At 23.5% G+C, this 56,941-nt stretch overlaps 4 protein-coding genes across 14 annotated transcripts; 2 read left to right on the top strand and 2 right to left on the bottom strand.

The window, feature by feature from the left end:
- Nucleotides 1–2,462: 2,462 nt before the first annotated feature.
- LOC114122500 (transcription-associated protein 1-like) lies at nt 2,463–31,879 on the top strand. 6 transcript variants are annotated; one of them, XM_050205263.1, is made up of 63 exons: nt 2,463–3,024; nt 3,099–3,216; nt 4,076–4,217; nt 4,309–4,410; nt 4,628–4,834; nt 5,055–5,201; nt 5,581–5,747; nt 5,859–6,088; nt 6,161–6,365; nt 6,684–6,878; nt 6,950–7,002; nt 8,330–8,463; nt 8,533–8,676; nt 9,346–9,632; nt 9,754–9,890; nt 12,055–12,224; nt 12,955–13,100; nt 13,178–13,334; nt 13,542–13,684; nt 14,691–14,779; nt 15,022–15,281; nt 15,360–15,584; nt 15,657–15,821; nt 15,998–16,193; nt 16,279–16,580; nt 16,652–16,835; nt 16,963–17,189; nt 17,277–17,397; nt 18,166–18,299; nt 18,388–18,549; nt 18,619–18,864; nt 19,400–19,658; nt 19,889–20,094; nt 20,165–20,320; nt 20,398–20,535; nt 20,607–20,948; nt 21,028–21,108; nt 21,217–21,309; nt 21,365–21,512; nt 21,597–21,892; nt 22,007–22,152; nt 22,969–23,224; nt 23,302–23,591; nt 23,679–23,778; nt 23,860–24,095; nt 24,175–24,352; nt 24,523–24,690; nt 24,754–24,978; nt 25,040–25,210; nt 25,497–25,943; nt 26,025–26,177; nt 26,280–26,357; nt 26,443–26,470; nt 26,550–26,674; nt 28,724–28,901; nt 29,028–29,284; nt 29,392–29,598; nt 29,672–29,863; nt 29,937–30,068; nt 30,129–30,270; nt 30,340–30,533; nt 31,463–31,579; nt 31,651–31,879. In XM_050205263.1, exons 3-63 carry the CDS (start codon nt 4,089–4,091, stop codon nt 31,726–31,728), a joined length of 10,881 nt encoding a protein of 3,626 aa, XP_050061220.1. In that variant the 5' UTR covers nt 2,463–3,024; nt 3,099–3,216; nt 4,076–4,088; the 3' UTR covers nt 31,729–31,879. The 6 variants fall into 6 exon arrangements, with proteins under 6 accessions (XP_050061220.1, XP_050061218.1, XP_050061219.1 ...); XM_050205261.1 differs by having other exon boundaries at nt 3,099–3,229; XM_050205262.1 differs by having other exon boundaries at nt 3,083–3,216.
- Nucleotides 31,880–32,755: 876 nt separating this feature from the next.
- LOC114122501 (regulator of MON1-CCZ1 complex) lies at nt 32,756–42,609 on the bottom strand. 4 transcript variants are annotated; one of them, XM_050205267.1, is made up of 15 exons: nt 42,226–42,609; nt 40,943–41,120; nt 40,078–40,232; nt 39,715–39,879; nt 38,892–39,035; nt 38,648–38,825; nt 38,414–38,558; nt 38,217–38,322; nt 37,993–38,128; nt 37,249–37,312; nt 35,370–35,475; nt 34,631–34,868; nt 34,302–34,486; nt 33,990–34,129; nt 32,756–33,167 (listed from the first exon to the last, which is right to left on the bottom strand). In XM_050205267.1, exons 3-15 carry the CDS (start codon nt 40,180–40,182, stop codon nt 33,005–33,007), a joined length of 1,875 nt encoding a protein of 624 aa, XP_050061224.1. In that variant the 5' UTR covers nt 40,183–40,232; nt 40,943–41,120; nt 42,226–42,609; the 3' UTR covers nt 32,756–33,004. The 4 variants fall into 4 exon arrangements, with proteins under 4 accessions (XP_050061224.1, XP_027840980.2, XP_050061223.1 ...); XM_027985179.2 differs by lacking the exon at nt 42,226–42,609 and adding an exon at nt 41,216–41,656; XM_050205266.1 differs by lacking the exon at nt 42,226–42,609 and having other exon boundaries at nt 40,943–41,209.
- Nucleotides 42,610–43,392: 783 nt separating this feature from the next.
- LOC114122503 (liprin-beta-1-like) lies at nt 43,393–50,649 on the bottom strand. 3 transcript variants are annotated; one of them, XM_027985182.2, is made up of 12 exons: nt 50,485–50,649; nt 50,206–50,354; nt 47,465–47,535; nt 47,240–47,401; nt 46,984–47,160; nt 46,335–46,527; nt 45,973–46,060; nt 45,743–45,905; nt 44,521–44,799; nt 44,287–44,449; nt 43,884–44,092; nt 43,393–43,790 (listed from the first exon to the last, which is right to left on the bottom strand). In XM_027985182.2, exons 2-12 carry the CDS (start codon nt 50,315–50,317, stop codon nt 43,701–43,703), a joined length of 1,707 nt encoding a protein of 568 aa, XP_027840983.2. In that variant the 5' UTR covers nt 50,318–50,354; nt 50,485–50,649; the 3' UTR covers nt 43,393–43,700. The 3 variants fall into 3 exon arrangements, with proteins under 3 accessions (XP_027840983.2, XP_050061226.1, XP_050061225.1); XM_050205269.1 differs by adding an exon at nt 48,935–49,088 and having other exon boundaries at nt 50,206–50,586; XM_050205268.1 differs by having other exon boundaries at nt 50,206–50,586.
- A 2,269-nt stretch (nt 50,650–52,918) lies between these two features.
- Nucleotides 52,919–55,141, top strand: LOC114122511 (uncharacterized). Its single transcript, XM_027985192.2, has 4 exons — nt 52,919–52,961; nt 53,032–53,188; nt 53,289–53,702; nt 54,419–55,141. The coding sequence occupies exons 3-4, from the start codon at nt 53,289–53,291 to the stop codon at nt 55,139–55,141; spliced, it is 1,137 nt and encodes a 378-aa protein (XP_027840993.2). The 5' UTR covers nt 52,919–52,961; nt 53,032–53,188.
- The last annotated feature ends 1,800 nt before the right edge of the window (nt 55,142–56,941 follow it).

Below are 56,941 nucleotides of genomic sequence, written 5' to 3'. Positions count from 1 at the left end.
AATAATAAAAATAATGATTTTGTTCAAATAGTCTATTTAAGGCATATTCATTCATAGGCATGTGCAGCCTCTGGTTTAATTAATTAAATTAATTCGGCCCATTCTTCAAATTTACTGGCCCATAGTTTTACTTTTTTTACTATTGGGTATCAAAATTTAAATTATATTGGTTATTTGTTTTATTTTTTGGATAAAAAGTTTTACAGTAAGGTACCAAGCCACTAAAGGTGTTTAGGTGTACTTTTCTACAATCCTATAGTTAATATTTACTATTTAAAATCATGGCTATTTTTAAAGCAGTAGTAGACAAGTCTATTAGTTTATTTATACTGGTAAATTCTACAATCATAAAATATTTATTAATACTTAACCAAAAAAAAGAAACCATTTCTATAATTTTTTTTATTTACAATGGTTGTCATTTGTGGAAATATAATTTTACCTAGGCCCATTATTCAATATTTACTGACTGCGGTAGCGTCAATAAAAGCATAAAAAAGCATATGCTGCCTCTGCTGCCCCCATACGCACGCCTATGTATTCATTATATTAATTAGAGACTGTTGACTGTTCTAAAATAAAATATAGCTCTAGATCATGTAATAATTTTTAAAATAATAAACACTCGAGACTCAACGTGTAAATAGTTTAAAAATAAATAATTTATATTTAAAAATTATTTTACTTAAATTATTCATTAACTATTTAAACAGCTTAGACCCTTTATTTAAAGTTTTTTTATAATGAAGTATAGTTATTAATACACTTTATAATATCAATTATTAACATTTGTTTTACGTATACAATATATATATAAAATTTTATTATAATTTTTAAAAATATGAAATATGTATTAGTTTATATAATAATTATTTTTATATGAATTAATTATTAAATCATATGTAAAAATGTGTGTCTAAGATTTTTTGATTATTCATATTTCTGTTTCAAAATAAAGAAGAAGTTTAGTAAAATTAGCAGTTGATATTTACCAACTATGTAAAGTTAACTGTTGAAAATAAATTACCAATATCTGTAAACAAAAGCAAGCATAAAAATAAGTGGATTGCAACTTTGTAAGATATGTATTTTATTGCATAAGAATATCACTGTGTACATATATTTTCTAAACATTGAAAAATACTTAAATGAAATTTCTGGAGTTATTTCCATATTAAGATCTCACTTTAAACTACTAGAAAAGGCAGTTCAAATCTTATGTCAACAACAAATTATCCAGCTTCAACTTATAATTCTATAATCTATTTTGAAGTTACAATAAACATAAAAATTGATCTCATAATGTTTTGGTTTTTAATTGTTCAGTATGAGTAACATGTCAATTAATGATATTAAGTTTAAGGTATAGCAACAATTTCTTTTTAACTATTTTATCTCTAATAATATAATCATTTTAAGAGAAATTTGTTTGTCCATTATTTTGAATAAATCTTAATTAATCATCTACCTTGATACAACTTGAGAAAAATTCCATGGCTTAGTCAGTTTTAAAAACTAAGTCTAATTCAAGTTAAGGCTTTCTATTTCTTGAAGTCTGATTCACATTTGAACTAACTTTAATAAATAGTAAGCAACTCAAAGATTAGTATAAATGCCACTGATCAAAACTAAATAAATTAAAAAATAGTTTTACATTAGAATTATACCAAATTTGACCACCTTCTCAAAAAAAAAAAAAATATCTAATTTGTTAATCCCTATGTAGATAATTTTTATTTATTCTGTTTAAGCAATTGTAAAAATTTTGTACATTTTAACTTGGTTTTTAAGTAATAATAGTAAGTAATATAAATAGGTATCACTTCAATGTAAATTTCAATAAGATAATTATTAAAGTATAGGTAAGACTATGTGGACTATGCTTTTACTTTCATAGTCATAACTTTCATAACAAAATTTGTTAATCATGATCGTGTGAGGAAGATAGATCATAGACATATAAAAGGTATTTTGCTTAAAATATTAATTCTTGCTGAGAAATGAATGATGCACACTACATACCTCACGAAAAAAAAAATCATAGGTAGGTATCTATAACAATTATAAAGTTATACAATTACAATTTATAAACACCTAATATTATTTTATATGTTACTTTTAAAGGTAAATATGAAAACGTAATGTAAGAACGTGTATTATTTATGACTTTGATTTAGGTATGTTGACAAGTATGTTCAATTGATATTTCACAGTTACATCTTCTCAATTTATTAGCAAGGGTCTAAAATGTAAACGATAAAAATAATATTTTAGGGACAAATTTTTTTTTATAGATACCTGCGGGCCCAACAAGCCTAAATGAAAAATTATCGTGATGAAATAAAAAAAATTATAAAACGATGTAATATTATATTATTCGTAATAAAATACAGTAAAAAACAATTTATCGCTCTTATCATTCTTTATCAGTAAATGAATATCAGTTAGAAATATTCACCACTTACAATTTACGTGGATAGTGACCATTCAAAGTCGGCTAGTATTTGTTAGTTTATTTATATTTATTCGTGGGAACGACCAGAAATCGGGACAATAAAAAATAATGCGTTTCATTTGGCGGCGCTAAGTTGCAGCCACACGCACCTTGGTCGATCGTCATTCGCCGCTAGTCACTACTCATTCGTATTCATTCGTTCGGTAGTCGTTGTCGTGTCGTGTCGCCGGTGATAATATTATTGTAATACGCGCGTTTCCCGCAACCGTACAAACGTTATCATTGTAGTTTACGGATTAATTTGAAAAAATTAAATCGATATCGTACAAGCTATAATGATAAATTGTAATAATAATAATAATAATAACAACAACAATAATGTTGCCACCGAAAACGTTTGATTCGAAAATCGATAGAATTCATGTGATCGTTGCACAGTCGAGACGGTGAACTCTCCACAAAGCTGACGTCGTCACATGAACTATGAAGTCCAGTTGACGAAATTCCGCATTCAAATAACCATTCTTTACGGCGCTGTACACTAATATTACCTCAACGATCAATAAATTGTAAATATTTTTGTCAAATTGACGATGTTGGTTTTAATTTTTAATTTTTTTTTTATAGTATCGTATAATTTTAGTTGTGCCTGTTCTACGTTTGTGATCCATTTACCAACAGTTGTGTAATCCGTTAGTACCATCTCGATTATCAACCGTAATAATTCTGGGTGTGTGCAGCTTGTAAACTATTACGCATTGGTCAGTATCTATAGTAAGTATCATTAGTATAAATGTTTATAGGATTTTTTTTTGTATTTTGTTAGGTAAGTAGATTCACTATTTGATATAAAATAAAAAAAATGTTGTGTAGTGTTTTTTGTAATAAAAATATTTACTTTACTTTCATAACAACGCCAGCATTTAAATTTGAGAATAGAAATTATAACAGTTGTATTTTTTATTATCATCACTATTGATATTACATTAATTGTTGTGGTTTCTTTAATTTAAAATTTTTTTCTATCTTGATATAATATTTTTTAATATTGATTGTTTTGTTTTATGTGTAGGTACTTACTATATATTATAATGTAAAATTTACATAACCATATAATATTATTTTATGGGTATAGGTATATAATAGATAATAAGTAAATAAGTAATTAAGTATTTGTTGAAAAGGTTAGATGAAGAAAGTATATTATACTTTACTTAGTATATTACTATTATGTATAAAATAAGTATAATAGGTAGTGTACATTTTATTTTCATTAAGTTTATCAATTAAAAAAAAAGATAAGTAAGAAAATGAAGAATCAAATTGAATACTTTTGTTCTTTTTGTTTTACTAAATAATTAGTTAGTAGTAGCTTATGTTACTATATTACTTCAGTATTTAAATTGAAAATATTAAAGTTGGTTATATTTTATTAATGTATGATGTTTATAATTTAGTATATTGCATTTGAAACTATCTAATACCTTTAAAAATTATTTACTATTTTATTATTTTCATATAAATTATTAAAAATAAATGTACAAAAATAAGATCATTATGTTTTTTTTTTCTACTTAACTAAGGTTATGTGTAAAACCTTAACGTCTATTGAATTTTCAGATTTTGCAAAAACATGGAGCCTGTTCGTAAAATAGTACATCCCAAAACATCAGGTCCAGTGGATTTGACACTGATATTAAATTCTGCTGTGAATATGAAGGTTAAACTGCAGCTTATACAAAAGATTTCCGAAAGTCTTGATGTAATTTGAGTTATATTTAAAAATAATAATAATTATATTATAATTTTTATATAGTAATATTAATAGTTCAGTTTTTAAATTTAATTTTCAGGAATGTTTCCGATCACAAATTTACTTTGATAATATGGTTGTTATTTTACTTAAACTGTTATACACGACTGAGCCAGTTTTTAGCCCAGACAATGATTTATTTGTAAGTATTATTAAATATAGATAACTGTAAATATTAATAAAACATTTTTAAAAAGAAACTTATTTATAACTCATCTTATAACTACAGTCAATATTATTATCAAATATTAAAAGTAGTCAATGTTAGGCATAAAGTATCATATTCTATCATATTTTATGATTAATTATTATAAATATTTAACTGCTTACAACTAATAATTGTATTGTATATTTTATAGAAAATAAGAAAAATCATACTGCAAATAATTAATAAAGTTATTAATAATCATGAAAAAGCAAGAGTTCATCTTCAAAACATTATGAGGACGTGCACAAAAGTTATTGAAACTGATAATGAACAGTGTGCTCTTTGTAGTGTATTAATCATTAAAGAGTTAATAAATCTTTTTAAACCAAAATATGATAGTATTTGTTTAAAAGCAGAGGTATATCAATTATTTTATAAAATTGTTTTATTTTGTTTAATTTTTTTTAGATAATATGTTTTATTGTTATATAAAGTGAATTATCATTATTACATACTGATTTTTCATTATTGGCCTCAGTGAACTTTATTTCTGTACAGAGAATAATTAAAGCATTAATATATTTTTAAAATTTTTTTAAAACTGAAACTAAATAAGCAAAAATATATTTATTTTTTAGATTTATAAGCTGTTAATGCTTATTAAAGATATATATAACAATTCTAGTACTCCAGAAAAAATTTTTAATTATCAAAAAATTTCTGATTTAAAAGAATTAATTAATACTATTCGTTTAACTACAACTATCACAAGAAATTCTGTTAATGTAAGTATTTGTATATTTTTATATATTTACAAAAATAAATTTAATAAATTATTTGTTACATTATTCATAGGCAATTTTTTATAAACCTTATTACCTAACTGTGTTAAAATATAATTCATATTTTAAATTCACTTATTCGTATTACGTTTATATTAAATAATTATTTATTTAATTTAATTATATTACATACATTGAAAAATTAATTTTGATATTTTAAATTTATCATTTGATTTATTTTTAATTGTTATTGTAGTCTTAAGTATTTTTTTTAGAATTTCTTTTACCTAGTAATTATGAACTTAATTGTAAGTCAATTTTAATAAAATTATGATGTTCAATTCTTTGTTAATAATGTAGTTTCTATTTTGTTTGTTTTTAGTATATCTTTGTTCCAATGGGAAAAGTATCATTTAAAGTTTTAAAGGAACTTGCATTATTATTGAAAACATATTATGTGTTTTATAGTGAAGTTCCAGCTTTTAAGAATGACATTTTAGAATTGATTCCAGTACTCATGAGCTTTTTTAATTTGGAAATTAATTACAAGTAAAAAACATTAACATTTTTAAGTATTGATTTATATGACAAAATATTAATTTTAATTCATAATATTTTTACATAAATTATATTTGTTTTATGTTTTTAATTCTATTTCAGACCTGATCTTAGAGATTTAATATTGGATTTAAAACATGCTCAAGTGAGATTATTGTTTTTTTTTTCAATATTTTTAAAATGTACTAAAGATGGAGTTCGTTTATATTGTCCTACATTACCTAGTAGAATTATAAGTTTAATGAACTGTAACATAGCATCAAATATTAGTAGTATTCGTTCAGAATTGCTTTCAGCATTTGAATCTTTTATACTCATTGATTATAAATATGGTACGTTTAATTTATTATTTTAATAAAAATAAAAAATATATCCTTTTAATTATCTTATTTTTATTTTTATAGAATTTCTACCATTCATGGATAGATTTTTAGATGAGACATTAATCACTGGAAGATCCTGGACATCAAAATGTGCATTAAGACCTAAAGCTTATGTATATATTGATCATCTTATTACTCATTTACACAGTCAATTATCAATTAATTATTTAGTTCGTGTAATTCATTTACATTTTACTAATTTATTAGATTCTACTCTCCAACCTGAGTAAGTCACTATAGTATAAGATATTAAAATACAATATTTTTTTGACTTAAATTTTCAGTTGTTCTTTTATTAGTTTTTGTAATAATTGAAAAATCATTAGTAAAATAAAATATATTACTGAATGGTATATTTTGTTTTATTTTATATAAAACATGTTTTAGATTCATACTAACTGAACACATAGTAGATGTGACCATAAATTTACCATCAATAGAAACAAAATATTTTGATGTCATAATTTTTATTTTGATTGATAAATATATTTTTTTTATTATTAATGAATGCATGTATGATTAATATAAAATATTTATATTTTAGATATCAAATAAATTTGTGTAACATGGTTATGAATGTATTAAGTTGCATTGTTCAAAGACAAAATAATATGATTACTAACATGAATTTAATTGAAGATGATAAGAATTCTTTAATAGATTTATTTTATCGAGTACTTAAAATTTTTATAATAAAGTTGAAGCAGTTTCAAAAGTTTTATTTACCACAATTAAATGAGTAATATTTTTATTTTTATTTTAAGTTATTTATAGTAGTTTATCTTATTAAAATATTTGTTAATATTTTAGTTCTAGCTTTTCTAAAGAAAATGATAATGAAAGCATTTCATCTATTTTAGCAGGTATGATAAACATAACATTTTAGTAATACATAATCTTAGCAAAGCACATTATAAAATTATGTGTTTTTATTGTTCAATATATCCCTTCCCTTAGGTATAGAAAGCTATTTAGTAATCTTATTCATTATTTTGTATTTATGTTATTGATTGAATTTATTTAAAATAAATTTAAAATAAAAGTTTATTATATATTAAGCTTTATCATTAACAGCAATAATAAATTTTGTAATTTTTTTAATCATTAAGATGTTCAAAACCTTTTTTTGTAAGATCATTTTATTAGATTTCTACTTTGTTAATAATATGTTTTATAGATTTTGTACGTATTGTTCTATCTAAAATTACTTAATTGAAGACTAAATAAAATTTTTTTATGTAACAATAATATAATATTTCTTGCATATAACAAGAATATAAATTATGTTTAAGTATTTATATATTAGATTCTGAGTGAAGCGAGGAATGTATTGGTTTTACAATAATGTTTATTTCTTTTTCTTTTTTTTTTTATTCTGTAAACACTTTTTCTCCTCCTAAACTTGCTCAAAAGTATCAATTGTAACATCTTTTCTGAAAGGTCATATTTTTGAGCTGGTACTTTAGAGAAGTCATTTATCGATTTTCGAAATGGTACTCGAAATTAAAGCGGTTAAAGGAGAAAAAACGTACGATTTCACGATTTTAAAGTATTAAATAATTACGGATGACGTTTTCTACTAGAAATATTGCTTCAGATGAAAAATGACAAGAGACCTTTTTTATTGTATTTTAGATTTTAATCCTTGCGTTTTAAAGTTCGGAAAATTTGAGCCATTTTTGAGCTATTTATAGATATTTTAATTTTGGGAGTTTTTTTGTTGTAATTCTGTTAAAAACATTCGTAAAAAATTTAAATTTGGGTTGTTTACTTATAATAACCTTGTATAGACAATTTTCAAAACATTTGAGCGACTTTTGACCTTTTTTTTAGATTTATATAAATGTTTTTAATAAGTACCTACTAATTTTATATTTTAGATGTACTTATTTATTTATTTTACCACGTAACAAATTATAGATTGTTGATAATGTAATGCTATCCACCAAGTTTCACTCAGAATTGTTTTTGTTAGCAATGGTATACTGTTAACCTATACTGTTGCTCACAGATAAAAATTAAATAACCTTATGTATCCCACTTTCCTGACTTCTTACTTAAATCAGTTACTGTATTCAGGCTTTTTTTTAACATTATCTTATTGTTTAAATATTGAAAAACTGTTTTTTTTTTTTTTTTACAGTCTTTATGTGTTATCTAACAAATATTATATATATATTTTTTTTTTAGAAAAACAATTGAAAGAACAAGAAGATTTTAAGTATGGGTATCATCCATCACAAATAGCTCCTTATTCTTTAGCTGATTGCAAACGGTTTATTAAAATAATTATTCCAGCAATAAGGACAGTTTTCCAATTTATTGTAATTATATTTTGGTGCATGGTTTAAAAATAATTATTATGATTTATGAGTAATAATTAATAATTTTAGGTTAAAATTGAAGGAGAAAAATTTCCAATTCACCCTCAATACAAAAAAACATTTAATAATTTTGTAAATCATTCATTGTTGTCATTAAAAATATGTGATGGTTCATTGCCAAAAAAAGAAATGGTGAAAGAAATACTTCTTGCCGTAAGTGAATGTATTTTAAATAACATATATTATCCATGTTTTACAAATACACAACATAAGTAAATAATATATTCATTTGTCAGAACACATTTTGGGTTGTTGGTTATGTTAGCGTATTCAAACTTAAAAAGTAAGAATATTATGTTAAATATCTTATCAGATTACTTAAAATTTTGATATATTTACCTTGTTAAAATTCATTTAAATATTTAACATCAATAAGAATTTGGTATTTTTTCAAAACATCATAATAAATTTTACCTAATTTACATTTATAATTGAATTAATTTAACATAAAATAATAAATAAATATTAAATTTATCAATTAGTTATAATGGCCACAGAAAAAAAAAATATATTAAACTTATACTTATCTATTGTTTGTTTGGTATAACATTATTATGGTGAAAGCTAATATTCTATTTGAGCTATTTTCCTGGACATGTTGACTTTATTTTTTCTGTAGATTTATTAAAATTATAAAATACATTTAATCAAACTATTTTTTAAATTATAATTAGATTAAGTAATTATATTACTATTTATTATTAATGTTTTAATGATTGGTTAATTTTCTCTCTTATTTCAAATTCCCCAATATTTTATTTTAATAACATATATTTGTGCTTTATTATAAATAATTCATTTAATATTTAATAATTTTTTCAGCTTTCGTGTATCAGCCCAATTCATTTAAAGACTTTGATCACAGGGGACCATTTAGTCAAACAAATTTATGCTAATAATCTAGAAATATTAGTCTTCGAAATGGCACTGAAAGATGAAATTTTAGTTTCAGCTTTTAGTAGTTTAATATTTGAGTATATATTAAACAATCTAATTGATGACAATGAAAAATCACGTATATTTGATTTGATTGATAAGATCCAATTAAATGTCAAATTAAACTATCATGATGATAAACGTGATGAATACATTTACAAAATTATCCAAGCGTAAATTTTTTTTAAATTAATAATTTATTAGTTTTCATAAGTTATGAACAATAAATAAGTTTATATACACAATGTTTTAGTAGGATGTTTTTAATGTAATTATTCTAAATTTTTTTTATAGATTGATGAACAACTTACAAAATACAAAAAACCCTGTGTTTTTTATTGGAATATTAAAAACAATGCTAATTATTGTCGAAACAGCAAGTTATGATTTTGGAGAAAATATGTATTCATTAATTAGATCTCTGTTATGCGGTATTATAAATTTATTTTTATACTTTTACTAATTTCAAAAACCTTTAATTATGTTACTTGTAGGGTTTATTCGCGACTTTTCAGTATGAGATACAATTTAGGCGATTTTTAGACTCATTGCTCAACCCAGTTACCTTTGTGTTTTTATTTTATAATTTTAATTATATTATTGATTAATTAGAAATATTATTAATTTTTTTAAAAATATTGATTTTATAGAAATTAATTGGTATTGGAATTTAGATAAGAAATACTTGCGAAGTGTATGTGCTTACCATAAGTGTTAAAATTTACATTTTTACTAAATATGCATTTAGTTACACCCTTTTTTACTTTTAAAAAACCAGAAAATAGTTTTAATAATAATAATAAAAAAAAAAGCGGGTAAGTGGGTACTGCTCTGCTGTACATTAGGTGCCGTGTGGATCACTATTATATATTTTAGAAGTGTTAAATTTGAATCCAATGATAGTTATCATTGTATACGAAAAACGATTCTGAACGAAGATGATTTGTCAGTCTAGGATATACCTAATTTCCAGTGGTTGGTGAAAAAGGTGGTTTTCGTTAATGGCCTGAATACACCAAAATTTAAGTTCTTTTATAATTATTGTAAGCTAAACTTATGAAAAATCTTGTATTAAATTTTCAACTTTTAGCTACTTATGCAAAAAATTTTATGAATTATTCCTACAAAATAATTTGCAAGTATTCATGATTTTGACGAATTTTTGTCAATATTTAAATTTCAAATGCTAATAAAAAAAAATTGAGCTTATGTATTTTTATAATTTTTTAATCACTATGAGAATAACATATGAGGAACTTTGTATAAAATTTTCAAATATTTTGATTGGGCCAAAAAAATTTCAAAAAATTTGAACAGTTTGACACTTCAAAAAAAAATTTTCAGAAAAATTGAAAATTTCAGTTGTCTATAAAAAGCTCAAAAAAAACTCAAAATATTTTGAAATTAAATCATGTAAAGAAAATGCCAATCTAAATAACTGGTAAAATTGTCAAGTATCTACGACTTATACTTTTTGAATAATAACAAATATTTAAAATCGTTTGAGGATAAATCGTTATCGTTACGCGATTTCGTAAAAATTTAAAATTCAAACGCACATAAAATTTTTCCTACAATGATGCTTCGAGTTTTCTCTATACCTACTTGAAGAAAAACCTATGGAAAACTTAGTGTTGTATTTTTAATCCTTAGTTATAAACACAAAACATTTTATGATTTTTCAAATTCAAAATTACTTGCAAATTTTCGCGTTTTCGACAGATTTCGTAAAAATTTTAACTACAATAAGAACAACTCATAAGAAACCTTGTATTAAATTTTCAAGTTTTTTTTGTCATCCAAAATTTTTTTACCGACACTTCAAAAAATCGAAAATTTCAGTGGTCAATAAATAACTCAAAAAAAGTCAAAAATTTTTGGAAATTTAACTGTATATAGATAACACTAACATAAACATTTGGTGAAAATTTCAAGTATTTACTGTGATTAGTTTTTGAATTAAACCATTTAAAAAAATCGATTCGGTCGAAAACTGGTTTTGCGTAAAAATTCTCGTTTTTCCGTCATTTTTTTTTTGTTTTTCTCGATTTTTTTGAAAACTATTGGAAAGTGTTTACTTTTTACCTCTATAATGTACCAAGGATATTCACTTTTTCATCGGAAACCACCCCCGAAGTTTGAAATTGATGCATTATTTCGACTAGTTATGCTGTACACAGACACACACAAAAAAAAAAAGTATACATCATTGTAAAATCAATACATTCATCACTCCGTTCTGAATCTAAAAACAATTTGAGGTTTCGATTATCTTGTATTTTGTAAATATTTATTATGATATCATGTTAGACTTTCTTGTTTAATGGCTTATATTTATGAATTATGTAGTGTTAGCTTGCAGTTTTGAAACTAAAATTTATAAAAACTATATAAAAATAGATAAATGGAACAATTATAAATGGTCTATTTTGAATAATAGTGATAGTACCCTTTAGTGATTTTTCATATCTAAGTATATATTTTTTTAAAACTGTAAACTATACATAGCTTTTAAATTTCTGAACATTATTTTTAAACTATTCTTGTACCCATCTATTTTTTTTTTTTTGATTATTCATTTTGATTGTTGTATAGATTTACTTTCATACCATAAAAGATTAACAAATGATTCAGTTGAAACAAAAGTTGCGCTTGCAGAATTGTGTTTAGCTGAGTGTATGTTTAAAGTGGTTCTTCATGCTCATATAATGGATTTATTGCCAGTAATTGCTTATTCATTTAAAATACCTGAATTAACTCCACAAGTATGTATACACACCTTACTTTATTTTTTAAAATGATACTAAATAAATTGTATTTATTATAATATGTACTATATCTCTTGTTTCTTTTACATAATTTAAGTATATTAAAATTGTATTTATGATAGGATAGTGACATTATCATTGTTGAATGTATATTTTAAATTCTAGATAAAACATAGCTGTCTTTTTTTGATAATTTTTTTTTAAAGTAAGTTCTTTAGGCAATGTTCATTAAAAATGATTGTATATGATTTATATATACAATAATATACTCAACTTAATAATCTTTATTTATGCAAGGTAATACTCAAAATTTTTATATTTGTTTTTTTAATTATTGGATTTTTCGTTTTATAATTTTTAATACTTCTATACTCTTAGTGTTTTTACATGAAAAAATACTCGTGTAAAATGTTGTTTTACAAATATATTTGATGGAAGTGGAATTTCTTAATTACTTTGTATTATATAACATTTCTTTTACTAATAATAAATTTGCTTCTAGAGTTATGACATTTTCTATTGAAAATTATTTTGACAAAGACAAAATGATAACAATTAAAAAAAAAGAAATAAAATTATTTAAAATTAATTTCAAAATAAAACATTGTCAGAATTAATGAACAATATAAAAAATAAATTCTGCATATTAGTGATAATTATTTTTATTATATTTTAATCAATATGAATTCATATAATGAAGCTATTATATTTTTTTCATCATATATAGGGCCTCGGTATTTTAGAGAAATGTTTGGACATCTTACCAACTCAATTTTTAGATGACCCTGTTCTCCCAGTTCGAAATGAAATCATGAATGGATTGTGTGATTGTTTACGAAGTCCACATAAATCAATTTCACAGCCAGCTGTTAGGTAGATTTAATTGTCAAAAGAGTATTTTAATAAAACTATTATTATTATTTTTTACATATTTTTTTTATTTATTTAAGTTTACTTGGGAAATTTGGAGGTCTGAATCGAAGTTCTGTTATGAAAACTGACCACCTTAAAGTATGCAAACAATTTCATCAAGTTTCTAGAAAACCTAAAATATTTATAACATATGATGATTATGATAATACCACATTAGAATTGGATATTGAACCTGTAAGTAAAATAGAAGCTATTAAATATAGTAGCAGTTATAATACAAAATTGGTTTTCGTCATTTATGAAATAATGTATTTGAACTTAATTTTTATTTAATTTACTCATATTTTTTCAGATATTATTACATCATTAACATTTTTTATTTCATTGAATTGAATTGTAAATTATTAAAACATTATATTTTAATTTATTAATATTTTATAGGGTGTGCATACTGCTGTTCAAACATTAGTATTGGATGATGATAAATTCAATAGATTACATAGTTGGAATGTTATAAAAGGATATCTAGTGATATCAATGGAATATGATTCTCATAGAATTTTACAATTATTGTCAAATATCAAGTATTATAATTATTTATAATTATAATCTTACATTTTTTTTTAAGTTTTATTTCTTGATTTTACTATTCAACATATATTATATTTATGGAAAAGTATCTTTATTATTTCGGTCTGCAATGTATTACTCACTTCTAATAATAGCATGAATACAGTAGTTTAAATACATTTAATAATTTGTTTAAATACAAATAAAAAATATTTGAATTGCATACGTACTAATTATTACAAAAAGCATTGTACATAATATTTTAAAACATTATAAAAATAATGTAGTCCTTAAAATATGCTAAGTAAGTTTTTTCAAATTCTTTATCTGAATAGAATAATTTAAATATTAAACTATAAATTTAAAGTATGAATTTTTGAACATTCGCATCATTTTCATCTACTTAAATGTTTTAAACTTTGATGTATTAATAATACAAAAAATAATATATCAATTAAGTATATATTATTATTAATTAAATTAATAAAATATACTTAATTTTACATACGCACAATAGCTTATAATACATACAAAACAAACGATATAAAATAATAAACCCATATAAAATTGTGTTTTATGGAGACATAACCTTATTTTTATTAATATTTAATTAAAAATGAAATTAAAATTTTACTATAAAGTAATATGAATAATTTTATGTCATTTATACTTATAAATGATTATTAAGTTAGTGAATATTAAGTAAGTATTGGCTTGATTCTTGATTAAAAAATCAATGACATATGTTTAAATTATTTTAGTTTTTAATCAGGTCATTAACTTACATTAATTTTTTACTATTAAAACTATACAATTAAAGCATAAGAAAAAAATCTAATTTCTACAATTGTTGAACCTCTTATAATTAATGCTATAAAGTAGACATTATATTTGTTATTGGACATTACTAAGTAGTATATTATGATATATGTTGAATTTTATTATTAATAAAATATTTTTAAATACTTTTTAAAAATTATTTTAATGTTATCTTATACAGAAATTATTTATAAATTTTAGTTTGGAAATATTGATTGAAAAGTTTGCAGCTAATGAAATACAATATACCAACACTATTAATGATGAAACATGTATAAAAGCATTAACTGGTAACTACAAATTGTATTTTTCTTTTAAATATCAAATATGATAACTTATTGTTTTGTTTTGTATTAAATAATTATAATCAAATACCTGGTTAAAATTATAAATATTTTAATCATTAAAAATATTGAATTGACAAAAAATATATACTTAGTTAGTCTAATTAATTATTGTAACTAGTATTATTGCAATATCAACTTCAACTATGTTTTCACATTTTTTAAGTTTATCAATATTTACTATTTAGGTTTAATGATTTGCTGTGACGATGAATATTTGAAGGCAGAAGCTCTAAAAATTTTTAACGAATTCTGCAAAAGAATTATTCATATTTCCATATGTCACTTTAGCGATGTTTCGTATGGATACTTTTTAGAAGTTAACCCTTACGTTATAATTGATGCTATTTGTGAAGTATTATCAAATGAAAAGCAAAATATTTCTCAGTTTGGTGTGAAAGCTACAAAATTTATTTTAAAAGAATCACACAAAATCTTAGGAGATAGTGTAAGTATTGAGATTATTTAATATGATTAAAAAACTATATTTAATTGAACATTGATTAAATGCACATTTTTATTTTAGGTTGTTTATTTTCCTTTTATTACTTATATGTTCCGGAAATTTTGTGAACTTTGTTATGATTTAAGTTGGATTTGTAAACGTGGAGGTTGCTTAGGACTGCATACTTTGTTTTCTACTTTACTAAAAGAAGAATCTGAGGCTAATGAATATTCCAATTGGTTTATTAAACATTTTAATAATACATTTAGAGCCATGCTGTTTATATTTTTCGATCACAACAGACATGTATTACTCTTAATAATTTGACTTATAAATACTATAAACATAATATTTATAATTGAATTGTATGCATTTTAGTTGACATTTGGTACTTTAAAAATTGCTGAGAGTAATTTAGATTACATGATAAACTGGCTGTATTGGGTTAAATCAAAAAATCCATCACACTGTTTAATACAGGATACTATTTTAATGGAGATTACTGATTACATAACTGGCCCAAATGATTTGCTCAGAGAACAGGTTAAAATAATTAACTATAAAATTACTTTTATCTTTTAATTTCTGGTTATTTATTAATTATTATAAGCACTCATGTGTAAAACTAATATTGCTTTTAACGTTTTTGTTTTGAGTGCATTAAAAAATGTAACATGTATTAAATTTGATGTTCTATGCTAATTTTTATTTATTTACAGTCTATAAAAATTATTAAATTAATGGCAAATAAACAACAAAAAACAGTTATGGAGATTTTAGAGCCATACTATAATCAAATTCAACTAGCAATTCCAGGAAATCGATTATTCAATACTTATACTTTTAAATCACAAATTGGTATAATGAAAGGACACATATTTTGTGCTTTGCATTCTATTCCTGCTGAACAATTTGGTGAGTTATTTAAATAAGTCTTATGATATTATGTTGTAATTTGAAAATCCCTAAATCTCATTTGTTTTTTTTTTTTTTATTATAGATGTTTTAAATGAAATAAATGTATTTTATTTCAATATAATTAATATTGTATGTAAAAGAGATATTAAAGAATTAAGTTCAATGAAGATGTTTAAATGTTTATCACCTACTCAATTATTTGAATTTCGTCAAGTAGCCATGCAAGTTTTAGTCCACTGTTCAAGTTTTATGGCAAATTCAGACAATATATTAATATTTGAAATACTAACGAACGCACTTATGAGTTCTGATATTAAAATGCAAAAAATAGTGTACCAGTGTTTAGAATCTCGCAGCATAAATCTGGTCATTGAATTAGATTTGGTAAAATTAATTTAATAAAATATTTTGTGGAATAAATACCTATTTAATTAAATTACATTTTTTTTTTTTAGGTGGATGAATTGTTAATATATTATAATGATTTATTACAAAATCCAGAAAATTTTACATTACAAAATATTAATTTTATTTTTTATATGACAAAATTATTTCCATCTAGTCCGAATAAGATGTTTTGTACTTCTATATTAAATTCATTTAAATATTTATGGAACAATTTAAATTGTAGTATTCATAGTAAGTAAATGTTATAAATAGTTATTCTTTATATATTTTAAAATTTAAAAAAAACTTGAATGTGTTTAAAGCTTAAGATTGTTCAACAAATTATTATACATGTATTTTAATAATTTTTTTGTTTTAGAAGCATCCATGTATGAACTTGAACCTAATTTAGAGAAAATTTTACAAATAGTTGGTCAAATAACTGAAACACCATTTTTTCATATTAAAGAAATATGTGAAATTATTTTGAATCAAAATTCTTTAAATGTTGAGTTGTGTAATAGATTATATCCACACTTGACTGAATGTTTGTTGAAGTTTCCAGTAGATTGTGTAAAATTATTTTTTCTAGATCAAAATATAAAGGTTTGATTTTTGTTATCATTTCTATCATTATTTATATAATAACATATTTTTAAAATAATAAATTCTTATGTAATTAAAATCATTTAGAATTCAACATGGAATTTATTTTTTATTTCAATGATACACAATGACAAATATGACTCTCTGAGAAATGTGTTGGCATCAGACCCTTCACACCTTGAAACATTATTGACATCTTCAAAATCTGGTTAGTTTTTATTTTTATCTTTTGACATTATTATATTAATTGTATGTTATAATATTTAGAATTCGTTATTGTGACTATAGTTTTATACTATCTTTAATGTATTGAGATCAATTGGTGTGTGAACCAACATTTTTTTCTGTACAAAATTATGATTTGAATTATTATACTGGTAAAAATATTGAGATACAAGTAATTTTTGTAATTTTTTGGATAATAGAATAATTTTGGTAAAATTTCTGGTTATATCAAATTTTCATAATCATGATATGGTAAATTTTAGAATAATCAATTTATGATGTAAATTATAAAAAAATCTTTATATCTTATAATTATTTTACAATTTTTATTTATTTATTTTTTTTTGTAGTTAAATACGTCCATCAAAAATCAATTATAACTTAATGTCAGGAATAAAAACAAAATGTTCAAATTTAAATTTTATCTTTTACCTAGATATATTTATGAAAACCAGAAATTATGATATCTACTAGCAATAAATCCTAGCAGCATTAATCACTTTTTATGCTTTTACTGTAACATATTATTTATTCATTATTTTTTTGTAAGAAATCAAATTAAAAATACATTATGAATTGCCAGGATGTGTGGCTAATGCCATTATATTTATGATTTCAACTTTTAGTAAAATTAATTCACATGCATTGTTATACCATATATGCTAATATGTTTTTAGTTGTCATTAATATCTATTGTTATTTTTTGTTGTAAACTTAACATTAATTTTTTTTATAATCTATATTTATTTAGATACATCAAGATCTATTCAATATGCATGTGTTAAAATAATATATAATTTGTTAAAAATTACCAAAAAATGGATTTTCAGATCAAACCATATTATACACTTACTACTAAATATTTGGTGCAGTAATAAATTCAAAGTAATTTTTACATTTATTTTATTTCATATTATGTAATTAAATAATAATTAAATATATGTAAAATGATTAATTGTTGTGATTTTTTAAGGAGCGTTTTAAAAATACAGCTGCAGTTCAATCAACAGAATGGGATGAACCCAAACTGATATTAAAAATTATAATTGTATATTATCGAGATCATATTAATGAAGTTTTTATTCTTTTTCATTTACTTTTAGTGTTTTCAATGAGATTTCCTATAGATATAAATGTAAGTTTTATTTGATAGATTTTTTACTTACACATGACCATATTTTAATTTTTAATTTTGTTGAAACAGTTTTTCAGAAGATTTTTAGAAAAGGAAATAATAGAATCAAGTACTGTAGAATGGAAACGATTAGTCTTTTTTCAATTTATTGAATTATATCAAAAAAAAAATGCAAATGTTGATATTTTAGGAAAAATACTTCAATATATAATACTACCATGTTTTTCAATGTCTTATAAAAAAGGAGAAAAACAACAACTATTATGTACATTTACTAAAACTAATGAAAATATAATTGGTGTTGTTTTAAACAAGGTAAATATTTCCTTTTTCTATAATTTTAAATTAAAAAATGTCTTGGTGCTAAATATAATGATGCTCAATATTTATGTATACTGATACACACACTTTATTTTCATGGTTTCTTTATGTTTACCAATATAAATTAAGTATTTTTGATAAAAAAATGTTTTTAATACATTTGTTCATATTTTTTTCTTATTTGAAACTATGATAGTAAAATCAATGGATAAATAAGTATCTAAATAGATGAACTTCCTTATGAATGTATTATACTAATGGTATATGGTAATTAAAAGTATTAAAAACAGAATAGTTTATTGAAGATTAATCTTCATTAGTAAATTGTTAATTGTTGATTATATAATATTCTTATTTATCAAAAGTTATATCTTTAACAAATATACTATGTATTTTAAAAATATATTCTTCATATTAATCATTATAATTTCTAAGTAATTAAGATTTGTACCCAATGATTCTAGTAGTATAGTTTATTTATAGTATTATTTTATGATAATTTTAACTTTCTGTTCATGTATATGTTTAGATTTTTAACAATATTCGGGTTGTATTAAGTGGATCTGATTTTGATGGAATTAAAGTATTCTTATGCCAACTTATTTGTCTGTTAATTGATGATTTATTGTATTTCAATGATAATGTTTGTGAATTGATATATAATTCCATAATATCTTGCACATGGTTTAGATGTACAATGGATATTAATGTTAAGTATCATTGTTATTTAATTTTAACTCGCATAATGTTATCTGAAAATCCACCAAAAAAAGAAAAACTTAATCAAAGTAAGTTGATATGGTTATCATAAATATTTCATAATATTATGTTATTTAAATATATTACTTAAACTCTGTGTCTAAGAAAACAGATATGTTTATAATAACCTTCTTGGCAGTTGGGAGTACAAAAGTCTGTGTGCACGGTATAAACATAGACATCTGTGTTTCTAGACATATTGTTTGAATGTGATATTTTTAAATTTTGATTTTTTATTAAATTATTGTAATGGTTTTAGTGATACATTATGAGCTTTTAAAAGCTAGCTCTAGTGAAGGTTTACCAGTAATAAATTACTCATTAAACTTGATAGTTTCTGCTATCTGTGAAAAAAATGGTAATGTACAAGGTTTAGTTGCATGCATTAAGAAGATATTGATCAATGAATCACAAAATGTGCCAATTTTGCATCACATTAGTTTATTTTTAATTAAATATAATACAGTAAGTTATATTAAGATTATTACTGTTATGATTTTATTTAAAACTGAACTATTTTTTAACATGATTTTAGTTGTTTTTCCCTTTCAAAGAGTTTTTGCTCCGTAATATTTTAGGAGCTTTATTTCCAATTGCTAAGAATAATAATATACCTGATTTTAAAAGCACAGCTATAGATTTAGCATGTATGATAATTAGCTGGGAACTTGCTGATAGTTCTTCAAATACGGTAATATTTTCATTATTGTATTTTTTTTTTTTTTAAATTGTTATTATTTCCTTTTTTTTATCATGTTTAATAAATAGACATTAACATTTCCTATGAAACGTTCAATTGATGATACGCAACCTAAAGTAGAGAATAATAACACGCTGCCAAAAAAAAAGAAATCATCCGAGTTTATTGATAACTGTTTAAACTTTTTGGCAATGGTTGGATGTCAGGTATAGTACATAAACTATAAATATTTTTAATATTTTTTATTTTCTATATAATTTAAATGTATTTTATGTAGACACATGATGATAAACCTGAAAGCTTGATAACTAAATTAGCAATACGCAGTAGAAAGTTATTTAAAAATATATTAACCACTGAACCAATCAATACTACAGAATTAAAATTAAAATTTGGGTGGTTTGAAAAACTTTTGGATTCGTTTCTGAAAAAAGAACAACTTTTCAAACAAAACCCAAAAATGCTTCATGGTAATACTTCTGCAAGTTTAATGAACTTGTTAGCCGCTTATGATACTGTATCATTCATGCTAAATGTTTTACCTCAAAATATAATGATAGAAGCTATAAAACCTGTTCAGGATCATCTTATCAAATTGCTACAGTTTGCATTTATTGAAGTAATATTATTACTTTTAAATAATTAAAAAGTTTTATATGCATTTAAAATTAATTGAGTTATTAATTTTATTTTAATAGGGTTCTACTTTAAACAGTCCACATAGTCATAGGGAGATTGTAATAACCAATCGACACCTTGCTATATCACAAGTCAAACAAGTAAATTATTTGTCTTATGAAGAGATACATTTTCTTGTATTTGTATTAAAAGTTAATGGAATATTTTATTTAAAAATTATATTAATTATGTATTTTTTTAATATTTAGTGTAATGAAGGCACATTAAAATTAATTACAGAAATTTTAAAAACCTTCCCATCAAATGAGGGTTTAGAAAAGTTGCATTTATATATTCAAACGGTATGTAGTTATTCTCATAATATAACTTAATTTACATAATAAATATATGTTTTAGATCATTACGGAGGGTTTAAATAGTAATTGTTCAAACAAATTAGAAATCAGTTTGACATTATTAAGAGTTTCATTAATATATTTTCCAAATTATATGAATAATGAATTACTTAATACTATGGGAGATATAATGTTTAAATTTAATGAAAGTTTGTATAATATTGATAAATAATTAATACTTGCTATGTTGGTAAATTACAAAAGTATATTAATAATGTACAAATATTTTTTAGATAACATAAATCCGAAGGTTAAAGTCCAATGTTTAGAAATACTAAAAACTCACGTTGATACATTACCACGTGTTGGTAAGCAAGTATTTATTGAAAAAGTAGTAATAGAAAATTTGGATAGAGCAAGAGATTTTGAAAACAATATACCATTTGAAGTGCAAGTAAAATGTTTTGAACTCATCATTACTTACATAAGAGATATATCTGAAGCTGCTGAAGGAGTATTGTTAAATTCAACTCTTATGGAATATATAAAAACAACAACTGATGAACGAATTATAATAATTATTTTAAATGTAATTTAATTTAATTTATTTTTATCCATAAATTTTATTATTTTTTGAAATATGCTTTATTTACATATCTTTATTGCAAGATTGTATAATGTAAATATATTTTTTTTTTTTTAGGTAATGACTAAATGGATTGAGATTTGTAGGGATGAGACTGTATTTTTCAATTGCCAAGTTATTAAAATTTTAAAATCCATCACTTTTATCAATCGCTTTCCAAAATTAACTGATTATTGTTATAAATTAAATCTTGAAATTTTCAGGTGCGCTATTTTAAAACTATTATATATTTCTATTTGTTTTCTTTTATTTATTTCTAATTATTAATAATGAGACGTTATGTTATAATTTTATTTTAAATAAAGTGATCCATTAAAATTCAACAATGAAATATGCAAAAATTTTGAACAAAACCATAAGTTTTAATTAATTTAAACAAAATAGTTATGACTATTATATTATTGTGTTTAAAAAAAATACAAATTTGATTAGCTTATTAAAAAATGTATTATTTGTGAATAATTGCAAATATACAAATATATCACAATAAATTTGAAAAATTTAACATGTAGCAAAAAGATTTTCTTTATAGTGATTGCAAAATGAATAAGTTATTTAATTGTACTTGGCAAGAATAATGTTATATTAAATAAGAATTAAATGCCAATTCAATAAGTGTTTTACTGTTTTTTTGCATTTAGAATTTAACGTAAATGATTTTATAATAAATAATTTATATCATAACAGACAATAATCACATTGGTATTGTTGATTATTCAAAATTATTTTTATTTTTTAAATTTAGATAATTTATAATGTTTTTTTAAATTAATATATCTTAACTAAATTGGTAAGATAAATATTTACAAATCATTTTACCTTGTTGTTTAATTTCAATTAATTAAATATTTTTCTAAGTTAGTTGCCTAAAATTAAGAAGTCTTAAGTATATACAGTTGGCCTATCTTGTCAACACGTCATTGGTTGATTATTTAAGTGATTTTATAATCACTCATCTATAAGTAGTGACATTAAAATAAAATTATTTATATAAAATAACATAAATTAATTATTTTCAGGAATTGGTATTTTTCGGAATGTATAGAATTTGGTATCAATTGTAAAACTCCTTCAATAAGATATGAATTTTTAAAATTTTTTGATACATTATGGCGTGACGGTGGATTATGTATGAGATTGTATACTTCGATGTCTAATGAATTAAGTTATAATTTAGATGCTTCTATTGCATTTTATGTTCAACTATTACTAATAAAAATATCCAAAAATACTAAACTCCGAGGAGATTTTTCATTATTAGTCATAAATAACATGGTAATCTTTGATAAAATTGTAAAATAATAAATACGTTCTCTTGTTACTTTTATTTTAGTTAATATATTTATTTTTAGGATACCATTTCAAAAAATAGTAGCTCTTTGCCATCATATCAAGTACAAAATATTTGTACGTTTGAAATATGTTTCTCTTTAGCACAGTTATGTTTTGTTGATGAGGACTTAGCTAAAACCTTATGGATATCACTACTTCCCGATGTTTGGAGTTTGTTTAATGATGATCAAAGAAATTTACTATCGGCAAGAGCAATTAATTTTTTAGCAAAAAGTAAACTAAGAAATAACTTTATGGCAGTATTTTATGAAGCTATTATTCTTTGTAAACCAAATATTAATTTTAAACCGTATGTTATTTATCATAATTAATTAAATGTATTACAAATATTATGTATGTATGAATATTCTGTAATTTTTATAAATATTTATTTCAGTTATCAAATGGTGTATATCGGAAAAACATATAATTTATGGCATTTAGTCATTAAACAAATGGAAGATATATGTAGTTGCTACATACATGATAAAAAAAATGTTAGTTATATAAATAAATTACACATGATTTGTTTATGTTAAAATTTAGTTAAACATAATATATATATATATTATTTTAAGGAAGCCGTTGAAGGAATGATTCAAATGTATTCTCTACTACGGGAAGAAGATGTTCTAGAAAGTCTTTTTCAAAATACTATAAAATGTGACGCTACAAAAAAAGCATTGTCTCTTGAGCAACAAGGATATATTAGAGAAGCTTCACAAATGTATATAAAATTATTAGATCAAGAAATAAATGGAACAAACATTTACCAAAATAAAGATAATATGTTTAGAAAGATTCGTTTAACTAAGTAATTATTACCTTTGCTACACTACTACTACAGTGGTATAAATCAATTCACCAGTTTAATTATCACGTACATATTATAGATGTTTAAGAGAATTGAATGAATGGAGTTATTTAAGTGAAAATATATTAGAAGATGATACTATTTTATTAAATATTGAAAATAGATGGAAAAACACAATTCAAAATTCTGCATATGATGATTTAAGGTGGTATTTGGAAAATAAACAAAATATTTGGCCATCTAAATTAGTTTGGAAGGTGATTTTAAAATTAAAATAATTCATACACGATTAAATTGTATAATGTTTAATTTGTATAAGACTTTCATAAACTTGGTTTTTCAACATTACATTTTTGTGTGTTTAAATAAATGATTACATTCATTTTTTTTTTTTTTTAATTAATTAAAAATGTATTTTCATTTTTAGTATCATTTTTATTTGGGAATGTTAGGATTAAAAGAATTAGATCAGCAAGTAATATTTACTGTTCAGGAACATATTGACCTTGCTACTACCGAAATTATAGATAAATGGAAAATATTACCTAAGTATTTGTGTAATGCTCATATCCCTTTACTTCAAGCCACCCAATTGGTATGTTAGTTAGAATATATTTAGTAGTTAGCTTTAATTAAATTATTATATTGCTTTAAACAGATAGTTGAAGTACGAGAAGCACTTAATATCCAAACTAGTTGGTTTCAATCACCAGAAAATATCAATAATATTAACTCATTAATTCAGATTTGGCACAACAGAAATCCATGGATTGGAGATAACTTAAATGTATGGAGTGATTTGATTACATGGCGACAAACATATTATTCATTTTTGAATCAACAAAATTCATATTTAAAATCACATTTCATAAAATCTGCTCAGGTTAATATTTCTAAGTATAACTTAATATCAGATAATAACCATCTTTGGTAATAATTTACAGGATAGATCAAAATTAATTTTTGGAGAGATAGCATTAAAGCACAAGATGGCTGATGTATCTATTAATATATTAAATAGTATCAATCTTAATAATATTACAACATCTAATTGGTTGCATAAAATGAACTTGGAGGTGAAATGTAAACAGTCAGAAGTTAAAAAATACAACAAAGTTAGTAAAATGTATTACATAAGAAATATTTATGAAATATATATTTATTTATTCAATTGACACATTAATTTTAAACTACTATGTGTTGTATGGTGTTTTAAACTTAAAAGTTTATAAGTTGTAGCATTTTAAATTTATCATATTTTAACTATTAATTAATATTAAAAAAAAAAAGAAAACTTATCATTAGTTATACATTTCAATATAATATAGGTATACTAAGTATTAATATTTTGTAGTAATATGTTTGGTATTCCAATAACTTTATTAAATTTATTTTTTTTAGAAATTCAATGATTTAGCCAATTTGCCATTAAACAATGATTTTATGGATGATATAAAACCTCTATTATTAACAATCTTAGCTGGATTTCAAGATTATTGTGGTAACACAGATATTGCTTCAAAATATTGTGCCATGTTTTTTTCTATTGAAGAAACTAAGAAATCTATTGATATCGAATGGCAATGTATTATAGAAGACAATTTTAAATTAATTCCTTTACGTGTGCATAAATGTACCAACCGACCATCACAATTAAACAGATTTTTAAGGACTTTAAATTGTAATGAAATATTAGAAAATGCTTGGCTTCAATGGGCAACATTTATTGAACACAATTTCAACCAGTCATCGGTTAAAGATGTAAATATTGCATTATCAGCCATAAAATGTTATATTATAGCATCTACATTCACTACTAATATTAAATGTAATATTGTAATGGCTAGAGTAAGTATCAATTAGAATTATAATCATTTTTATTTTATATTATTATTATTATTTTTATAAATAAAAATTATTTTGTTTCAGATTTTATGGCTTTTAACATACGATGATAGCAAGTATATACTATTACGTGCTTTTGAAAATTGTAATTTTATGTTTTCTGATATATGGCTTCCTCAAATGCTAAATATATTTGTTGAAAAAAATATTAGAGCTGTTGTTAACATTATTTCAAAGGTAATAAAATGTATTATTTCTTTACTATAATATTTTTTACAAACACAACATTTCACTTGATCAAATTAAATTTTTTCTTATTATGTATTTATAATATTATAGATTGGACAATGGTATCCACAACAAATGTATTTGGCTTTAAACAGAATGTACCTCAGAGAACAAATGAATAAAACAATGGTAATATAAACTATAAATAGTAGTGTATAATATACAATTATAATATTTTAATAAAAAGCTTGTTATTAATATTATTTTTGTTTAGGAAACTATGTCTGCAAATACACTGAAAAGTATGTTTATTATTTTTTATGTTCGTATTTTTAATTAATTTTTTATCCATGTTTTAATAATATTTTGTTATTTAAATAGCAGATGATGTCCGAAAAAAAATATACCAAAATGGGTTTAAAGTAGATAAGATTAAACGAATGATGACGACTCTGTTGCAGAAGAATAATCTAGGTATAACTCAATTGGACTATTTTGTTGATCAGGTTAGTTTAATAAAATGTATTACTAGGAAACTTTATTATTGTATTATTTTTTTTTATTATGATTATCAAACAAACTGTCTGTGGTGTCTGTGGCCATTGAACGCAACAGTACATTATATATAATTACACATTGCATGAATTTATAAATGGAAGTATTTGAGATAACATATTTAGGGATAAGTATAATAGTAATTAACAAAGATATATAAAATAAAGAGATTAAGTATTATGCACAATTTACAGTTTATTTATGAGCTGTGTTTCTGAAAGGAATTGTATGATCCTGAATATGTTGTTGGGGTCTGGGTTGAGTATTTCAGCTAGGTGGTCAGAGATGAGAAATTGCCTTCTTTCCTTGTTGTACATTCTACATTCAGTGATAATGTGTTTAACAGTGAGGAATACTCCACAACAACAGCATGTTGGGGGGGCCTTCTTTCATTAAATGAGAGTTTGTGAGGTGGTTGTGACCAATTCTGAGACGGTTGATGGAGATCTCAAGTTTTCTAGTGGTGTTAGCAAGAAATAGATACGGTTGGACAGATTTCTTTACTTCGTTAAATTTGGTGGACATTTAATTCCACTCCTTTTGACATCAAAGTACTGCGTTCTCGTCGGCTAATAAAAGTATTGGGGCAGCATAATCTAGTTTTGATAATATGAAAGTTTTATGTAATGTAAGAGAGGTATGAGAGTGGGCTCCTATGAAGTGTAAACGAAAATTTTTATATTGTTCAGTCTTGAAGCGGTGGCTTTCTATAAATTTAGGATGTGAGGGGTCCATGAAGCTTTAAAGTCGAATGTGATACCCAAAGTGATTTTAACTTTGGGATGGTTTTCTATAATATGGTTTCCGATGTTTATATGAATTCTCTTTCTAGTCCCCTTTTGGTTGAAAACTATAAGGCTGGTTTTTTCCGGGGACAAATGAAAACCAAAGATTTTTGATCAGAACATGAGTTTATTCGTGGAATCTTAAAGTATCTGTTGGATTGAATTGATGTTTGTACTGCGGCAGAGGATAGTGAAGTTGTCTGAGAATAGTAGGGGTATGTTTGGTAGTGTTAATTCTTCAGATATGTCATTGATAGCAATCAAGAAAAGGATAACAGAGATAGTTGACCCTTGCGGGATTCCATTTTCTTGTACAAAGGTGTCTGAGAGTGTTTTGGAGGTTTTTACTTGAAAGATACGGCGCTTAAGGAAATTTTTGATGAAATTTAGTATGTTTCCTTTGACAATTACTTTATTGAGTTTATCTAATATTCTGGGTCTCCACCCTATGTCATACGCTTTGACAATCTCAAAGCTCATCATTCCCAGGCTTTTTTTGTTAAGTAGGGCAGTGTGGATTTTATTTTTTATGGTTAGAAGGTTGTTAGTTCATTGTGCTTCTATTACGTCGGAACCCATTTTGTTCGGGATTAAGAATGCCTAAGTTTTCAATAAACCATATTAATCGACGATTGAATATTTTTTCTAGAAGATTACACAGCGTGTCGAGTAGACATATAGGACGGTAGCTTTCTGCTAAGAATTTATTTTTGTTAGGCTTGATCAGGGGGATGACACATCCGTGTGTCCAAGAGTTAGGGAAAATGTTACTATACCATATTGTGTTCTAAATAGCAAGAAGGAGGTGGCTTGTGGAGTGTTTTGTGAGGTTTTTGAATTTTTGATGAAGGAATATGAAATTCCATCGGGGCCGAGGGATTTACTTTTGCAGTTGTAAAGAGCATATTTTAGTTCCTTGATCTTCAGTGGGGTATTGAGTATGGATTGATGAAAGTTCAGTGGGTCTACTATATTGACTGTGTCAACATTATGTTGAGAGTAGGTTAAGAAATCTTGATCATAATTTGCATTAATGTTAATAAAGTTATTGTGGAAAATAAATCCGAGATTTGGCAACTTCTTTGGGGGATTAGGAGAGTATATACTAGTAATACTACTAATACTAGAATAATACTAGAAATGAAAAATAATTAAATTGTAGTAATAAGCAAAATATTATTTATTGAAAATTAATTATATCAATTTTTATTATAGATAACTTCTTTAGACGAAAGTTGGGATGAAGAATTACGTCGAAAATTGTATGAGTGCTTATATCTTAGTTATGATTTTGCGTTTGAAAATAAAAATTTGAATGTTCGAGTTCCAAGAAAAATTTCAAAGTTTATTAAAACTATAGTTAAATTGTTTGTTGCTGAAGATGTAAATACAAGTATGCATACTTATAACAAACTAATAAAATAAAAAATGATTTTTTTTTCACATTTTACTATGTCTGCAGCAATACTTTTAACGTTCTGTTAAATAATATTAACATATTTATTATGTTTTAAATTAGTAAAATCAAAGAAAACATTTTTGGTTCCGGATCGTTTGTCAGTATGTTATCCATTCTTCAAGCAAAAGTTTTCATCGGATTTCAGCTTTGACTCAGTTCCTACTATCAAACTAATGATAATCCAACTAAAAAAATGGATCAAGCTCATAGAAAACAAATCTAATTATCCGACTAAATTTGTTCATCATTTCCGATGTCCCACAATCTATCAATTTGATTGGTCTGTAATAAGGATACCTTGTGAACATTATATCAACGTAATAATTTAATAATGAATTAATACAATTATTAAATGTCAATTAACTGTTCCCTTAATTTTTAATCAATTATATTAAAATATTGTTTGTTATAACTAATATATTAGGATTCTTCTAAGGCTGTTAGAATACATAATTTCAGTGGACATGTACATCTCATTGACAAAAATGGTACTGTTGTTAAACAATTGTCTATTCGCGGAACCGATGGTCATATATATACCTACAATGTTTCAAAAGGCCATGGTATTGAATCTGAAGATAGAATTTTTCAATTATTCAAAGTAGCAAATAGTTATTTGCTTGATTTTAAAGTAAAGTCGTTTTTATAGTCAAAATTGTGATGCATATCTTATATTTAACTAATCATATACAATTTTATTTTAGGAAACTGCTAAAAGATTTTTAAAGTTCTCTATACCAAATACATTCACAATTGCACCAAATTTAAGAATGATTGAAACTAAAAAGAACTCAATATTTTCACTCTTTGATATCTATAGGAAAATAAATAAGCCTGTGTCATGGATTCATGAAGATATTGATTTTTGGTTTTCAGTATTAAGTACATGTATTATTGTAGGTCAATATGTCATATATATTTTTTAATTTAAAATAATTAAAATTAATTTCTGCTTGATGTGTTTTACAGACAGAAAGAAATAAGCCTTTGATGGAATCTTTACTTGCAGCAGGCAACAAATATGGCTCAGACGAAGTGTTGAAGAATTGGGTTTCATTAATGTACCCATTGCAATCTGATTATTGGACATTTCGCCAAACCGTAAGTGATATGTTTAGAATACAATTTTATGTATTTTAATTTGTTGAACATTGTTTTTAGTTTGTTGAAAATTACTCACTACTTTGTTTTTCTGAGTATGCTTTCAATCTTATCAAATTAAAACCCGAAATGCTGCATATTGACAAAAATAATGGAATCGCTATTGTTTTACACTATAAATTTAATTTGAGTAAAGTTCATGGTTAGTATCTCTTTTAATTTAAACTTGTGTGAATTTGTATATCAAATAATGATAATTCTAACTTTGCAGGAAACTTGTTTCAAAATCACATAATACCTTTTCGTTTGACACCAAATTTGACAAATTTTATAACGCCTTATCGAAAATATCAAATGATAAATTGCTTAACTGTAACTGGTCATTGTTTAATCAACAGTATTGATGATATTAATGTTGTACTGAAATTATTACTTAAGGATGAATTTATGGCTGATTATAATACTGTAAGTAATTTAATCACTTGTTAAGTACTTAGAATTAAAATGTGAAGAATTAAAAAACTAAATATCTATCATAAAGTTAAGAATTAATGAATCTAAATATTAATATTTACTTCCATTGTATTTTTAATACTCTTAGTTATTTATTATCATTATATGCAATATTATACTTGAATAATAATTATCGAATATTATATATTTGAATTAAATCAATTGAATTATTTTTAGTGGGAGGTTATGTTTAACATTAAACCATAAAACTAGGTAATAAAAGTATACAGTTTTCAACATATTGTAATACAACGTATGAATGAAATAAAATTATAGTTGACACGTTTATTAATTTTAAGTAAAATAGAAAACCAACCACAATATACATAATAATATATAGAGACAACTTTGTGTTACATCATTCATAACATTTTTATGACTGATTATTAAAAATAACACAATTTGAATACAATTATTATCAATGATAATCACATACATTTTTACTAATATAAAAAATTTAATCTTATCATCAACTATATTCATTTAATTATACCCAAGTAACATTTAAGTCATTCATATAATATTATAGCCATACATAATTAATTATTATTTTATATAATGTTTAAAACCAAACATAATATTTTAACCATACCTATAACATTTTTATTAGACTGTTTTAAATATGTACAAGTGGTAAAGATGTTTTTTTTAAAAAATTTGATGGGACTCAATTAATATGTATCTTAAAACAACTCGGAACTCAGTTAGTCTATATCTTAAAACAACTAGGAACTCAATTTGTCTTTAAAGATTTTATTGTAACTTAGTATGTAGTTGGTTTATATGCTGTAAACAAATATACATATATTCATTATTATAGATTTCAGTCAATAACTTGTATTATTTAATTACATTTATTTAAATATTGTGATTTATTTTAGAAAACTTACAAAATAATATCAAGAGATAAACGGCAAATGTTTAAAATGGTTGATAGAAACCTGAAGTATATTTTGAAGAGTTTCAATAAACTAAAAAATTCTGCGACCCACAATCCAGTAATTTCTACCAGAATAAATAACTTATAATTGTTTTTATTTTATTACAATTGTTTAAATTATATTTTCAGATTCCTGATCTCCTATACCAAGCTTTCCATAAAGAATTATTAAGCCATGAACGTCCAACATGGCGTCCCTGGTTGTAATGAACTCTTAACTATAGGATTAATTTGTTTTGATAATGATAACTTTTGTATTATCCTTTTTATATTATGAATTTTACATAATCATTATTGTTTTTTAAGACTGCTAATTATAAATTATTTATATGAATGTTATTCATGTAAAGTACTTTTATGACTGTATTTTTTTTTTATATAACAAACTCTGTTTCTGAACAAACATTTTTACATTTATTTAATATAATCTCATGTATTATAATTTATAAACTATTCATTATTATCGAAATATACTAAGAAATTCAAACATAATATTGTTGAAATCAAATTTACAGATGAATTTTTTTATGTGTAGAATGAACATAGAAAAATAATAACTCATTCATTTCTTCACAATAATATTGCTATAATAAATTGTAAAATAAATATTAGTAATATTTGTAATATTTACTGAATATTTATTTAATAATGATGTTATTAGTAATAAATTATTTCTACTTTTAAAATATTGTTCAATCTTCTATATTTTTCGTACTATTGAAGTATTGAAGTTGGTAAATAATATTTTTGAATACTACAATGAAAAATTAAAAAGTTTTACTTCAACATATTATTTATGAAAAAATAAATTTTAATACTATATTAGTTACTTTTATAAATACTTAAGTCAGTAATTCTCCACAGGGGTGACACGAAAAATCAACAAAAATAGGAATAACATTTTTAAATAAATACATTTTTGCGAAAAATTCATATTATTTTATTTATAATAATAGAATAATTTTTAAATATATAGCTAAGATTGTTTATTATTTTGATGTAAGGGTGACACAGTGTTTGATTTTAGTGGTTAAAGGTGACATGAATCAAAAATGTTGGTGAACTACCGACTTAAGCAATGATAATTTTTTTTTTTTTTTTTGTGTAAAACAAAGTTAATTACACTATTTTTATGTTAATATCATATGCTAAATTGAAACAGATGATATTAATTTTTTTGTATCTAATCTAAATATAATGACTCATTTAAATCTCATAAATTAACATTCGATAATTATTATAAAAATATCTAATTTTTATTAGTATATAATACATACTGTTTTATATTTAAATAAATAAAATTAGCAATACGATTTTAAATAAATTATGATATAATAATATATGTATTAACAAAAATAAATAATAAACAATTCTAAGTGATAACATAGATATTTTGAAATCATAAACAACAGGCATTTAATTTTTAATATATTATTAAATAATAGTCATAGTATATAAATATTTAATTTTAACTATTTTTAAACTATCTTCTACTACTAGTATCAAGTTCATCATTTGAGGTCACATTTCTTTGTACAAATTCTTCTCTAGTGGAATGCAATATTTTTGAATTATCAGTTGAAATTGCTATTTCAGTTAATTTTCTATATGTTGAGTGATCTAGCATATTGTGCTTTGCCATGTATCTGCAAATTCAAAAATTAATTAATTATCAATTTTTTTTTTTTACAACAGTTTTATATAATAAATAATTGTCAAGCTACACATTTACTTTACATACTGTTAGAGTTATGGGAGCACTAAGTTAATTATTAAAATATGGACTCTTTTTTTCATTAATTTGTACCTCAGTGTCTTATAAGCACTTAAGGGTTACATGATATTAATTTCTAAAAAGAATGACTTATCATATGGCTAAATATTTTTTTCTGTTTTATAATCGTATAGTATAGCAAACTTGGGTTCAACAGAACAAATTCAAAGTGTTGTATGGTACTCATTATATTTAGATTTTTACAGAAAACTAGCCTATGATAAAACTTAAAAATGAGAATATTGTATCTAGTACATTGCTAAGAAGACTAATATTCAAACTAGTTAAAAATATATTTAAAGTAATATTCAATATTTTACAAATTTATTATCACTTAAAAATCAAAAAATTGAATTATACTGATTTACAAACACTTATAATGTTTTTTATCTTAACGTTTGATAATAAGTAGAGAGTGGATCTTAAGGTTTTTATATACATATAAGTAAATAAATAAATAAAATATATATCTGTGTAGATTGTATTATAGATATAATTTACCTGTTACCAAAGGAATGGTTCATAATGGTTATTTATTATTTTTATTGAACTATTTTAGAAAAAAAATTACTATGATTATTAAGTTAATAACACATTTGGTTTGGGAACTGATTTGTATGATGGTGTTTTATGTTTGTAAGATGGAGACTAAACATATGCAAGTTTGTTGATCTTTAATATTATTGACAACTACCTCATGGATGGGATAACTTGTTTCTTGGAAAGCAAGACTTCTACTATCTCTTCATGGGCCGTATTCAGTCTATGCAACATGTCAAGCGCCATCTGATGTGCTGGTGAATAAAGTGATTCTAAAGATAATAATAAACAAGCCTGAAATAAAACAATAGCGATAAATTAATATAAAACTTGCTCTTTAAAACATGATGAAATCTATAAAAACTGAAATAATAAAAATTCTCTCTTAGAAGTCTTACTCTTTGTAAGAAGAAAAAACTTTCTGATTATTCAAATTTTATTCAATAAACTACATATTCATACTCACCAATGGTTTGGAGTCAATAACAATATGGTATTGCACCATCTGATGAAGCTGATAATACATTTTATTTATTACTAGACAGTTTATGAGTAATTCATAAAGGAAGTGTTCAATAGTGATTTTGTTATCTGTTAGTGATCGTATGTATTCAACTAATATTGAAACTGTAAATTTTTTATCATCATCATCTGTAATAAATAAAAATAATTCATTTTTTAATACTTTAAAAATTAAAATAATTTGATACACTTTTTTTTGATAAATATTAGAGAAAACAATATTCATTAACTTGGACATATTAAGATAATGCATGTTTTTAAGTGATTACACACCTTTAGTATTTTCCAATTTATCTACTAATTTTACAAATACATGCTTATAAACATCTAACTGTTCTATAACAACTTTGCATTGCAATGATTCAGCAACAATCATGTAGTCATTAGATAATGGACCAGTGTTCATAATATGATTGTTGAGATGTTTCTTGTAAACAATATTCAAATGATCAAAAACATTTCCTATTTCAATCAAATTACTTGTTTTTTGTAAAATCATATTTTGTAATACCTAAATCAAAAACAAACATAAAATATCCATAGTTTAAATAAATAAATATATATATTAGTACTTATTAATACATAGATATGATTTTAATGAGCTATAAGCCTATAATGTATCTATTTAAACATAGTTTAAATTAATTAATAATAATTATTAGAATTATTCTAAAAAGACTAAATAAAATATTAACTTCTTAATACCTACATATCTTTACTTGTAAGTGGGCAAATTTCAAATAATTTTTTTATTTTACGGACCTCAGAAATATAAAGGTTAATTACTACTCACTTAAACAATATCTATTAACATCTTGTTTTATATTCTTATTTTTGTGTTTTGTATAAATTAATCATTTATATTATTTATTTATATATCAGTTTACAAAAAATCTAATTTACAATGCCAATTTAATAAAATTTCAGTACTTAGACATTTTATGATAGGTTGATAAAAGTAGTTAAAATAATATCATTTTACATATTTAAACATAAGCATAAATAATAATACCTCCAAAGTGGTATCTTTTGATTTTGAACGCAACAGAAGAAAATCAATAAGTGAACATTTATCCATAATTATTCTAGACACAGCTGCTAAGTTTAGTTTGAAATGCCTGTAAATGAAATTAAAATGTCAGATAATTCAACTTAACTAAACACATAAATTACATTTTATAATGCATGGTTTCTGAACATAATATAATTAAATTTGAAAGATAAATTTAAATATGTATCATAGATTCATAGAAAACTTTATTTTTATATGCCATTTATTACTTTGTAAAAGTAGATTTGCCTTGTCATAACTAGATGTAAGGACAGTTAAGTTCTCAAGTTTCTTTTTTATTATGATCAAGAAAAATGTGCTCCAAACACATTATTTTATTAATGAAATAGATAAAGAAATAGAAGAATAGAATATACTTCATAAGTGAAACATTTATTTTGCATCTTTTTGTAACCTTTTCAGTTTTTAATGTAAAAATGTATTATAAAATATTATTACAAAATATTTAGTTTAGTTTAGTTCAATGTTGATAATTAATAAGCATAAAATAGTAGAACTTAACATAATCTTAATGTTATATGTTTTTTTGGAATGTGTAGAATCAATAATATAACAAATAACAATATTATTCATGAATAAACTACTACAAATGAGTCATTTAAATTATTTATGTAATCAATAAAATTAAACATTAAAATATTTAATAAATAAATTTATTTTTAATGAATTTAGTGGTGATAAAGTTATCATTAATACAAAAACATATTAATTTAAATTTTATTGATAAATGAAAATATTATTTTGTTATGTTCATAACAATTTTTAATAAGAAAATAACAAATTAATTTATATTATTATTAGCAAGGCTGAGCAAGTTAACAATTTTTTTTAACTCGTTAAGTTAAGTTATTTTAAAATAATAAAGTTAAGTTAAGTTAAAAGTTACTCACATTTTTTTTTTGTTGACTCATTAAATTAAACGTTAACTTTGAAAAAAAAGTAATTTTACTTAATTTAAAGTTGAAATTTTATAGACACATAATAATGTTTATTAGATATTTTTTCTTTATGCACAAGAATATTACTGGGGAAATTTAAAATGATACATAAAAGTATTAACTATCTATAAAAAACCTACTTTTCTAAAAATACTATTCAAAAATTTGCATTATTCTTTGGACTAAAATTAACTTAATTTAAACATTTTTTAATAAAATTAACTTGAAGTTAACACATTAATCTTAAAAAGAAAAAGTAACTTATTAAGTGAAAAGTTAATTTCAAAATAAAATAACGAGTTAATTAATTTAACGTTTTAACTTAATTTTAACTTTTAATTCGTTAATGCCTTGATTATTAGTATTTTTTAAATAGAAATAATAGATTTAAAAATGATTAAGAATATGCCGAACGAATTAGTGCAAATAAATAAATATATATTTTTTAAATTTTAGATATTTCTCAAGATACCAATAATGAAACGTATTTTAAATATATAATAAATAATACTAAGTCTATTTTAAATAAATATAACAGTATTTGTAGATATTTGCTTGACACATAAAAAACATAATAAATAAATAAATTTAAAATAATTACATAAGTTTGTTTATATTTTGTAATTTATAGTATTATTATTTATTAAAAGTGTGATAAATTCACTGTTCTATTATAATAGAACATGTTGTTGTTATATTATATTATATAAAATTATCTACACTACTTATAAGATATGGTTTTTAAAAAGTTGTAAAGCTCTTATAAAACTCTTAAAATTATTTATGATAATTAATTTACACACACACACACACACACACACACACACACACACACACACACATATATAAGTAAAAATTATAATATTAAATTAAGTACATACCATAGATAACCTAATTTAGCATCTATTATTATATTTGGTTGAAACGAGATGCAAATACTTGAATCTATGATAAAAATATTAAAGAACTTTAGGAACATTATTTCTTATAATAATATATAAATTATATAATTAATGTAACTAATTCAACTTAATATAATAATAATAAAAAATTAAATACATAAAAAAGTAGGTTATTAAATTAAGGAGTACAATTATTTTAATTTGTAAGATAGCATTAAAATCAATTTTTTTTAGTTGTAGTACAAAATATTTTTTAATTTTAATTTATACTGAATGTTAAAAAATTACTTACAAAAAGTTGATTATCAGAATAATTAATATAAATAGGAATAGTCGAATAAATTAAAAAAAATATACATGCAATTATTTCCTATCAAAATTTTAAATATAGTTAATGGTTAGGATAATGCATTAAGTTATAATTAACTTATAATTTTTTAATTATAAGTTAGTTCCGATAGAAAATGATTATAAGAAGAAAAAAACTTATTTCCATAAAAATCAACCCTACTTATAAATGACTATTAATTTTCAGTTTTTAATATTCTTGTATTAACAATTTGTAATAATTATTCAGATTTTTATTAAAAATAAAAAATAAAATAATTTATACTAATATGTACATGAAAAAAAAAAAATGTGAATTTAAGTAAAATTTATAAATACTTAAAACTTAATAAGAACTTTGAAAAAACTTAAAAAATGTTTGTATAAAAAGGATACATAGATGAGAAACGTATTGTGATCCGCCTTCTCTTGGAATTGTTCTTTTAATTGATAAATCGTCTAAAATAGGTAAATAATGTGATATTGTATGTTCTTTTGCAGCTTCCATATATATATCGAATACAGAAGAAGACTAAACAATAAAAATATGTTATAGGATATACTTATGATATTTATGAATGTTAATTCATAAATACCATAAGTTTAAAGAATATAAATACCTTTGTATGTTGGTAATGAACAACAATCAAATTATCAACTACATTAATCAATAATTTACCATTGTGTGACAACTTTAGAATATGTGATTTTTTAAATGACATCATTCTACAATAGAGAAGAAATGGTATTATTTTTATTTTGTTCAAACATAAATACATATTATGTATACAAATAATTTAATTGTAAAATACTATACTTGTTTAATGTATAAACTATAATTTCGTTTCGACTTTGACTTGTTGGTAAAACTAATATTCTGAGTATGTTGTACACAGTAGTCATTACAATATTACGTTCACTAATTGATTGATTTGGTATATTAAGTGAAGTATCTAAATCAACTACAAAAAAAAAAAAAAAAAATTATAATAATAATAATAATAATAATAAAATACAACTGTTATAATTATTAATTATATTTTTGTAATACCTTCTAATTTTGTTAGTTTATTTATATTTCCAGGTAAAATGTGTAGTGGTTGAAAATCACCAAAAGAGTTCATAGACAGTAGTAATAATTTTGAATGATTTGAGTAAATAAACCAATTCACATGCACATTTATAGATTTAGAAAAAATGATGCGTTGCTTAGGTACTTGGCCTTCAACCTAAATAAAAAGAAATTATAAAAGTATGATTTTAAAAACTTTAGACATATTAGAATATTTTTTTACCTGGTATAGTTCTACACCTTTATCACTAATTAGTAGTATTTCATTGTTACCAGTCCAAATAAAGCCCAACAATTTGGCACCTTTGAATTTACAATACAAAAAATAAGGACTTTGTAAAGTATTTTCTTTAATTTCCATTAATTCCTAGAAATTATATCTAAAATTGTAATAAATTACATAAAATAACAATAAAATTATCAATATACATCTAATCTCAATATAATTTAACAGATTTGAACGTACAATTATTGATACAATAATATATTGTTTATTTTAAACTTAATTTCAACATTATATAATTAAGTAATAAAACTTAGTATACTAAAAGCATTGAACGTTGTTTGACTTTAACTATGAAATTTTATTTTCAATTCTATGAAATTTTATTTTCAATTCTATTAAAATTTATTTTTAATAAAAGTGACAATTTTTATCACAATATACTATCATTTATGATAAATTTAGAAAACACCCAATAATTTCATAAACACAATAAACTAAGTATTAAAAACAAATTAACCTATATAACTTTTTTTTGGAGAAAAATTTATAATATACATAAATTATTTATTATTACTTAATATATTAGTTATACATATACGCATTGTGTATATACACTATACAGCCATAATCTAATTCATAAAATAATAATCTAACATGTTAAGATTTTTAAAACAAAGAAAAAGGTTAAGTTAGGTTGAAAAAATTGTGATTATTATGATTTTATATCCATAAGATTTATACTGTATACTTTTTTTGGTTTTCCACTCTAATATTCAAAGTCAATAATGTCACCATATTATATAATTTAACAAAAACTTACTACAGATAATGCTGTTCTCATCATTGTTAATATTTTACAGTCTAGGGACATTTTTATTGAAGATACTGGTCCCCGATCTTCAATTTTAAACACCATATTTTCTCTACATCTAGTACTAGATGTTACAATTATTTCAGTCAGCTCGCCAGAATGAACAGTAATTATCTAAAACAACGTATAAAATAAATAGTAATAAACATGAGAGTAGCAATGGTAGGCACTAATTTATTATTAATAAATAATTAAAATTTAGTTTTAAAACTATTAACATTTAGTAAATATAATTTAGGAACAAAATTAAATCATAAATAAACATTATAACTTCATGATTAAAATTATGTTTTATCATATGTATTGCTTTACCTGTCCAGTTATTTCATCATAAAACACGTTTGTTGTTTTGCTTACACTGGCGGGAACAAACTGAATTGGATCTTCATTCAGTTGAAGGCAATTATGATCATCCATAATTAAAATGGCTGACCAAATAGTTAAGATTACTATTTAAATAATTTAACCTGTAAATTTTTTAATAAATGGATTATAAAAAATACGATCATGGATTTTACAGTACCTATTTTTCTGAATGGTCAAATGATTGGACTAATTGCTGTGCCTTTGTCTCCCCTTCTAATAATTTCAACAACAGTGAGGTAAAATACATTTTTGAGTTGTACTACTATAATATTAATATTGATAAATATTGAAACACCATTATCATCCTCACATACTACACGTCATAGCATAGAAATCTGTGACTGGCATAAACATTATTATTGTTATCATGATAATTTAGGTAAATGTCATCGAAAATAATAGATACGCTGTAGTTTGGTGAACAATTCGATACAATATACAAAACATTTCATAAAAATGTAATTGATTGTTGTTTAATGTACATAATATACTTTGCAAAAGTTGTAACCATGCTTTAGAGGAATATTTATCGGACAGATTTAAAACCAAAACAAAAAATTAACGAAAATCTCACTAGACAACGCAACGATACTGCAGAACATGACAGATATAATTCGTTATCCTAAATATGGTGATGGGGTGATGAGGCGAGCGCCGTCAATTTATCGGCGGACATACACACACACACACGACAGAATATCGAGCGAGTCGTGGATAGCGAAAACATCGAAACCGTTGACAGTCCTAAACTGTGGTCGACGTTGGCTAGTCCCAATCGTTTGACAATGTTACGAGATAAAATTCAACTTACGTTCCGCATAAATCGGCACAGGACACTGTGACCACGGGATCACATACATCGACTTTGGCGACAAAATGCACGAGAGACGTCAGCTTAACATAATTCGCGCGTTTCAATAATAACTGACGAGCAGACGAAGGTGTACGAACGCAAATCTCGATCTCGAAAATCGTAACAGCCGACTTACCTACAATATTTTATATTATTCTACAGCGATTGTCACTACTTTATTTTTTATATAATGTTCTACAACCGACGTATTAAATTGATAAATATTCTTACGATTGTTCGACCGAAGTTAATCTGATAACGATCGGATTTTCTACTTTCCCGCGATGTTATTAAGTACAACTACTCTTCTTACGTTCTGTCAAAAAAAACGACTAGCCCGTCGGCCGTCATAATATCGCTAATCGATGATGTTAAGATTTTGATCTCCAAGAGCCCAAACGTAATTCGATTGTTATGAAACCAAAAGTAAACACAAGCACACTAATGTTATCCTCGACGAAAACGCTTATAATATTTGGTATTTATTGAAGTAATCGTTTTCGATTTAATTATTGAGATTTTTTTCTATTGTTTATTCTGTGATAATCGATGATTCGATAATCTTATTGAAATTCAGTTGGAAATTACTATTAACATCGTAGAACCTATTTGTATTTCTAACCATTTGACTAGGTATTTGGATTTTGGGTGTATAATCATGACATCATTTTTTTTTTTTTTAAACGATAAGTAGTAGAGTTCAGGGTTACTATTAAATGATAGTACCTAGTCAATTATATTATTGGTTTAAAAATAATAATATTATATTTAATTACACGGGTAATAAATATGGTACATTGTAATATTAATTAATTAATTAATTATTAGGTAGGTCTTATAATAATATTATGTATATTATCTACAATAATTTAATTATCAAAAATCAAACCATTTTTCTCGTGATAAAAAATATCAAATTCAAACGAAACGTTTTGTTCCGTTTAAGCTCTTTTATTATGAAACGTTTCAAAATAATATAACGTAAGCAAACACTGAAAACCTTTCGTACAATGTAACGATGATCATATTCATATACAATTGGTGGAGGAGCCATGTCCCGATATTTTAAAGCACATAAATACATAATATAAGCGACGAGTTGCGTGATGAGAGATGCGATCTGGCGAATATCAGTGGTGTACGCAGAATTCGTTTATGATGGCCGGGGGGGGGGGGTTTACTATTTATGTATATGTATAAAATTGTATTAATGTAATATTTCAAAAAAGAATTATACTTACATTTTTCACTTCTGGGGGAGGGGTCAAACCCCTAGAACCCTCCGTCGGTACGCCACTGTCGAATGTATACTCGTCGCATAACTATTTAATAAACTGCATTCTGAAATCGGGTTCAATTCCAACAAGATATATTAAAAAGTCAGTAAAATTAATTAAAATTAATTAATTTTTAAATGCAAACAATGACCTATACAAAATGTTTAAAATGTTAGTGGAGTTTTAGTAGGACATTCTCAATCATCGACTTCATCTACACAAATATCAGTAAATAAGGACCTTCTTGGTGAACATGAAAGTAAATGTTTTATATTTATTAACCTAATTAATCTTTGTAAAATGTATCAAAATCCAAAATAAAAAAAAACATGCATTAATTGAATATAACATAGAGTTTGTATTAATGTACAATTTGTTTGTATGTTTATAAGATATTATTATTTAATCACCTAGATTTTATTTTCAGTTATGATTGTTGGTCTTGATGACAACTCTAAAACTTTAGTTAAATTATCTATAGCCTATAGGTAATCATTGCTTTGCTTAATATAATAATCTAGATTGATTTTACGATTATTTATTTTACTCTAGGTAGTATAGAAACTCCTTAATAGAAAAAAAAACAGAAATTTTCTCTTGGTGGTATTAAATCTCCAGATTTATCTACTGTGAATTGTTACTATTGATTAAATGTTTGTGAATTTCTGATTTTTAAAAAACTATATGTCTATATTAAGTATTTTTATTAATTTGTATTACATATTACAAAATATTTATGTAATGTTTATCAAATAATAAATACCATGTGAATTGTGAATTTCTAATTTTTAAAATACTAACTTGGGTATTGTTATAAATTACTATTTAATCATAATATTGTTAAAAATTACTTTTTTGTTATAGAACAAAAACTAGTATTTAACCAATAAAATAAAATAAGTTAAAAACATCTAAAATCAATATTTTTTTAATATAATAATATATTTATATAGATATACGAATGTAATAATAAATTAATGCTATCTGTCCTCACTGTCAGCTGCATTTATATTTAAATGAAAAAAAATACTTCTAATTCTCCTAATTTCTTCCCATCAGAAACTTTCACTCTGGTCATCACAAGTAATTAATATAGAATTAAATAATAGGTGATAAAATAAAAACCCAAAATATTGAAGATAAAAATTCATGTTCAAAATAATACTTTTTTATGTTACTTACTAATAAAAATACATTTCATTATAACATAATTTTTGTTATGCAAAAATATTTAAAAATTTTAGTATAAAAATCTTAACTTTTAAAATATAATTATATTTTTGGTTAGGAAATTGTTAATTTTTGTTATAACTTTTAACAAACACAATTATGATTAATTTAAATACATTAATAAAATATAATAAGCAATAAGTCTTTTTTGTCATGTACTAAAAGTATTTTAACTTTGGTTTAACTACTTAAAAATAAAACTACTAGTTTTAATCCTCAATGGGACAAATCAGGTCGCCAATATTCAATTCATTGTTATTTTTCTTCCTCTTCAATGAAAACTGTGATTTTTTCTGAATCTAAATTAAAAAATCCATTTTATGTATCTTCCAATGGTTAGAATAAAATTTATAAATTATTACTGATTTTTTTAAAATCATTATATCACTTACTTTGGTCTTAGATGATATTGTTAGAGGTCTATACTTTGGTTTGCACTGATCATCTCTCTTTTTTTTATTTAAATCTTTTCCTATCAACTGACTAAACTGAATGCTTAAATGACGCCTTAATAATGTTTTGCTCTGTTGTATGAATAAAATGTCAGCGAGAAGCTCAGAAGTAAATCTGTCATCATATACTATTAGTCCACCATGAACACCTAAATGGTAATAATTAATACTTCTATAATATTATGCTAAAAATGTTTAAGTATTTATAAAACAATTTGAGTTTTTAATCTAAAATCTCTTATTGATGTGATTTAACAGTTAAATGATTAATAAAATGATGTTTGTTAGAGATTAATCTAGTTTAATGAACATTATATTTTTTAAATCAAAGTTAAATATTTACCAGAACCCCTTAAATTAGATGCATATTCAGCCAAATTGACGCTACAAAGCCATTCCATTACTCTATGCGTTGTCCATAGTGATAAATTACAGTCGTCATCGTTTTTGTTAGTATTAGACCGCCGGATTAAACATTCTGGATCAAAATTATTTTTTCTCAACACCTAAGTTATACATATTATATCTTGTAAATATTAATTATAAATTTTCATAAGTATTTAATTATTATATTTACCTTAATTCCATATCGGAGACTAGAGAAATGCAAATCTGAATTTCCAAATTGCATCATTAGGAAATCATCTTTGGTTAGTCTGTGTAAAAGGGTACCATTTATAGCTGCTTGAGAAAATGGTTCTTTATATTGTGGAAGACCTATGTCATCTAACCATTGTAATACCCAAGATGTATTTAAATATCTTGATTTGGCCAGATATTTGTCTTCAGATAATAATTTATTTGGATCTTTTTCAAATTGAATGGCTAAAATTAGCTTTTTTCTATGTAGCCAATGCTAAAAAAAAATAACAATTGTTAATAACTAATAAGTTTTAATAAAATATACAAACATTATAACACGGTTATATGTACAAGATAAAATATTGTATGCACATATAAATTAATACTTATGTATGTAATTAAGAGGATGTTATACCCGCATGTGTTGTTTTTTGAACATAAAACATATTAAATTTTCATTCAAAGGAATCGATTTTATGCAGTTAGCTTTAATATTAATCAATTTCCCTATTATCACACTTAAAGATAATAATAATATCTGGGGCATTTCATAGGCTTTTTTTTTATAAATATCAATATATCTTAAAACTATCGCATAAAACTGATTTTGCTGAATACAAATTTGATATGTTTTCACATACATGTATGTAAAACATTTTCTTAACACAAACAAATGGACAATATAATTTGTATATTTATGATTGACCTGATACAAAGTAAATATTTTATTATTCTTATAAAATATTAGAATGTATGACATTTTGTAATACTTTAATTTATACTTGTATTTATATGGAAGTTAATTAAAAATAAATATGTTTATCAATATAATGTTATATAATGTTTATCAATAAAAAAAACTATTATTACATGGCAAACATTATAGTTTATAAGTGTAATTTCTAATTAAATAAACTGTATTTTCTTCTATTAATCTAGACTACCTATTTTTCTTGATTTTTTTTTATTGAGATCATGTAATCATTTAACTATATAAAATAATAATTTAAGTTTTAACCAAACTTTGCCATAGATAAATTATTTTACTAGTTATTAATTATTTTATACTTAAATATACGTCATATAGTTTAACATTTATAACATTTATACTTGTATGATTAATACATATATATATATTACATACTATATAGTTATATTAAATATAACTTTTTTTTAACTAATATTTAATGTAAATATAAATAATTATTTTAACTTACTTTAAACTTAAATTTTTCATCAATTTCATTGATGGAAGAAGAAATCAATTCTTTACCAGATGTAGGCCATAATTTTGATCCTTCTAAAACATAATCAATACCTTGTTCAGCGAACCAATCATGCAACTGTTGACGATTTAGTTCACTCAATAGTAAATTTGAACTAAAACATTCAGAAGAAATATTAGCATTTAATATTCATTATTAGTTCATAAAACTGTGATCCTTACTTTTGAGAAGAATAAATTTTGGTACTGGAAAAGAGACTTGAATCATTTTCTAAAAGTTTTTCATTTTTACAGTCGTTTTTTGAATCAACTAAATGGCGAACAAATATTAAAAAACAAAACAAAAAATAAAAAAACTAAATAATAATTAAAATACTTTGTATGACAAAAAAAAAAACTAGATTTAACACAAAACAACATTTTAATAATTGTTTAGTTTAAATATTATTTTATACATTTTTAATTAGGTAAATGATTATATTTTAACCTTCGAATGAACTATGATTATTTAATTTTTTTTTTTTGATAGTATTTAAAATCAACTATCATAATATAATTTTTTATTTAAATAAATTCAAAGTTACCTAAATTTGGCGCTGAAGAACATTTGTCAAACTGTGATCTTCTGTTCATTAAATTAGCACATGATTCAGTAATATCATTTAATAACTCATTATTAATATTCTGGTTTTCATTTTTTTTTTTTGATATATTATGTCGAGGCAAACTGCAATAGAAACGTGATCCATGGGTTTTTGAACGTTGGAACTGAGAGTTCTAAACAAAATAGTAATATTAATTATAATAATAGTTAAGTATTGATGTTAAGAATTAACTGATTTTAACCAGTATTTTATAGGTAAATGTAATTTTGAAAACTACTAGGAGTTTATAAAAAAATTGGATATTAAAATTATCAATATAATATTTAAATAATTTTAATTATTTCATCACGGAATCCTAAATGTTAGCATACACGGTAAGAATCAAACAATATTTTTAAATATTATTTTAACTTTAATTTTAAGTATTTTTTTTTAAAATGATTGAAAACTTTAATAACAACAAAATGTAAAAAATATTTAAACACAGTTATTTATGAAAATATATTTTAAATGTGAGTGGATACTTATTGTAATATCCAATTATTAATCTATAAAATATTATACATATAATCTATAAAAATTGATTTTATTAGATAACATATTTAATGATACATTTTTCAAAACTTACTATTACATCTGATGTATAAGATGATGTCATTGAATTTTGTGCATTTTGATTATTTATTACCATTTCTTTCAGATTCATGTTTTCTTTAGTCAACATCACATTTACTAATTTTAAATTAGTAAGCATAGCAATAACTTCGAGTTTTTCTGTTTCTAGTTTTGATTTTAAAATCATTTCCTTCAAAATAATGTAATTATTATATTAGGTGCCAATAAATAATTAATAATACAACTTTAATAAGTATCACAATATTTACCTCATGGAGCCTATTTTCAGCTTTTTTCCTCAATTCATTTTGCTGTAATAGATATTTTTCAAGATGGTTTAATTTTCTTAAAAGAATATCAACTTGATTATTTAACACAGAAACTTGGAGCTTGAATGACTCTAAATGATCAGAAGAATCATCAGTATTTTCCTAAAAATAAAAATGACAAATATAAATTTTCACATTTATTTAAATATTAATTTTAATACTTACTTGTTGAATAAAATTGTTTAATGCAGTCTGTCCATTTAAATTTGTAAAACATTTTGAATTTGATGTTGGCTCTAAAAATAAATATTTATACTTAGTAGTTAGTACATATTAAGTACACATTTTAACAATAACTCTAACTATTAAATATTTACAATGTTAAAATAATTAATATATTGTAGCATATTATTGTATTTTAAAATCATAAAGAATTCCTTAATTAAAGTTTCCTTTTTTGAGCCAGTAAGATTAAAAATATAATTTAATTATTATTCCTATTATATTTTAAACAAGTTTAGTTTAAATTTATACCAAATATCAAATAAATTTAATCAAATTAAATGTTTTACAAAAATTGTATCATAGATATTAGATTATTTTCATAATTTATAAGGTATGAAAATTAATTTAAGATTAGCTATCTATTATTTTTTGGGTAATAATATATAGAATTTTTTCATATCATGATTGTTGTTGAATAGTTAATAAGTTGTAAAAAAAAAGTTTGAACTTTTAGAATTAGAAAATAGTTTAAAATGTAGATATAAATATGATTGTTTAATGTTAAACAATTAACAATCTGTTAAATCATAGAAATTTAGAGGAGCATCTATTTTGCTTAATTTTTTTGCTTAAGGAATGATTTATAAATCAATAGTTAACTATTAATAATAATTTAACAATTCTTTTTGTAACAGTTTACTTATTGAGTTTTCAAAATTTTAAATGTCAAACAAAAATTATAACACTCTAACATATAATATTGTTTTAAATTATATTTTTAAATTAAAAATTTAAATTCTTATAAATATTAGTAGTTAAAAATTTAGAATTAAAAATTAACTATAGAAATCAGGCGAAAATTTTTTTTACACAAAAACATTTTTAGAAACCAATCAGCTAACTTAAGTTGTTAAAATTCAATAATGAGTAAATATTTATTTGGTAAATTACTGCTTTGTAAGTATCCATGCAAATCATTTATATTACAATTTATAAAATACTAAGCTACTAAAAAAATGATTATGCTAAAAAACATTCATGAAAGTGTAAAAACAGTTTTTAATTAACTATAAAATAATATACTATATACATATTATATAATAATCTAAAATACATTGAATATTTGAGTATAAAAATAAAATATTATTTCAAACATAAGTGTATATAATATACTAATAGTTTAAATACAAATCTATACTTGTTAATGCAATAACAGCATCTACTATACTAAAATAATAAGTATACTTAATTTTGTAACTAGAATATAAATTAGTTCATTGATGTAGTGATGTGACTCTCACAAATAAACTTGATTTTAAATTTTGAATTTATTGATACAACTATCAAAACACACATTGCATAATAAAATAAAACAAAATAAAAATAATAAATATATCGAGAAAAATCATTTAAGTATCTAATATAAGTAATAATTATTATACTACATCAAATATTATAATTAAATCTCACCCAACAGGTATGGCTTCAGTAGACTGAATTGCCTATCAATCATAATATATGAATATCAATTTCATTATATTTTTATGTTTTAATTAACTGGTTTGCATAAAATTAATCTTGTTAAGGTATTGTGTCAACCTTCCAAAATAATGCCACCCAATATCTAATAAACGTAAACAAATAAAGGTACTCATATCTGGTTTATACAAATTATTCAACATTATATATTCATTTATTACACTTCAATAAAACCACATAGAATAGGTAGTAAGCATTTAATTTTTTTGGTCAAATTTACATCAATACCTATGTTTTACATTCAAGAAATAATGATTAAAAATGAATAAATATGCTTGAAAATTGATGAAAAGTAATTGTAATTCTTCATGACATAATACGTGATAGCCTTTATAAATTTATTAATAAATAATAATAAAATTACTGAGCAGTAACTAGTAAGTTTTTTAAGAAGTATTGCAAAATTTCTATACAATTTTCAACTTTTTTAATATTGATATAATAACCTATAAACAAACAGACTAGAATATTTAATGAAACAATTACTGAAGAGGAATTTTTATTTGATACTATTTTTCAGTCTATCTTCACACTTTTCTAATATTTTGTGAATAATTAAAAGTATAAAATATAGTATAACATTGTAAGAATCTCCAATTTGACACTATATCAATTTGATTAATATTGCTGGTTAATTTGTGTTATCAACTAACTCTAATTTAACAATATGGTATTAACACATGAATCATTTGTAATTGTTATCTACTTACAAACATTTTATAAAATGTTTTTTTCTCCAAAATATAGATTAGTACTTAATTGAAAGCAACTAGCACATAGAAATATTTTAAATATTGTTAATTTCTTTATTATTATACTTAAGAATACGCTAAATTATACTGTACCTACTACCTATAATTTTGTTAAATTTACTAAATCTATTAAACTTTAAATTCGATTAATTTTCAGTAGTTATTAAAAATTACAAACATAGGTAGCATAGATTTCATAGTAAAAAAATAACATTGTCTACCCAGTTATAATTAATATGATAAGACAATGAGACATCTTCTCCGACATAACGTGTCATGTCATATGCCTTCAAGGAAATAGAAATATACTTATACTTGGAAAACATTTTGGCAAATTTGAAAACACTTTGGGCTAATTAGGAATAATTATTGCTAGGTAGATGTTCAATGCCATCATTTTTACGACACAAGAATAAATTCATTGGCTTTCGGATCAACAAGACAACGTACCTGAAGATATAATTCCGTCCATTTTTTGTAACGCTCCCTCCAACAGTTTGATTGCATCGAAATGTGTTTTGCTGAGCTTGAGCTCTTCGTCTTGTTCGTTGTTCGTCATCATTTTTTTGCAGATAAGTGTTCGCCAACGTCTGCACCACCTACATCAAACGAGTACGAGTCTCAGTAATTATTGAATATTTTTTATGGCAAAAACGGAAAAAAGAACGGTTAGGTAATAATGTCGTTAATGCTATCGGCGGCTTAGTGCCGTAGTCATAAAATACTGACGCTTAGTTTTCTTATTTCATTCAGGTAACGTTGTTATGTATTAATAATAATATTGTTTAGAATTCGTCGCCCGACGTGCCGAAAACGATATATTTACTCTCAAGATAAGAGCAGTGATATTTCATTTGATCGGAAAGATATGACTTATAAGTAATCGCGTTTGGAATTAAATGTATAGATGATAACAAATCGCGTGTCTTATATTGCGTTCGATTGCACATCAAGGGGCAATAACTTGAAATAATAATATCGTGTATAAAAATATTATATTGCAGTGACGTGTTTCTGTTTCTTACAGTCGTAGTTGAAACAATAAAAATAATTTTTCTATTCTTAAATCAAAGCAAAACTTAATTTCAAGTCTGGACCCGATGCATAGAAAATAACAAAATTGTGTTCGTATTTTTTAAAACACGTATGTATAAATAGGTAGTCTTGCCTGTGATGGAAAGTTAAGTTTTTATTTTTTTTTTAGTTTTGTTCAGATAGGTACTATTTTACTAAAACACGAAGTGAGAAGGTGTGAGATTCTATCGTTCACAACCTAAAATAAAATCAGAGAAGTCGTTCTGCTATTAAATTAGAATAATTTAAGACAGAATAAGTGTAATAACAGTGGCGAATTGATATTGGATAATAAGAGTTTAGAACTGTACAATTTGTGTTGGAAAACAATCCCATGCCTGGCGATGGATGTGTTACATTTTAATTTAATGTAAATCATTGTTTACGATGAGAAATGATTCTGAGTGGTGAAGGTCTGTCGGCTTATATTTCTAAGGAAATAAATTGCGGATCAAAAGAATGTACCTATCGACCTTGGAGCGGAAGTTTTTCCGGTTTTATTCTTGTCTCGAACGTTCATATACATGCCAACAGCTAGACTGTTATAGAGGTGACTGACAAGTTCAAATTGACTTTTTAAATTATTACTTAGTTTTCATTACACCACGATGAATCCACAACAAACCAATATAATATCAAATAATTTCCAGAATGAGTTTGGAAAATGGTTGTTATACCTACATCTTGATTTAGCCGGGACTATAATATTAGTGTTAAATATAGAATCCCGGTGTTCCAATAAAGAGTTTTGAAAATTCCAATTGTGCCGGAAATAAACTTCATTAAGTTATGTTAACATCTTGTCGTTTACGACATTACAAATAAATATTGTTTTTAAAAATGATAAAATAATCAAATTGACTTGTTCGTCTGATCTATTTTAACATTAATTTCTAGCTTGGCGATGATAATATTATTGTTAACAAACATATTATTCATCTTTTGTTTATTCCATCACCACAATAATTTTTTATCACTTTTCTTTAATTAATAATTTTGTCGGTTACTTATTTCAGTTTATATGTATTACGGTCTGCGGACCATTGTGTGTGCGGTATCGAAAAATTGAATGTCAAAACTGGTATAGAGATGTGATATGATTTTTCTCATAAAAGAAAAGGTTAATTGAGACCATTCCTTAAAAAATAATATTAGATACCTATTATACAAGTATACAACAAAAAATTATAATTTGTAAATGCTTAAAGAATGACTCTATCTCACCAGATCTACTTTTTTAAACCATAAAGTAATGCACTTCCACTTAAATTGTAATACAAAAAAAAAAAAGAAAAATTGCTGCTTGTGTATAAAAAATCTAGTTTTTCTTTGTTAAATAACATAATAAATAACTTCTTAGATTTCTTAAGATTATTTAATAAGGTGTTATGTATAAGTTTTAATCAAAAGTATTTTATTATTTTTGTCATTCTTAAGCTTCGCTTTTAGTATGTATTCATAATTTAGTCACACAATTTACATAATTTGTTATTAAAATTTGCCATTTATAATATGTAAAAACGTATATAAAATATTTTTAATGGATTTAGACGTAACATTTTTTTTATTTTCATAATAATTGATCATTTCTTGAGATAATAAAAATTTGTTTAAGGCTAGAGAAGTAGAGACATATTTAATTTTTAATAAAGAAACAAAGATTTCTCAGTTTTGTTAATTGGATTTAAATATAGATATAAATACAATAGGTATCGTATTGACGTGTATGATTCAGTTTATCAGGCATAACCAAATCAATGGGATAAATTTAATTTTTAATAAAATTAATGCACAGAATGTGCATACTGCATACATAAATATTATTTTAATTTAATTGATTTAAAATGTAAGTAGGTAACCTATGTTATGTTTTAAAAAATTATTATTTTTATTTATTTTAATAAATGGTTGGAATTTTCGCAATAAAAAGAAAAAATGTATTTATAAGTTGTTATCGTAAATAAATGATAAAAAAATAAAATAGTAATTAAAATAGCAACTATATATACATAAACAGTACATAACAGTATATAATGTACATAAGTACATAACTGTACATAAAATAGTGCAAAATCTAATTTATTCTGATTTAAGAACAGACAAATATAATTTCATGTTAAGCAATTGAATAAGTAATAAATTAATATAAATATTACATCGGTATCTATATTATGAACTAATTTTGGGTAATTTTTTTAATAGCGTTAAAAGTATAGAAACACAACTTTTGTCTTTTGTTTGTTTACAAACAAACAGTGAAATTAAATACGAATTACAATATAAACAAAACAAACTACTCACAAATTTCGTTAAATTTAAATTTTATTCTAAATTTATACTAATAATATATTCATACGAAGTAAGTTATACAGTATATAACACAATATTATGTACTTACAATATAATATCCAAGGTACTTATTTAACATTATATGTACATTTTTATATATATATATATAGATGTACTCAGAAGGCATGGCACAAGAATTACAAGAGACAGTATCTTGTCAGAAGGAAAAAATAAGCAAATTAAAAAAAAAAGTAGCAGAGTTCGATTTAGTGGTTTCCGAAAGAAATGACCTAAAAAAAATATACAATCAATTTGAACAAAATAATGAAGACAGTAATAATGAAAGCTATAAAAAATCGTTCAATGAACTGTTAGCAAAGTGTGATATTCAATCAGAAAAGCTTAAGGAAGCTGTGGATAAAGAACACCAATGGATACTTAAATACGAGAGACTGGATGATGTTAACAGTGACTTAAACTGTAAATTAATAACTCTAAAATCTAATGAAAATAAATTACAATCAATGTTAGAAGAAATCGAAACAACTTTGAAGTGTGTCCAGAGTGAACTATGTACAACTCAAGTAAATATCTACTTCTTTTTTGATTTTAGAGAGATACAATTATTATTAATAAAAAATAAATTGGCATTAGAATATTTTTACTGTTTAATTATTTTAATTTTAATTTATATTAATCTAAATCTATATAAAATAAAATAAAATATTATTCTCTATTAATTACCAATACTTAATATATTCGTACAAAGTTACTCATTCCTGCAGGAACAGTGAATTTTATTCTATCGATGATGGTATGATATAAGTTAACATTATCATTATCTATGTTGTGTATTTATATTATTTCCTTAAATGTTTTGATTAATTTCCCACCTATGTTGTCACAATTAATTAATTATACTTAATATTACTAAATTTGGTACGGATGTATGTTTTGTATTTTGTTTGACGATTTGACTTAAATAATTTTTTTGCTGTATGCCTAAAGAACAATTTTGAAGATGACGTTTGGCTTGTAATTAAGAACAAGGTTATCAAACTATTATAACTTAACCTTTACATTTTTTAAGTCAGATTTGTTCAAAATGTTCTTAACTGTTAGAGATCATAGTCTAATCGTTACAATAATCTAATATGTAACATATAATATACACTATGAGATATGCGTTTATCGAATTTTAGTTTTTTTTGTATACGTGCCATAAGTCATAGACTTATATTCACTTAATACCTACTTATTATTGTTAAGATATTTATAAAGTTATATTTATTATTTTTAGTCAGAATTGGAAGAAAAGAACTGCATAGTTAATAAATTAAAGAAAAATTTGAAGTGTAATGAACAGGAACTCATTAATGTTCGCAAAGACTTGGAATGGTGTAAAAATGATTGCAAGGATTTAAATGAAAAGAATGGGGCATTGAATGTAGATCTAAAATTTATAGAAAAAAGTCTATGTGACACAAAATTATCTGCTACGCGTATGGAAAAAAAATTTACGCAAGAGCGAGAACATTTATCAAACGAATTGAAAAAAAGCTGTAAAAAATTTAATGACTTAGAGTTAATATACGATGAAGTTATTAGTAAATTGAACGATGAAAAATGTAAATCCAAAAAGCTTGGTTTAAAATTAATAGAATTGAATAAAGTAAGTGCCAAAAATCATTTAGAAATGAAAACCCGGATACAGAAATTACAAGAAGAAATTTGTGCAAAGAACAATGATTTATGTTCCTTGAAGAAAAAAGTCACTGAGTTGCAGCAAGAAAATGAATGTAAATGTACGGAAATAAGTGAACTAAAAAATAAAATTAGTGAAAGAGAATGTCAACTGAAACAAATGTCTTTATTAACAGAAACAATTGAGCAAATCAAGTCCACTGTTTGTTGTCCCAAGAAATGCGAAACTTCACCTTGTTGTCCAAAAAAGAAATGTGAAACTACACCTTGTTGTCCAAAAAAGAAATGTGAAATTACACCTTGTTGTCCAAAAAAATAAATATGGAACTGATCCATATAGTAAAAAAAAAAAAAATCGGAAACTGATCCTTATTGTTCAACAAAATATACGCGAAACTCCTTGTTTTTGAATAACAGCTCTTGAGTTGTTGGATGTAGATTTAATATCTGTTGTGGGATCGTAGCCTACAAATTACATGACAGGTATTAAATATACATGCGGTCTACCCAACTACACAAGAGCTATTAGTAAAATATATGATACAAAATAGAGTAAATCTAATAACGATATATTATATAACACGAAACTAAAAAAAAAATTGAAATGTGATCTATAAGACTTACAACTGAGTAGTATAGTGTTGTTTATATCTAGAGCCGTCTTAAAGTTGTCTAAGGCTTAAGGGCTGATACAATTTTGAGGGCCTTTAAATATTTAAATTATACTATATACATTTTTATAACAGATATTAATATTAGCTTGTTATTAAATATTACAATTTATTAGTAAAAAGAACATTAATGTTTGAATTTCTATTACTTTATTTTAATATAAATGTAGGTACGAAAAAGTATGTGTGGTATATAATGTAGTATGTGTTGTTAATTTAAAAATTACAGTCATCTATTTAAAAACTAAGAATGGAAAGCTCATAGGTTATTTTATGATATAGTCGACTACTTTTTTGGGACTCATAATCAGTAATATTAGTTTCACTGATTAGGCCAGAGTTGAACTTAAAACTCATAATAAATAATTCTGTCGAAATAGAATTTTGTCTAAAGCTAAATATGAACCGCCGTGGGAGTCCATTTTAAATAATGTGAGGCGATGAGATCTAGTCATAGGTTTTAACACTAAATTTTCGGTCTTTTTGTGAAAAATCCCCTGGGTCCATACAATATTATATATTAGGAGAAGAATTTTTAGTTCCGATAGTGGAAGTTTCTTTATAAAACAATATGAATGGATATTTTCTGGGTCAAAGTTTTTACTTTAACAGCTTTGTAGTGCTAAAGTAAATACTAAGATATCGATGCGTTTATTGCAGTATTAATTATTTTAGTTGAAAGATGTTAGTATACAGGTATTATTTCAGAGGAAGAATTTTTGTGAGTAAAAAAGTCAGAGTTTTAGTTCATCACTATTATTTTTTTTCTATGGAAATATTGTGCGAAAGATTTAGTAGCATTTTTTGTTGAAATTATTTTTTCTTGATTATAGAGGAGAATGTCAGGGATGGTATTGAATTTGTCTCTGGTGGAGTTAATTTTATTCTATATGATATTTGGGGTTTTTATGTTTTATAGTTGAAGTACAATTTTGCTAAAATAGAATTTTGAATTTTTTGAATATACTGTTAAAGATTCACGGAGATACAGACTGCATAACAGTTATTGCTAAATTCGTTATATCGAGTAAGGATATTACTCCTGAGGACGTGTCCACCTTCCAAAACACAACTGGAAAATGAACTAGTTTTGATAAATTTCAGCGTATTTACAACTGAATCTGAAAAATAATTACAGTAATGTTTGGAGTCATGAGAATGTCCCTATTTTTCAAAATATTTAATTTGCGAACCCGTTCTAGGAATGTATTGGTTTAACTGAGACTAATGGACCCACCTCCTAAAGCGAAACTCATACGAATGGGGTACAAGCAAAAAGAAGAAAACGGATCAAGGCTAAAAAAACACTCCTTGTGTAAAATTTAATTACTCGTGTAACTATGGTTTTAACGACTATTTTTTTTTTAAATGATCCCCTTTTTTGATAACTTTTTTTATCGTGTCAATAGCAATATTTTCTGTTAAAAGTTTGACGTTCATCCTTTATG

Source organism: Aphis gossypii, chromosome X (genome assembly GCF_020184175.1).
Source record: "Aphis gossypii isolate Hap1 chromosome X, ASM2018417v2, whole genome shotgun sequence".
Classification (NCBI taxonomy): Eukaryota; Metazoa; Arthropoda; class Insecta; order Hemiptera; family Aphididae; genus Aphis; species Aphis gossypii.
This window is presented reverse-complemented; position numbering and strand designations above follow the sequence as displayed.

Coding starts and splice junctions, on each gene's coding strand:
- LOC114122500 (XM_050205264.1), top strand. CDS start 4,089: ATGGAGCCTGTTCGTAAAATAGTACATCCCAAAACATCAGGTCCAGTG. Junction 20,949..21,027: donor TACAGTTTGCATTTATTGAA/GTAATATTATTA, acceptor TTATTTTAATAG/GGTTCTACTTTAAACAGTCC. Junction 22,153..22,968: donor TTAAATCTTGAAATTTTCAG/GTGCGCTATTTT, acceptor AATTATTTTCAG/GAATTGGTATTTTTCGGAAT.
- LOC114122501 (XM_050205267.1), bottom strand. CDS start 40,182: ATGGATGATCATAATTGCCTTCAACTGAATGAAGATCCAATTCAGTTT. Junction 39,036..39,714: donor TGAGAACAGCATTATCTGTA/GTAAGTTTTTGT, acceptor TATAATTTCTAG/GAATTAATGGAAATTAAAGA. Junction 37,313..37,992: donor ACAATACGTTTCTCATCTAT/GTATCCTTTTTA, acceptor TTTTTATCATAG/ATTCAAGTATTTGCATCTCG.
- LOC114122503 (XM_027985182.2), bottom strand. CDS start 50,317: ATGATGACGAACAACGAACAAGACGAAGAGCTCAAGCTCAGCAAAACA. Junction 44,450..44,520: donor GTCTCCGATATGGAATTAAG/GTAAATATAATA, acceptor TGTATAACTTAG/GTGTTGAGAAAAAATAATTT. Junction 44,093..44,286: donor ATCTAATTTAAGGGGTTCTG/GTAAATATTTAA, acceptor ATTACCATTTAG/GTGTTCATGGTGGACTAATA.
- LOC114122511 (XM_027985192.2), top strand. CDS start 53,289: ATGTACTCAGAAGGCATGGCACAAGAATTACAAGAGACAGTATCTTGT. Junction 53,703..54,418: donor GTGAACTATGTACAACTCAA/GTAAATATCTAC, acceptor TATTATTTTTAG/TCAGAATTGGAAGAAAAGAA.